Below are 72089 nucleotides of genomic sequence, written 5' to 3'. Positions count from 1 at the left end.
TTTATAGTTCCACATTATATCACTTGTTCTATCTGATTCCATTACTTCATGAAGGAAAATTTGGAAGAATAAAGGTTATTGAGTTAAAAATCAATACTGTAGGGCTGTCTGGGTGGTTCAGTCAGTTAAGCCTCCTACTCTTGATTTTGGTTCAAGTCAAGATCTCAGGGTCCTAAGATCAAGAACTACATGGGGGTTCTGTGCTCGGCGTGGAGTCTGCTTGAGATTCTTTCTCTCCCTCTGCCCCTCCTCCCTGTTCTCTCTCTCTCTCAAATAAATAAATAAATAATCTTTAAAAAAATAAATATACAAATACTGTAACACATCTGAAAAATAACACCAAATAAAATCTATTTTTGTTTCGGGCAATTCCTACCTTTATTTAGTCATTAATATTTGATTAGAACGTGGATGGACATAAAGTTGTACATACAAAAACCATATAAGAAGATTTTAAGATATAAATGTCTAATCCTTCCTGCCACAGTAAAATAATTTCTCTGAAATGGTTATCTATGCATTGGTGAACAAAACATTGCAAAACTTAGTGGTTTAAAATAATCTATTTATTTGCATGGTGCAAGGAGAAAGTAACAAACTTGTTAGAGTCATGACCACATAACTTCATGAAGTATCATTTAGAGCTATCAGAAAAGCTGGAAGTTGAAGGAGGATCTACTAGAAAAGAGAGAGCCATGTGGATATGATTACAAAAGTATATATACAAACTACCTGAAATCATTAGCTGGGGCTTGAACTCCAATTCTCAAAAAAAATTAATAAAAAAATAAAACAAAATGAGGGGAAAACAATAGCTGTAAGTCTGAAAGATATGATTAAAGATTTCAGAAGCTGCTTGTGACTAAGTATACAGATTCTGGAGTTTAATTCTTCCAGGTAAGATGGGCTTTGTAAATATTTTGTGCTTTCTATTCAAGCTCAAGAAGGGCCAGGACTCAGGAGTAAAGACCACATTCACACCCTAAAGGATTTGTCCAAGATATAAGATCACAATGGAAGTAAATGTGTTTTAATAAAACCTAAAGCCTAAGCCACACGAAATCAACATAATCATCTGTAGTTGGATTGCCTTCTAGGACAAAACTCAAGAACTCTTAAAAGATAACAAATGTCTATAAGTGTATCATCCACAATTTCCAGTATGCAATAAAAAAATAAATAAGATAAAATACATATGGGGGAAAAAGAGGAAAATGTGACCTAGAGTCAAAAGAAAAATCAATCAATAGAAACAGACCAATAGAAATTAAGATTTTGGAATGAGGGTTATAAACAAATTATGATTAATGTTAATGAAACTTCCAAAAATTATGGGAATATTAGATAGGGATTTGGACTATTGAAAGAAATATGGAAACTTAAAATAGGAATGGAAAATATGGGGAAAGAAATCTCAAGAATAAGATTACTATATCAGAGAAAATCTGTAAAGATATAGGTAGGTGTTTTTTAAAACATGATTAATAATTTGATCCTCAAGGACAACAATGGAAATATGCACTCCACAACTGTGGAATATACCTTGTTTCAAATACACAAGTAATATTATAAAGGTTAACCAAATTCTGGACATAAAGTAGACTTCAATAAATAAAAACAAACAAACCAAACTAAAACTATAAAATATATATTTACTTACTGCAGTGTAACCGTTCAAGACATCAAATACAGTTGTAAATAGTCCATGATTAAAGAACATGGATGCAAAAATTCTCAATAAAATCTAGCAAATCGAATTCAACAGTACATTAAAAGAATTGTTCACCACAACTAAGTGGCATTTATTCCTGGGCTGCAGGGGTGGTTCAATATTTGCAAATCAATCAGTGTGATACACCATATTAATAAAAGAAAGGATAAGAACCATATGATCCTACGAATAGATGCACTTGACAAAATACAGCATCCTTTCCTGATAAAAACCCACAACAAAGTAGGGATAGAGGGAACATACCTCAACATCATAAAGGCCATATATGAAAGACCCACAGCTAATAACATCCTCAATAGGGAAAAACTGAGAGCCTCTCCCCCACGGTCAGGAACAAGACAGGGATGTCCACTCTCACCATTACTATTCAACATAGTACTGGAAGTCCTAGCCTTAGCAATCAGGCAACAAAAAGAAATAAAAGGTATCCAAATTGGCAAGGAAGAGAACATTTTAAAAATTAGAGGGTTTTTTTTTCCTGATAAAACTGGTTGGTCATAATTAAAGCATTTTAAGTAAAATATTTAATCCAAACTGCAAATATTAGAAAAGGAAGATTTTTTTTAAAAAATGAATAGACTAATATCATCTCAATAATATAATTCACTAGTGCACTGGATATTCCCCTTGTTTTATTTATCTGTTGCTGCATAACAATGTTACTGTGAATAGTGGTTTAAAAGAATGCACATTTATTATGTCACAGTTTCTATAGGTCTAGATTCTGGACTCAGTTTAGCTGGGTCCTCTGTTCCAGAACCCACAGGCTGCAATCAAGGTATTGGTTCAGGCTGCAGTCTCATCTCAACTTGGGAAAGATCTGCCTCCAAATCCACATGGTTGTTGGTAAGATTCAATTTCACATAGCCTATTGAACTGAGGGTCTCATTTTCTTGCTAGCTTTTAGCTATAGGTCACCCTCAGTTCCTGGCTGATTGTTGGCCAGACTACTGCCCTCAGCTTTTTGCCACTGTAGGCTTTCCCCCATGGCCTCTTGTTTTATTTAAACCAATACAGGAGAGAGTCTCCTAACAAGACTGACTTTCTCTGTAGACCCGCTCTCCATTTTCCTTCATCCAATTAAGTGTTCTGGGAGGCTAACTTTTATAGAAGGATAACCATGGGTAGCACAAGAGTAGGCAATTATATGTGTGGAAAAACATGTTGTGGGAGTATATATACTCCCTTCCTTCCTTGGTATGCTTTGGCAGGGGCTGTTTTATGTTACTGAAACTCGGAGCTTAGGTCTGTTGGCTGTCACATACAGGATCAGCATCCTTCCAAATTCTGATAATTTTGTTGTCCCTTTCACTCTCCCTTCAGAACAAAGAGTGTTAATGGATCCTAACTGTTGTTAGTTTGTAGTGATTCAGTATCTCTTGTAGGGTTCCCTAAACTGTGCCCACTCTGTTGCAAATAATCCCTTCTTTAAACTCTTCAATTATCTGGTGAACATGCCATCTGTTTTCTGAGAGACTCCGACTCATACAACCACATGCACAGAAAACAGGGAAGAATCATATGACATTGGTGGTTGCAGAAAAATAACTTAATATTCAATATCCAAAATTAATGTTATACAAAGAAATATTTTTAAAAGTAGGACTATACCAGAGTACCAACACGAACCAACCAAGATATCCATAAAATATAAAGTAGATATTTGTGGTGTACCCAATGAAAAGGTTATCCTCAAAAATATTAGAGCGACTATTATGTCGAGTGGTGAACCACTGAAATATTTTCCTTAAAGATACAGAAAGGATTCAAGGATATTTCTTATCCTGTTATTCAATATTTAATAAAGACAAGTAAGACAAGAAACACAAACCCATATATATGCAGACAGATGGGGGAAATATCTCATTAGGAACAGATATAAAAGATTGTGTATTAAAAATACAAAATTATCTACCAAAAAACTATTAGCATTTATAAGAGAATTTAGCAAGGTTGATAAATTAAAAAGTAAATAGACAATAACAGTATGTAGTTCTATATCTCAATTAAAAAGTATGAGAATGTAAAGTTTATCATTATTAAAAGATCTGTGGATTCAAAGCAATTATAATAAAAATCTAAATTCTGTGTGTGTGTGTGCAACAGGCAGAGAGAGAGATAGAGAGAGAAAGAATAGATATGACATGGACAGCTAATTATAATGGAAACACGGAGGATCCGGCATAGTCAAGTTACTTTTGAAGAATGCCAAGCTATGAGTTGTTCTGCTCTATATGAACTTGTATTATAAATTTGTAGTAATTAAGCCAGTGTGGTAGTAGTAAATAGATGGACAAAAGAATAGATATCTCAGAAACAGACACACAGATACATGGCCCTTGACTTAGGACAAAAGAATGCAAAGAAATACAGAAAGATACTATTTTCAACAAAAGGTTCTGAGTCAACTGGATATCATATGAGAGAAAATGAATCTTGACTTCAATCACATGACATATGAACGATGTTCAATATAAAATACAATAACATTTTAATATAGAAGGCAAAATATTAAAGCTTCTGGAAGATAAAGTAGAATATGTTTATGCCTTTGGAGTAGGCAGATTTCAGCACAAAATATTGGCCATAAATAAAAGACTACATTAAATTTTTAAAATTAAAATTTCAAGTTTATGAAAAGTTCATCAAAAGACATCATTAATCAAGAAAGAATTTCAAGTCTAAAGAATGAGAACAGTTATAACTTGCAACACACATAAGTAACAAAAATTTCACATCTAAAATACAGTTTAATATTGTTCAAACCATTAAGTAAAAGAAAGACAACACAAAAGAAAAGTGGTTAAGAAAAACAGACACTAGAATGGCTGAAATAATAATGACAAATGACCCACAGTGCCAATGTAGATGTTGCACAAGAATCACATACTCTGAAGATCGGAGGGCAAACAGGTACGATCATTTTGGAAAAAAAAAAAATCATTGGCAGTATCTACCAAGCCAGACACATGTATCCCATGTCCCAGCACTCTTATGTATAAACTCCACAAAAATGAATATATCTGTTCAACAAAAGTGATTTACAAGAATGTTCAAGCATCACTAATTGTAACAGCCAAAACTGGAAATAACCCAGTTGTTCATACTCAGTAGAAGGGCTATATTGTGGAATGTTTATTCAATAAAATATTATTGCAATCACACTTTATGGTTGCAAAGTATAAAAATGTGCACAAGGAAACATGTACTAACAATTTCAGAGCATCATTTTAACCATAGCACCAACAAGAACCAACCAAGATATCCATAAAATATAAAGTGGATATTTGTGGTGTACCCATATGATGAAATATAATGTAGCCACAATATTAAATGGATTATAGCTACAGGAAACTTGGATGAATTGTAAAAACTTAATGCTGAGTAAAACAATTGAATACGATATGCTTCCACTTACATAATTCTGTTAAGATGAAACCTCATTATAAAGGAAAACAAGGAAGTAGAGGTTTCTATAGAAGTTGAACAGCTCCCGTGAAAAGTACTTTGAAATATAACCCAAAATTTTCACACCTGATTGTAGACAAGAACTACAAACTTTTACTAATGCATACATAACAGTGTCTGTATTGATGACAATAATACTACTAAAAACAGTGGTAAAGTTTCTAGAAGGTAGACTTCTAAATATAAGAGCATTTTGGCATAGAAGAAATAACAACTGATATGCTTTATATCCATATATTTATATATCTCCATATATTTAATTTTCTTTTTTTTGAAGCTCATATGGCATATTTGCTCAGTGATAAGCCCGGATGAAATTTATAATTATCACCAAACAGTAACTTCAGAAAAACAATGATTTTATATTTTTGTCAAATAGCTTAAAATAATAAATTACAGTGATTCACCAAAAAGACTTTTTTTTCTTTTCTGAGGATTTTTAAGGGAATATAATGCTAGAAGATGATTTCTGAAATATGAGATGATACCAGAAAGGAACGGAAATCAAATGTATTGTGATTTTTGAACATCGTTCAGGACATGGGACTCTTATGCAGTGCCTTCCAGTAAGACTGATTGGAACCACTGCTCCTCATTTAAAGGTCATTCTCAATCATACGCGGTTTCATGCAAATCTCTGCTCCACTCTTAGTTTTATCCCTCCAGGAGCAAATGACTGCATCCTCTTCTTTGCTAATTAGAGAGAGAGAACTATCTCGTGCTTTATTTTATAAAATATCATTTTATGCCAGTTGATTCTTGAGACTTATGCCACAAACATCTGAAATTTAATTAGAACATTCGTCCTTCATCCTTCCGATCGTATCCCTGTGACTGGCTCCCTGGTTCATTTCACTCGCTATGTATTCTGACCCATGGAAAGAAAAAATCCGTTTGGTAGCGCAAATACAGTTATGCAATGTTACTCTTTAGAGGTATGGAATAGGAGACACGGGGGGCAGAGCTGGCTGAACAGTGCTTCCGTTTAAAGGGTAGACAGCCAGCGTGCAGAAAGTGAAGTGTCTTCTCACCAGATACTGAATTTCCTTCCACTTAGCCGCGGGCTACAGCATATGCAGTCATGATTCATTACAACATGGCGATCTTAGGAAAACTGTTCTCCATGTTCCTCTCTCTCAGTGACTTGAATGTAATTGTTAGAGGAGAAAATGACAACATAAAAACACCTTGGAGTGATTTAAAAAGACCTTAATTTTTGATATCACAGGAACAGCCTGTTCTATGCACAAGACACCTTGATATCCAGTTAATGGATGTTTCTAGTCTCTGTAGTTTTGGGAAATTTGACGTCAATTGAAACCACAGAGCTATGGGAAAAAACTGTCATCATTAAACTCAACCTAATATCAATATTCATGTGATATAATTTGTGCCAAGATTACCTACCCCCACAATTGCAGTAATCCCCTACTCTTGCCTTCATGACTGGATGAAGGATGTAGCAGAGACAACTAGAAAAAAATGGGCAAAAGAGAGTGACTCCCAAGGTTATTGAGTCTGACTTTTACAAAGCAGCCATAAAGGCAAAACACTGGCATGATTTGTTATCAGGGCCAGAAGCTATTGAAAATGTTTAGAAGGATTATACTTGTGAAATGACAATAAGAAACTTTATTCTAAGTAGATACAAAAAGCTGCCCCATCTCATTGTCCTGGGGGGATTGTGTGTCAGATTAAATGGAATATCTTGGACTACTCTGGGGTTTTGATTTATGAGACTATTGTGTACTGGAATAATTGGGAGAATTTCAAAGAATATATGGAGGCTTTGGGTAAAACAAATAAAGGAATTCTTCCCTCCTAAGTTTAAGAACATTACAGGGAACATTCATCAATGTGGGTTTCTGCAGATCAATTGCTGAATCATAGACCTGCTGCTATCTGAGGCCTGTGGCCAGGTGGAATTGGGAATTCTTTTCCCATTAGAATGAAACTCCGAGAATCTCAGGAATTTTTTGTATTAATAGGGCTGAGAAATACAAATATATAAGGATATATCTGTTAACTCCATCTCTTACTTGAGAAAAAAACAGTATTAGTCCTAAAAACAAAGAAAGCACTAACTAAGTGTCAGCACAATTCTCTAGGTATATAACACTCGCAGCTCATTTCTGGAAAGATTTTAATAAAATTAAATATTAGCTTTTGGAATTACAGAATGAAACAAATTTTCATATCTTTGTTTTCAGTCTTCTGAGCTCTATATTGTACAATTGGAATATAAATGTAACAATGAAATATTCACTCTGACGGGTGTTACATTTTTGTAAAGGCATTATGCCTATACTTTGACTATAAATAGATATGTAAGATTGAATTTAATGAACTACCTGAACATTCCCATTTGTTGTAATTTCTTAAAATGATTTCATAAATAATGGGACCAGTACTTTTTCAGTGTTAATGACCTTATTCAAAGAATCTGTGGCAAGTCATTCCACCAAATCCCTCCTGTTATATTCAATCTAACATTTGCATTTAAATACAATATTTTGCATTTACTGTCTTCTCTTTGCTTTGAGAAATGAAAAAAAAGCCATATTGAGGTTTTGGAAAATATAAGCATAAAAACTAAAGTACCATTTTATTTGCATAGAATATTCAAAAGCTTTAAACAAAGCTAAATCCATTTTTTTCAAACAGAATGAAAATTTGTTTTGATTAGTTTTCTTTATTGCTATGGAATGGTGATTCGAAAGATATATTATCAATTCAGTGAAAAATGGACAATACTAAATACAGGCAAGTATTTTTCGATCCATGCCTTAGGCTTCATGAAAATTATACCACATTTATAAGGATTTTTCCATTTTGGTAAATACAGTAATTTGGCTAAGTTTATAGGGGAAGCTTCAAGTCCCTACATATAATCATGATACTGTTCTTAAAAGCAAAAAAACTTCCTTTTCCTTTTTAAAAATCAGCCAATTGACCTTCATCTAGCTCTAAACTGCAAAGTATAATTATTTTGATGATTGCTTCGTTAAGAAGCCTAGAAATAACTCTGGGGTGAGGATGGTTAATGAGTATAACACATTAACCCATATTTATGTTTCTTTTAAGAAATGAGATTGTGATTTCAATTTAGATTACAATCACCATGACTGCACATCACTGAATGATCATCAACATGATCTACACTGGTAGTCTCAACGGTATTACAATAACAGCATTTATAAAATGAGACCCAACAGTCTGAAGTAAAGTCTAAACTTATATCTCAAAACTGTAGTACAATTTTAAGAAATGAGGGTGGGGTCCTTAAGATCATTGTCAAGCTGTAACTCTGTAATTTAATTTGTTTACATTAGTGGTTCTCAAAATTTGTCCTGTTATTTTTCAGTGATTCTCAAAATTTCCTCTAGGTATGTTATTGGTGAGAGCCTAGTAGTTCTTATTACAAAAGAAAAGGAAGGAAGGGAGGGAGGGAAGGAGGGAAGGGGAGGGGTGGGGAGGGAACACAAAAGATAGGTATGTGCCCCGTTATGAGCTGAATGTTTGTGTCCCTCCAAAATTCACATGATGAGTCTTAACCCTTAATGTGATATGGGGCCTCTGGGAAGTAATTAGGTTTAGATTAGGTGTAGGAAGATGATGGGATTAGTGCCCTTATAGAGAGAGGATGAGAGACAGACCAAGGAAAGGCTCTGCAAGGACACTATGAGAAAGTGGTCATCTGTAAACCAGGATGAAGGCCTCCATCAAGAACTGAATCTTCCAACACATTGGCCTTGGGTTTTCCAGTCTTCAGAAGAGAACTGTGAACTGTTGTTTAAGTCACCAGTTTATGGCATTTTGTTATAACAGCCCAGGCTGATTAAGACACGCCCTGTTGGTATTCCTGCTGCTATTATTAGCCTAAAAAACTTAAATTCCTTCCTATGTTATTTGATGCTACATTAGTCAGGCTTCTCTGGAGAAACCAAACCAATAGGATATAGAGAGAGACGTATATAAGAGGAGATTTAAGAATGGGCTCATGCCATTGTGGAGGCCAAGAAGTCCCCATCTGCAAGTTAGAGAACCAAGAAACTCAATGGTATAATCCAATCTGATTCCAAATTCCTGAGACTCTGGGGGCCAAGAGTGTAAGTCCTGGTCTGAGTCTGAAAACTCAAGAAACAGAAGCACTTATGTCTGAGGGCAGGAGAAGATAAATGTCTCAGCTTAAGCAGAGAAAGTGATTTCACCCTTCCTTCATCTTATTCAAGCCCTCAAGGGAATGGATGATGCCCACCAGCATTGGTGAGAGTAATCTTCTTTACTTGGTCTACTGACTCAAAAGCTAATCTCTTCCTGTGACACCCTCGTGGACTCATCCAGAAATGTTTTACCCACTATCAGGGCATCTTTTAGCTCAGTCAAGTTGACACATAAAACCGGCTATCACAGGAGCTAATTGTGGATTTGAGTTAGCTCAGGTCAAGTTCTGAGAACCTAAATTAAGATGAATTAAAACACTGTGTTCAAAGGTAAATAGGGGATTGTGTGTGTGTGTGTGTGTGTGCGTGCACGCACATGTGTGTACTTCACTGTTGAGAGAGGTCTCTGAGGTTTTTGGATATTTTTTAATCTAAATAATCTAAATATAATCACCTGGGGTTGATCCATTTTATACACTTTTAAGTGTGAAATTCAGTGGCATTAATTATAATCACAATGTGTGCCACCATCATCCCTATTTTCAAAAATTTTAGCACCCCAAATAGAAACTTTGTACCCACCAGACAATAACTCCCCATTTCCCCTTCCCAGAAACCCTGGCAACCTCTAATTTCTAGCTCTATTAATTTGCCTATTCTGTATATTTCATATAAGTAGAGTAATATGTATATTTAAATTTTATATTTCCCTTCCATTTTCTTCAACCACTTAGATCCACATTGTTATAGTTGATAAGATCTCCTCATGTATAATGCCTATCCCATGCCATCACCCAGTACTCCAGATGGAGTAAGAATTTTACCAGCTTATTTGCTACAAGAAAGAATCTGTCTTCACCCAAGTTTTCATTCTCTTAGACTAGTGTCCACCGAATTAGAGAGCTAAATACATTGCTCCTTCCAAAGGTTTTTTAATTTGTCCAGAAAAATTTGTAAAGATTTTTCTAGATATGTTTATGGCTCAATTTAATAAATAAATACATATACATATAGTGGAAATTTCACCACCATAATTAACTGTGACGAGCATGATTATTGCCAGAGACTTTGTCATTCCGAAGAGCACATTGCTTTGAACTAAGTGTTCTTTCATGTATAAGTGTGTTTTGGTTTTTTTGGAAATGTTGATCAGCATGAGCAATATAGATCTAATCAACTATGCAATGGCTTCATTCCCATTGAATCTCTGCCCTTCTTGGGTATAAGAATTGCCTGTCCTGAAAGTGTGTGTGTCAGCATGAACAAAAGTGATCTTATTAGCTATATCGTAGCCCACTTCAGTGGATACTGTCCTGTTCTCTTTGAAGCTCCTTACTTAATAACCTACCAACTAGAACCTAAAGTTAATGGTCTGTATCTCGTCCTTTTTATGTAGTGACCAATGATGCGTAAATGGTTGTTCAGTATTAGAATTCAAGTTATAGAATGAGATTTTCTCTTTCAACATGGTAAATAGCTTAGCTCATTCATCTTTTTGACAGCTTTCCAGCAACACATTTCCTTGACAATCATTATTCATGGACTTTATTTGCACAGAGTCCCAAATTTCTCCCTGCCATTTTAATTAGTGGTTTCTGTTCACACTATGAGAATTCAGAATGCAGGTGTTGGATTCAGGTAGTTAATTAATAATAGCTATGACTTGGAGAAAACAAAATATTTTGAAACACAAACCTAGAAGATAAATATGTACGGGTAAACAGTGGGACTATTTCACAGCTGCTACAAAGCAGCAAATTCCCATGAAAATTATTTCAATATGCTTAAGTTTCAAGGTCCTAGATAGATACTCTTACTACATTACCTGAAGACTTAGAATAAGCCTCGCCTCATGATTCCTAAATCTTTAAGTATTACTGATGCATCTGTCATTTGATATTATTATTAAATTGCTTGATTCATCCAAAATGCAACATAAAGAAAAGGAAATGCCATCTTAACCATTTTGCACTTTTTTCCCCTGAATTTCATTTAGTTACCTGTAGATTATTGAATTATTTTCTGAGGGATAAAAGGTGCTTTCTCAGGATATACTACTTTTCAGATATAATAGAAAATACCCAGATACTGTAACTACAAACTTAATTATTTATAACATATGACATTAATATATTAATATAATATGATATATGCTTAAGTTAGTGAAGTTCCTCAGTTCCCTAAGGGAATTTTACTAATATTGGCTCTGTAAGACAAAATGTCAAATCTGAGTTCAAATTTTTCAACTAGGCTTAATTGTGTCATATATTTTGTTTGATTTGTTTATGTGTAAAAAACTACCATAGCCTAGTTGAGATATAATATCAAGTATGTAATACTATAACCACTACATAAACCAACTTTCTTCTCAGAACATTGTCATATTTCTGGAGTCAATCTTCATCACAATTTAGATTTCTACATCAAGCAAGAAGTAAGCAATCCGTATTAGCATTTTGTTACAAAGTTAAAAAAAGTCCCTGCAGACATACCCAAAGAAAGAAAATGAAAGAGAAGAGAGGTTTGTAAAAGAAAGGAAGTGGTAGAGTAATTTGTTAAAGAGTTGTGTCTTGTCTCAAGATAGTAAGATAAAAAAAATAAAGTAAAATTATTTAGGCCATTAATGAAATTATCTTTTTTAAACTTCACTACAAGAAAAGCATTAATTTTTTCAATATAATTGATTTTCATGACTGTCATCACTTTGTCATGCAATGTCTACATCTGTTTGCCTTTTCAATTAAAAAAATCCCAAGAATTTATGATTTTTAGAAGGTCAATTCAAATGATAGTTTATCCAACAAAGAAATAGCAATATTCATTTAAAAGTCTCAGAATAGAGGTAATGCAGGACTAGAGGTGTGTTCTCAAACTTTAGAATGTGTTGGAGTAACAATTAAAAAAAAATCTTTGTGCTACTTCCAAAGGATCACCCTAAGGAAGAGAATGTCTCCTTTTGAGGGCAGGGAGGTAGAGGGAAACAGAAAATGAAAGACATAGATAGACATTTTGTTTCCATTATAAGGAACTTCCAAGTTTCAGGAAAACAAAATGTCCAACACTTTCAACAATTCATCCTCTGTTTGAGATAACAGTGCACAATGAAAATGAACTAACCAAAGAAGAAAACATTCTAAAATAAAATATTGGGTTTCTTGTCCAAGAAGGATTTATTTTCATTAAAAACATGTAAATAGTAGATACTGAATTAAAATTACTTTAGAATTTGAGTAGCAACACTATAATGGATGAGCTTCATAAAAGTAAAAGCTATTTTATAGTACATCCTACATTTCTATGCATTTAAGATTTTACAAAAAAGATTCTAAAACTTGGAGGCAATAGTCATGCAAAGAATAAAAACTCTAATCTATTTATATTAGTGTTCCCTTGAATTATGAAACCGAGAGCAGTGTGTGTGTGTGTTTTTTTTTTTAATCACAGTGAAACGTACTTTGGAAAAGAATGTGTGAGAATCAAGCTCTGAAGGTTTAAATCCTGACTCTGACTCTTAATAGCTGTGTGGATTTTGGGGAAAAGCTTAAATCTTTGAGCCTCACATTATCCATCTTTTGCTAACAATAAGAAGAAAATTTTGTAGGGATTTTCTGAGAACTAAATAAATTAGTAGATACAAAGCACTTAGAATGGTTTCTAGTATTCAGTAAATAACAGGTATATTGTTATTGTGTGTATTATCATAATATAACAGAGCCTTAGACTAACATAACAATCATGGAAGGCCACCCAGAACTTTGGAACTGAACTTTACTTCCCCAACAAAATTTATATGCACATGTACTGTAACATACCCTGCTTAACTGATCCCATATATTAGACTTGCAGAAAGCGGGGATGTGCTTTACTCATCTTTGCATTAGTTATGTAAAATTCCATGCTCAAAAAATATTTGCTGGGTTGAAATTTCTGTATGATTTCAACTATCTGCACACTTTCCCCCCAAATAATACAGAAAGGCTATATTCTTGAAGGAAGGATAAAAGAACAAGAAGCCATTAAAATTTCTATGTGGCCTGTACAAGACCTTAGCCATCATGAAGGTGAGGCTCTTCATTAAAGACATGAGAAAACTTGACCTGGAGAAGTCAAATTGCACATCAAAATATATGGCTAGTGAATGTTTACCCAGAAATTAAGACCCAAGTTCCTGAATTCTCTCATCAATGCTGTTCATATTAATACTCAGGATCATGAGAACTTTTAGTTTCTAATCCTCGGGTGTACAAGGGTATTGCCTTATAGCACAATAATAGTGTTCTTGCCTCTGTTGAAAATGCCTAATAAAGGGATAAATCTCCAACCAATTGCCTTGTTCTGCTGTTAGAAAACCGTCTTTACTTTCTCAGACATTATGATCTTTTTGAAAAGGAGAATCAGTGTAAACCTTACTTGCAAGGAAAATGTCATCCAATTATGTTTCATCATTTTAAGTGTTATGGATACAGGAAACAAAGTAAAAGCCATGAAAATTCTATAAAAATGTTAACCTCGAGTATTCTTAAAGCAGGAGTCAAGTGAATAGAAATGTGGTATTATTTTTTTTTCAATAACAGCAGTTGCATCTTGGCAGGATCCAGTTAAGAGTATGCCCTGTTGATAAATATATTTGCTTGAAATCTCACATCTTTCTGATGACTAAAGGACATCTTGTTTAAGAGCTGACAGATATTCCAGAAATGATTTACTCCCTTTTAGCACAAGTCATCACAACATCTCAGAGACAAAAAAGAATTCTTTTCTATGACTCATTTTGATATAAATAAATGTTCTATTTACAAAACCTGGCAAAAATAAATTCTGTAGTCTATAAAATAAATTTATGGTACAAAGCCAATCAAATTAGCACAGACCAGCTAGCTTTGAAACATAATCTATGTACGTAATGGAATCTCTATTCCACTGGTATCCATTTTCCTACAACAAAAGCAACATATCATCCACCCAACTCTTAGTAGTCTCTCCTGAGATTGCCTGTCTCTCTGGCTCGACTCCTAGAGTTCCTCCTCCAGTTTCTCAGTGTATTGCCAACACTTAGAGCAATGCTGGAAAAACCATAAGCACATAAACATTTGATAAATAAATAAACGAATGAACAAATGAGTGAAGAGACCTATGGAGATTCTATTAATGATGAATAATTTGCAGGCATTGCACTTAAAACAAGGTCTTTAAATAAAAGTCTGATGTCAACTCAGCGGAAAGCACCCCATTTACTAGTTGGGAATGATCTTCAAGATATGTTTGAAAGAAAAAAAATCAAGATAAATAATAACATGCATGATATTTTATCATTGTAATTAAAGAAAGAGAAAACTGGAGCATATAGTTATATTTGACATTTATTCATAAAAATTCTAGAGTTAGTTCTAATAATTTTTACAAATTTCAATTAAAAATGTATAATAATTTCACAAAAGGAAATAAAAGTGTTACTTTTATGTGCTAAATGAAGGAGAGGTGGGATATCTATAGAAACACAATGACAGGAAGTATTATGCTACATGGCATTGAAATTATTCAGATTTGAACTACGTGAAAGAAATGTCTATTACAGGGGTGCCTGGGTGGCTCAGTCGGTTAAGGGCATGACTTCAGCTCAGGTCATTATCTCAGAGGCTTTGGATCCACCCCCACATTACTCCAAGCGGGGAGTCTGCTTGTCCCTCTGGCCCTCCCCCCTTTCATGCTCTCTCTTTCTCTCTCTCTCAAATGAATAAATAAATTCTTTTTAAAAAAAAAACATATAAAAAATTAAACGTCTATTCCAGAAAATTTTAAAAATTAGGATACATTGAGTTTGATTTAATTTGAGTATGTTTCTAAGAGGAACATGTTTATAGATAAACTTAAGCTACCTTCTATTTGTATGGTGACTCTCATGTACTAGGATCACCCCCAAGGCTTTCTTGCATGGTTCCCAGACACCATCCATCAATAGGTTTACCTTTTTGTTCTGATAAATACATTTTTCCTCTACTAAATTTCTCCGTTAATTTCTTTCTTGTGGCTATCTACCAAGAAGTAACTAGCATGCATTGTATCTCTCTGCCAACTGGTGACATGTCATAGCAATCACTGATTTTACTTTTGACACTAGTCCTCTGAAGTTTGAGCGGGAGAGTTTGGCATTACAGGCCACAAAGTGGAACAGAAAATCAGATGGGAGAGTTTACATTTTAGATAACAAAATTAACATTAAAAAAAAAAATTCACTGAAATCCGTTTGATAAATTGCTTCTTTATGAATCTAAATCATACTTCGAGAAAAAGAAATTACTCAGTTTGACATCATCTCAGAAGATACTACGATTTGATGCAGAGTTTCAATTATGTCTCGTCCTACAGGATCGCATTTCTGCAACTTCATTGACCTTGGAAAGCATTTAGCAATTCTTGGGCCTGGAAAAAAATCTTAGAAATACACTTTTTACATAGACCATTATTTCTTTTTTTCATTTTAGAGAAATTTTATAGGAAACAAAAAGATAATATTTATTGCTTACAATTTAATGCTCTTTGAGACAAATTCACTTCTGTTGATACTAACAGAAATGTATTTATTATTTTTTCTCTGGGACCTCACTCACCCCAAAAACAGAAATCACACTTAAAAACAGATTTTTGAGGAAACAAAACTTACATTTTTTGGCATATTTTTGCTAAAACTTTTATATGTTATATGTTAATTAAAACATTAATTTTAAAATAATCTACCAATGTAGATATGTCACTTATCTGTCTAGATCATTGTTCTAAAATGGGTTTTTTTTTGGGGCGCCTGGGTGGCTCAGTCGTTAAGCATCTGCCTTCAGCTCAGGTCATGATCCCAGGGTCCTGGGATCGAGCCCCGCATCGGGCTCCCTGCTCTGCGGGAAGCCTGCTTCTCCCTCTCCCACTCCCCCTGCTTGTGTTCCCTCTCTCGCTGTGTCTCTCTCTGTCAAAATAAATAAATAAAATCTTTAAAAAAAAAAATAAATAAATAAATAAAATAAAATGGGTTTTTTTTCATCTCAGGAATACCATAAAATTAGAACATATTGAAATTGAGAAACCAAAAGGGCTTTTGTTTATGTGGATTATATATATTGATATCTACCATATTAAAAATGAGAATGGAGACATTTTTAAAATGTTTATTAATTCATTTTAAATAACAATAATATATTTCATGTTAATCTAAATTATATACCTTTTTATATATTTTTTAAGATTTTATTTATTTATTTGAGAGGGAGTGAGAGCGAGCACGAGAGCAGGGTGAGAGTCAGAGGAAGAAGCAGACTCCCCATTGAGCAGGGAGCCCAATGTGGGGCTCGATCCCACAACCCTGGGATCATGACCTGAGCCAAAGGCAGACACGTAACTGACTGAGCCACCCAGGCGCCCCAATAATATACTTTTTTAGTAAAGATTGCTATATTCTACTATACTCCTCTTAAGAAAAGAGAGGAAGAAGGAAATCATGTTACAGTTTTGCATATTTCTCTCAAGTCTAGCTTAACAGACCACACGAGGTTTATCATATCTGCTTGTACATTCCACATGTTGCCTTCCACATATATGTAACTACAAAAGTCAGGAGTATTTAAAAAGAGTTTTTAGATAATTTTAAGTATTCTTTGCTTCTACAACAGCTTGACAAGTTGTGGTTCCTTAAAGGTTAACTGCAATGTAGAATGTGGATTTAATCCTTGTACTTTTTGTACTCTGGTACATTAAAATCCATTTTCCTGAACTCTGAATGGATCATTTACCCATGTATGATTTTGTAACATAATTTATGGGTCATTTGGCATACGTTGGTTCACTGAATTATGCAGATAATCAAAATGTTGACCAACTTCCTTATATAATATCAAGACAGCACATTTGTTAATATCACCAGTGATCCCATCAGAAAAGTCTTTAAGAATCAGGACTCTCTCAAGATCCTGGTGATGGAATCAAGTTTTCAAAAATTCTAATTTTCACCTGAAATGTTCAATATAATCATTGGTAATAAACACTGTCAGTTGTTCAATCTCACTCCATTGATAATTTCAAGAAAATATCTTTCGAATACCCAAATCCGAATAATTAGTGTGATGGCCAATCCTTGTTTAAAATAAAAACGGTAGGGTGCCTGGGTGGCTCAGTTGGTTAAGCGACTGCCTTCAGCTCAGGTCATGATCCCAGGGTCCTGGGATCGAGTCCCACATCGGGCTCCCTGCTCTGCAGGGAGCCTGCTTCTCCCTCTCCCACTCCCCCTGCTTGTGTTCCCTCTCTCGCTGTGTCTCTCTCTGTCAAATAAATAAATAAAAATCTTAAAAAAATAAAAATAAAAATAAAAAATAAAAAATAAAAAAAATAAAAACGGTAGGTATTTATTGTCAATAGTTGTTTAAAATAAAAATGGTGGTCCATGAAAAAAGCACCTAGTGTACCCTGCATCTCAAACACTTCCATGAGTACTTCTACTCAAGATAAATATTGTATTTCATCCTGCAACAAATGTGCTTAGTTCACACTTCCATTTTGTTATGTAGAATTTTTAAAAGACTTACACTCAAGGGTCACCCAAGTGTTACTCTCCAGAATAGTAAAAAGAATAAAGGGAATCTTTTCATTAGAGTCATAAATGATAAGATATTGTTTCATAAAGTGAAGTTTTATTTACATCCTACATAATTGCTTTGTATGATACCTTTTACTATCTTTTTTGTCAAAATCAAAAGTATTTCCAAAACCTACTTGGGTACAGGAAAATGTTAAGTTTAAATTTTTATCAGAATTGCTCACTCTTCTATCATGTTGATGGTATGAATACTCTCAATCGCTTAAGGTTATTATTTACTTGGAGATAGAATGCCAATTTGATTTTAATATTAACCACTTATCACGTCTGTTATCATTTAGTCCCCTGGGTCATATTATACATAGAGTTTATGTCATCTCTCAACATTTTTAAGAACTGTATGGATGGGGTTAAATGTTAAGAATGAGCAGAAGTTTCTAATTAACATTAATTTTCTACCTTGTTTCAACTATAGCCAAAATTCACTATAGAATTTCATTAGTGTTCAAAAAATTACAAGGATAGCTTCATAATTCGTTCATATCTTATTTCTATAACTTTATAATAAAGCCATTTGATTTGATTTGATATTTAATTTGAATTCTTTCTTATAAAGTGTATTGAAGTGCTCAGATTTACACTGAAATAAACTGAATAAAATAAATGAATGCAAATAAATACAAGGTCCTAGACCACCAGGTTAATTATGTTGAACACAGGGCAGTAGAAGTATTTATAGTAACTTTGTTAATTGGTTCAAAATATTTGTTTATGTCCTACAATAGTTACTGTTTCTGTTCTGGGGGAATTTGTGAGAAATTTTAAAAATTATGTTTTTGAGAAAAAGGAAAGACTTGAGGTCAGATAATGAGTTGAAGAAAAAAATAGTGATAAGTTTTACTGGATAAGAGGTATATAAGGGTCTCTTAATTATAGAGAACAAACTGATGGTTACCAAGGGGAGGTGGGTGGGGAGGTGGATGGGTGAAATAGGTAATGGGGATTACGGAGTGCACTTGTGATGAGCACTGGGTGTTGTATGGAATTGTTGAATCATATGTTGTACACCTAAAACTAATATAATACTGTATGTTAACAAACTGGAGTTAAAATAAAAACTTAAAATAAAAAGAGGTATGGGGAAGGGAGCTAAGATATGTACAATTCTGACTGTGAATTGAAAGAAAAAAAAAAGAGAGAAATGTTTACTACCATACTAGAGTTAATAGAAACAAAGTAGGTGGAAATGTAAGAAAATCAGAATCAAAAAACAATAGGGTATTTTCCCTTAAACTACCTAAATCACACCATGTTAGAGAATAAATTTGTTCGAAAGCATGCAGCAAGGGCAAACAGCTGCAGAGGTTATTTTAAGCTAATAGCTTTAAATCATTTATTATTTTACTGAATAGTTGGCTGGGGAGTTAATTTAGAACAGTATTTGTCTGAATGTGTAGTGTTGGCGAGAATCCCTGTGGATGAATTTAATAGAAGAGCATCTCACTGGGAGGCAAATGATTTTATTCACTATCCAGCCAATCAGAACCCTTCCAACAGCCTGGCACCCAGCTTAACAGGAAGCACGGTAACAGTGGCACAGAATGCTGAGCCTTCCTTTTGAGGCCATAATTAGTCATGAAATTCACACTGGAGTCAAAGTAATTAATGATCAGGAAGTGTTACAGACTGCATCATTTTGAAAAGAGTAAATAAGCAGGACAAGATGCTGGATTTAGGATCTGTTTGCCAGATGGCAGTCCCCTCCTGCTCAGTGTCTGCCTTGGAAGACTTGGGATCTTGTGCACCTTTAGCATCCTCTGGTCCTTATGAATCCCCACAATCTCATGATAGTTGCATTTTTTTCTCCTTTGTCCTCAGAATAGGCCCCTGAGAACTCTGGTTTCCAGAAAGATACCTGGAAGGCAATCTTCTCACAAAGTCTGTTTTACAAAATCGTTTATGATTTTTCTTAGGCTGTTTATAGCCTAAGAACCTGGAAAGTAAAATGATTTCTAATTCTTATAAAGAATCCATAATTAAATTTAGCAATGCATTCGTTTTATTTAAAGGAAAGGACATAAATTCAGGAAAAAATGCAAATGACCATAATAATAATATGTTACATGTATATTATATGAAATATACATGTCATGTTTCTTCCTTAAGCAACATGCACACCTGAGTAAGTCACTTATTTTTGTTTCAGTATACAACTTCTATCCCACAATATTTAACTTTGTAATGCTTAGGATCATAGGTGACCAGTAAGAACATCAAGACACATAAGTATCATGGAGTCTTTTATATACATGTAATAATTACAAGTGTGTATATGTGTGTATAAAAATATATATTATTGGACTATTTTTTTTAAACTTCACAACTTATGTTCCCTTACGGGTAAGCTATGTCTTTGACAACAGACCTGTCTTTTACCAATGATAGATGTTAGCCCCAGAATCTAGAAGAGTCCAGAAATTATATCAATTCTCCAAGTACCAGCAAAAATCTAAAAAAATTCACTCAGGATTTAAAGACACATCTCCCTCCAGCTGCTACAAGGTCCCTTGGGGCACCTCCTCTCCCAAAAGCCCAAGTCCCATTTTGAAGAAAAAGCAAAGAAAAGAATCTTAAAAGAGTTGGGTGTTAAATCTATAAAACTAATGATTCACTTAACTAGGCTGATTCAAATACTCTCTTAAGTTTCTAAGTTTCTTGGAATGGACTATGTTTATTTTCCCTTTACCACCTGTCAGGAGGGTGACTGAGAAGAAACAAAGTTTCTTTTGCACATCCAAGTTGCAGTGCTATCAATTATGTGATCAGAATGCATTTGGGGCATCTGGGTGGCCCTGTTGGTTAAATGCCTGACTCTTGATTTCAGCTCAGGTCATGATCTCAGGGTCCTGGGATAGAACCCCACATCGACTCCACACTCAGCAGAGAGTCTGCTTCAGGACTCTCCCTCTCCCTCTGCCCCTCCCCCCACTCACTTGCTCACACACACTCTCTCTCTCTCAAATAAATAAATAGATCTTTAAAAAAATGCATTTTTAAGGTAAATAAAACAAGGAAGAGATGAAAAAAAGGAAAGTGATAAAGAAGAAGAAATGTATCTAATTGCATGGGTTTTGAGGTTGTTCACAATCCCCTTAGTTGACTCTTCCCATGTCCTACAAATTTCTCTGTGCCTCTATCTCACAGATCATGTCTTAGCAGTTATGTTTATCATCATCTATTTTAATGGCTTTTCTCTATTCACTTCAGATTTTCAGTTATTTTGTGTTCTATCACCTTTGTGTCTCAACATGTTCTAGAAGTTCCTCTCCCATTATGGATTTCTGTCTGGCTACCCCTCAGAAGTTTGGGTCTTCCTAAGTCCTGTCTCTAATATTGATGCCTATTGATCAAGACACCTGCACAGTGGCTTCCAGTTGATCATGTTCCCAGGAAAATCAGTGACAAGCTTTCTCAAATGTAATTATGGCAACTTATGAGTCTGATATTAAAATATGATGTAATATTTATTAATTTTGAGTTATTTTTTGATAATGCTCTTTCTCCAGTGCATTTGACTAGCGAATAGACACTATGGGTAAAAAACCAAAATGACTTAATTGTCTATGCCCAATGTGCAGTATAAGTCATTCTAAGACCCAAAAGTTGGGCCACCGTGACTATCTTTATTTCTCTCTGTAAGTTCTTTTCAACAATTGGCTAGAAATTTATATAGTTAAACCTTGCACTCCTCAGTGGCCACTGATGCTACCCTTCACACAGATAGGAAAGAGCAAAGTAGTCAGCAGAGAGGAGTAGGAAATGAACTGAGAGGCAAAAAACACCAGACTATTGGTGACATTTTAGTTGGGAGACTTTATTCTCCAGACAAAAAGGAAAGAATGAAAGTCCTTTAGGGAAGAGAAAGATATGATCATTTCATTTAAGAGAGAACACTTGAGAGGAGTATTGAGGATTAGGATAAATTGGAGGGATTAAATTTTAGAGGTAGGAAGATTATTTAGGTAATCAATTTAACAGCTCAGGTAAGAGAGGATGAACCAAGGCAGAAACAGTGAGGAGAAGGCTATAGCCATGAGAGGTGTCAATGTCTTCAACTTGAATTTAAGGGTTGGTCTCAATTTGCTTAGGACTACCTACATTTCTGCCTATGTTTCTCCCTAGTTACATTTATCATGGTAGAAGATGCAGGAAGAGAAACATACTTAAAATAATCATGGTGGGGGTTGTTCTATAAAATACTGAGTTGGAACTATTAGGTATGTAATTAGTTATATTAATATAAAACTTGGCAGAATGGTTGGGACAGAAATCTTTGTGAGTCACCAGCATGGATTTCACAGTTGAAGTGACTGAAGTTGACAATATATGGGCAAGGGGTTTAGCCCACATCAGGCTCCCTGCTCAGCAGGGAGTCTGCTTCTCACTCTCCCTCTGCCTCTCCCCCCTCCTGCTCATGTTCTCTCTCTCTCTCTCTCTCTCTCTCAGATAAATAAATAAAATCTTTAAAAAAAAATTAAAAATCTGAACACTACTGTTAATTGGTTATTGGTATAATTGGTTATTGCCAATTACAATGCCCTTGCTATGTGCTAAACATAATTTGTAAACATAATTAGCTAACACTTAAGGAGAAATATCTATGCTCCAGACATGTTTCTAAGTCCTTTACATATATTAATTCACTTAATCATCACAGCATCATACTTACATCATAAGTACTATCATGTTCCAGGTTTTACTTTTGAGGAAATTGAGGCAGAGAGAGGTTTAGTAAATTATCTATAATGTGACAGTACTAGAAAGTGGTAGAGCAAGCTTTAGACCCAGGAAGACTGGGGTGAAAATCCATACTTTCAGCTGATACAATTCTTGGTCAAGGGTAAGTCTTGCAGTGATTACAAAACAAGCAGAAAATCTAGAGGGAAGTAGAGACATTTTGAGGAGGGTGTAACCAACTGTGTCAAGTACTACAGAGAATTTAAGTAATTCCCTAAAAAGAGTCTGTTAAATTTGGCGTAAGAAGATCCTTGGTGATCCAGGACCAGAAGGTAGCCATGGGGAGAACTTCTGCTGACAAAAATCACTGGGCAGGACTGTGCTTACACTACTCCTCCATATAGGACCAAGCCTCCGGAAAGTAGTACATTCACATTGTAACACGTGTCAAGGGCAAGGAGAGACGTACTAGGCTTGGGTATAAAGTGTAGCTTTCCCTAGGATTTTCAGTAATATTCTGTGCTGGTTGTTATGGGATATTGTGGGATTTGAGCTTTATCTGGTTTCCTAATCCATAAAAGATGCTGACTTTAATAACAGTAAGACTTCAGTTTTGAAATATATATCAGTAGGACTATAGAATGTATATCCATGTGGGTATACTTGTTGGGTGTGCATGCACATATGCATGTATGGTATGTGTGTATGTGTCTGTGTGTGTGTGGTGTGTGTTTGTGTGTGCATATGTGTGTGTGGATGTCTTTGGGAAAGGGATGGTAGACCATTGAGCTAGAAACCTACCTTTGAAACCTTCAATGAAGAAATTTCACTAAGTGTCTAGGTAAGCAATCAAACTAATAAAAATGTGACCTGACTCAAAGATCATTAAGCCTTCTGTGCTGAGAATGTTTCTTACTAAAATTAGATGCATAATTTGTGCTTTTTACAGTACAATAACGGCTTTCTTTAGGCTGCATAGAGAAGACAAAGGAGTGATGTTATTCTGCCTTATTCTGCCTTAAAGTGTAATTCTGCACTCTAGTCTGGCTGGATTGGTTCTCCACAGAAACCATCCAACAGTACAACCAAATGGAAATTCTCTCAAAACTCAAGGCTGGACTTTAAATACGTCAGTAAGTTTGTGATATTTTTGCACAATTTCTCTGTATATTAACTATATTTGACAGTTAATTCTGTGATCCACATTCCATTGGCTCTGAATGTTACACTCCCACAGAAATATCTTTTCTTATTACAAGCATGTGTATAATCTTTTCCAGAAAACATGTTAGGCCCTCAAAGAGAAGAAGAAAGAACGTTATGGCTCTCCCTGCTTAGAGATGCCTCTTGTGCAATTCCTTTGGGAAAGAGACCAATAATGCTTCCAGGTAAAAGAAAAAGTAGTTGATAAAGAATTCTTCAACCCAAATCATCTGTTCTAAACGTTATGCATTACAATGAAACAGGAAATTTCCAGCACTGAAGTTTGGTTTGGTGGTAATATAAATGCCCTCAAATGACAATTATAAAATACAATCTGAAAGAGAATACAACGCATGACTTGCAGACAGTGGTGAGTATACTTTTCTTCTGATCCCTACATAAGAACAAATAGAACTAAAACATTTTCCTCGAGTAGTTTTTGTCATACGTGAAGCCTGTTCTTACGGAGATGTTATCTCTGTTCTGAATGGTCACATTAATTATCAGAAAACCTGCTTCCCCCTTGATGACTGTGCTTAATTTTCTGCATTGCAAATTTGTCATTTTTCTAAAAAAAAGGTTTATAAAGACTAAGAAAGTTCTTGTGAATTTTTTTTTTGATGAATCACCACGTGAGCTGTTTGCAATTGAGAATTCCGGATTCCTAGTGTCCCTATTTTCTTTCTTTATTTGTGACTTTGATCTCAGCACATTTACTCCCAAGGTCTCCAAACACTGCCAGCCACCCTAGGTCTTACCTATGATTGCCCAATGCCCACATGCTACAGTGAACAATTCCAATGGGAAAAGTAATGTTTATTTCTCCTTTATAAGTGATAACTCAGCACTAAGCAGTGATGGTATTCTCCATCATCTGCCATTTCTAAACCACCTGCATCCATCAGTAAATCTCTTTGTGATGAATCTTTACAGAACGAGAATGTCACAAATGCCTGCAATTCTGTCTGCTATATTTGTTATCCGTGTCTCACCTTGTTCTTTACAGTTCATGTTTATTCATGATTACTGTATTTCTATCAGTATTAATAGAAAAGAAACATACTATTTCTTAATGGTTCACTAGAGAAGACAATAAATTATAGGACCTAAAATGATTGTCATATTTAAATTGTGCCCAAATACAAATCTCTGATGTCCTGTGACAGATTTCCTTGATGAACCCAACCTATAGAGATGTTTTTCCTTTTCCCCAAGTGCCTTTTGCATTTATGGCTCCCGGCATAAACTTAATCACATATATTTAAATTCTGTAGTTGTTCTCTGTGTAAATTATTTCCCCAGCAGTGCTTAATCTCCTTGTCAGTAAGACCTATATTATTCTTCCTCTGTATCCCATGAAGTGTCTAGAATACTACTCAGTAGGTACTCGAAAATGTTGATAGATTTGATTTAATAATGTCATAAAAGGGAAATTATATAGAATATTTAATCTCTTCAACTGTTAAGCTTTCTAGAGTTGAGTTTTTACTGGTGTATAAATTATTAAACTGTAAACCCCAAACTCCTAGAAATAAGAATATGCATCCTAGAACATGTATACCCCTCAGCATTATCCTACTGCCCTCTAAGTTAGAATACAAACTCACTGAAGCCAGAGACATTGTTTTTTTTGTTCACCTCTACAACCTGATATACAGTATCAGTCCTTGATATCTGCTTGTTGAATGAAGGAAGCAAGTTCTATCAGATAATTTATGGGATGTCTTCCTAGCCCATATTCCTTTTTTCTGAGAAGGTGGACCCCGCAGGCAGTGATGCCCCTTCCATTTTTGCCATAACTGATTGGACCAATACTATACACCAAATCTAAACTAGCCAGTCAGATTGCCCCCTTATTCATGCTGAAATATTGGTCGGGGGCACTGGAGTGCATTATGCAACTAAAGTTGGTGGGTAAAGTGAATTGCAGAGTGAGACAGCCACACATTGCCATGGCTGCACATGGCAGAACCTCAAGCATGATGGCTCTGAGGACAGCTGGTATGTGGAGAGAGGCAAATGGGACAAATGCCAAGAGGAGGAGAGTCAAGAGGCAAGGGTGGAGAAACTTTGCCCCATGACCCTTTTCTAGGCCTGCCTCTAATCCCTTAAAAATCTGATTCATCTTATAGACTTAGTTTCCGTGAGTCTCTCTTGGGCAGTAACAAGCTAGCCTTCAGGGTTTCCTATAATTATGTCACCAAAAATACTTTACTAATTCAAAATACTCAATAAAAACTATGTAATAGAGATTGAACTGAAGAAACAGGGCGGGTATTATAACTAATAGGTGACTTGAACTCCATTATAGCTCTGTCATAGGTTGAGACAGAGTAAGTAACGGTTTAGTTTCTTCATTAGTGAGTTGAGGATGCTGAACAAGATGATATCCATCAATGCTTTTATCCCCCAATTTTTGGGATCCTGCCATGACACCAGTCGCTTCCATTAAAACTATAGCATTCAATTAGCCAATTATTTCCAAATACCGAGGTATTTTATTACACATGAAGGACATACCTAGATATTTTTAGAATTCTTTAGTGTTCACCTAAATGGTTTAAAGTAAATTGGCATGGTATCCTTTCAAACTCATTTTTTAGTTTTTCACATTCATGAAGCACCAGACTTAATTTCTTTTATTCTGGGATCTTTCCAAATAACATTCATGAAATCAAAATTAGGTTTGAATAAGCTTTTTTAATCCATGTGCATGGAACACCTGTCTTTTATATATCTACAGAAGGTTCTCTCTCATTAAAAATTTAGTATCACAACTTTATGTTCTTTTGTTTTGAATATATTAGAGTAGCTTTCCCAACAAGATTTACAAGATTTCCTGGGCATATGTAAATGCAGGAAACTTGGTAGAAGACCTCGTTAGTAATCAATACAGACCCAAAGGACTGAAACTAAAAAGATAGCACATTGCAAAGAACATAATAAACATTTATTATTGCATCCAACTCTAAATATTTTAATAACCCTTTTCATACTTCCTTCTATATAGATGGACAACAGTTTTTTATTAAATTTCATTTGTTAAAGTTTGTTTAAAAAAACACACATCTTGAACTCTTAACTCATTCTGTTCTTTTCTTTCTCCTGCTAAGCAGTTGTAGAATATGTCCTCTGACCCAAATCAAATAATATGAATAAAATATTTATATGACACAACATTATCTACCTAAAATCCTTTAAATAATCTCTCATAACTTAGTTCAAAATACTAATTCTGTTCATACAATTATCAGATAGATAATCTTATGTCCCTCCAGGAAAATGCATGCTAAAAAGATGACAAATTATATTTCTGACCCTGAGCTCATACCCAGAGCCATGAGATGAGCACAGTGACCTAATCCATAGCATGCTACCTTTTATTCTTTGTATAGGTGACCATCCATCTCTGTGCTCAGACGCACACAAATAGTTAAGAAGCCTATGCACAAATGAAAACCAGTTTCTACCTAGTGGGAACTAATCAGTTTGAGCCCCTAGACTCCTTTTGGTAGAGCAGAATAGTTGCATGGGTGGCTGTTGGGAAGGGTGTGGGAAGAGGTGGCTTACAACCGTGGATCAGAGCAAAACCAAGAGGTAGGTTAAAATGAGGACTCAAGGTAATCAACAAACATGTGCAAAGAACAACAAGTAGCTCAGTTTGGCTGGATGAGTATTTCATGAAGTGGTGAATAGGAAATAAATCTGGAAATTTAGATTGGGACCAGATTATAGATGGCATTAATTACCAGGCTAAGGAAACCAAAACTCAAACTATGCATAAGACACCATGGATGATTTTTAAGTAGAGAACTGACTTATTGCAATGGAACAACACCGACAATACTATTAACCAGAGTTAATATGTCATAATCATCTACATAGGGCATGGTACTGCACAGTGAATAGGATTAATAAGGTGTAGTGCCTGGCTTCGAGTGGAAAAAATACACATGCATACAAGATAAAACAATGAAAAAAAATACCTGTAGTATAAGGCAGAAAAGGTTAACTTCTAAAAGAAAGGACCAAAATGCTCTAGCAATCATATCAGCCCCATACATTCCTTGCCTCTATATCCTTTTTCTTCCAATCAGTAACTCTAAATGGTCAATCCAGAAATAAATATGATTTTAGATGAAAATGATCAAATCCACTTTAACTCAGTACTCTGAGACTTAACAAAAATCACTTTTACTGCTCATGCCTAACAATAGCTAACAACCATTGAACATACTCTAGATGCCATGCATATTCCTTATCACTTTACAAGCCTTATCTCATTCAGTCTTTCCGGAAACACTACATGTTAAGTTTTAATTATGACCATTTTCTGATGCTGACAGATATTAAGGAATTTACCCAAGGCTACAAATTTATAGTTTTAGCTCTTAGCCAGCACACATACTGCCATTACATAATTTAAAAATATAACCTGGAACCCAATGCCTTAACATTACCCATAGTTTCCGTATTTTCCCTGAAATCTCATCATCTACTTGTGCTCAAATTCTCTTGCATAGGCTCTGAATTGTCTCTCCTGCTTTAGTCCCTGTGGCAGGCTGAATTACTGCTCACCCATCTCTAGTACCCCATCCCATGGCACCACTCCCCAAAGGACCATCACTGTGTTGAACTCAAGCACCATGGTCATGTGACAAGTTCTGAACAATAATATTTGAGTACAAGTAACACTCATTCTCGGGAGGATCTAGAAGATCCAGGAGCAGTTTCCCATTAACACTTTTCTCCACAAGGTGGTCAATGTCTCAAAAAGAGTTTCATCAGTATAGCTCCCAGGATAAGAATGTGTAGGGCAAAAACAAAGTTGAGTTTCAATAGAACTCCACCAAAAACCAGACTTGGATCTCTGTCTCTACCTGCTCTTTTTCAGCCCCTGAGGTTTACGCTCCTGACACATTAGTGTTGCTACAAGTCACATTTCACCAGTAAAAGATCCCAAGACACTAAGATTTGTGTGGAAGACATTTATTGGGAAGTCATCTATGCAAGAGCACTTGTGACAAGTGAATAAAGCAGGATTGAGCAAATGGAGAAGCTGAGCCGTGATGCATTTGTGGTGAAGTCTTCAGGTAATCTATGTGGAGATCTGGATCTGAAAGACCCTTCAGAGTTTCCCTAGTTGAAGCAAGAGGGCTGGGCTTTTGTAAGCCCTCTCCATTGATCTGCCATTGGACATAGGCTTCCCTCTTAAGTAAGGCATCTTCTTTGGCCAAGATCAATTCCTAAATAGGAACTCAACCATGAACAATCAGAGCTAACACTTCCTGCAGTTGGGACAATGCTTGCACCATTCTAAAGGGGCCTTTGGATAGCATACCACAGAATCCACTCTAGCCAACCATAGGGAGTTCTACCCATCTGAAAAGAGCTTCCCTAGGATCCTGGTTGGTCTCTTTTTCGAGGACAACTTACATGAGGAAGGTTAGTGGGTTAACTATAACCACTGCCACTGTAGCTGGTCTTAAAGCCACAGGAGGTACTCATCATCTCTCCTCTACTACCAATGTTATATTTCCCACATCCTTCTCTTGGGCCTTAATTGGCTCTGGGGACTTATTTAGTGTGATGAACCAGACCCTCATCTCCAGTGACTCTATGTTCCTGTCTACCTTGTCCTTCACAGAATGTAGCTGATGTCTTGTCCATTTACAATAAAGATTGAACAGAAAAGTACTAAAAGACACCCCAGAGAGTTATGTGGGGGCTAAACATTTTATTCCTTGCCCCCATTGTATAATAGAAGCTTTTCCTCAATTACCCAGGAAGGGGCCTCCTTTCTTTGTCTGCTAGTCCCTTGGGACAATGAGTCAAAGGTAGCCAGGTTGCAACCATAGCTTTAAGATGAGCAAAACTGCCATTGCATCCCCAGGTAGACATTCCCTCTCTTAAAATCAGATCTGCAGAAGAGTTTTGTGAATAAGAAGCACAAATTTCTAAGTGTGTCATTGGGAATATTAGTCCTTGAGGTATGTATTAGTTCAATGGGCTACCATAACAAATACCATAGACTACGCGGCTTAAAAAAAAAGAAATTTATATACTCACAATTCTGGAGGCTGGAAAGAACAATATCAAACTTCTGGCAGGGTTAGGTTGCAGTTCTTTTCCTGGCTTGCAGATGGCCACCTTGCTGTGTCCTCACGTGGCAAAAAGCTCTCTTAGTTTCTTCTCAGAAGGACACTCCTTCACATTCAGGGTCCTGACCTAGGCATATCAGATTGGCGAATATTGAAGATTCAATCATCTCTGGAGCTCTCTCACTCTCATAAATAAGAACTGAGCTGGATCCTCATCTTTTCCTGCCCTGTGACTGTAGCATTTAAGAGTCTATGTGCTGCAGTAATGACTCTTCTTCAGGCTTTCCCTCATATCAGAGTTATGCACCTTCAGCCTTTGATTGTCTTTCTTTAATTCATTGATAATCCCCAGCAACAGCCATCCTATTTAATAGAATTACTAATTCCTCCAAACTCATCAAACACCTGATATGGGGTGCACACCAGCACATTCCCTTCCACAGGATTCCATCATGTCATGTGATGACTTTTCATAGAGGTCTCCAGTGGATATTTGGGGGAGCTCTGAGGCTAGGAAGGCCCTTGGTTTATTGCAATGGAGGCAAAGAAGCCATGACTCTTTACTCCTATATCAAGTCACTGGACACAGGTTGCTCCCAGAAAACAGGCATAAACTTAAGCAAAGCAGTTTCCTTCAGTGAAAGGCAGTTCTGGAGAGGATCTAAGCTGTGCACAGTTAGTGGAGGAGACCATCAGCAGCTGTGAGATTTAATACCTGGTTCCTGAAAGAAACCACATACCAGGATGAAGTCCGCAGCTAACTTTCAGGAATATTCCTCTAAATTTGGCATCAGTTAGTGATTTTGCTAATGGTTAAGCTCATTCAGCCCTCTTAAAGGCTGTTATCTATAACCCATATCACCCATTTGCCCCAAAGCTATCCTGACTCAATGAATTACAAGCTTGTTTTTGATTCCCTCCTGTCCTCTCTTGACAAAACTGGACAAACAGGAAGTAAAAGAAATGCCAAATGTAGTCCCTATTTAGTTCCACTAGCATACAGACTTATTACAGACTTAAGGAGCTTCTGTTCCTTGCAGTTTTGTGTTTTAAGGACAGTCTCATGAGCAACAAGATTATGCATAAGATTTATGCAGACAAGGAAAAAAATATTTTGGAGAATAGATCTTATTTTCCAAATCATAAAGACATTAGTGACTGCTCATTTAGAAGGCCAGATCACAGTAATATTTCCCAATTTGAGTCAATAAATATTTACTTATTGACCACAATGCACAGGATACTATGGGGAGAGAGACACCACATGACAAGACTATATGTTTCTTTCTTTAACAGACCTCATTACACAAAAACAAATCTCATTAAATAGAAGGAGAACATTAATATATTCAATCAAACTGTATTAACTAATGCCCAAATGCCAGTCACTGTCTAGACAGTTTAGGTGATATAGAAATAAATAATACATGACCCTTGAGTCTAAGTTTGCAATTAACTGGGACAGCCAGAAAAATAATATAAAACAAACTATATTAAATGAGACAAGAAAATGGGTAGTATATAGAAAATGTACAAGTAAAATATTGGGCAAGGTCAGGGGATGGGGTGGCCAAATTTGAACCTGGAAGTCTTTTGTGGCATACTTCATAGCTATTATCAGCACTCACCAGAGATACTTCTAGATAATAGTTACAGATACAGATGCTCACAGCATTATGAATGCAACAGCTAATGAAGCTGATCACACAGGCATATGGGTAAGCCCCTCATGAAGGCTGCAATCAATGCCAGAAATTGAAGTAAATATTGCTAGAAAAGAACCCAACAGGGGATAATGGGACGATAATGCTTCTTCCTGGGCAAAAGGAAACTATTATCTTTAATATTTCTGCATGTATGTGTTTGATTTGTCTCTATTGATAAATGTGTGAGTTTGAAAAGGTTATAGATACTAGCCATCTGAAATATAGATCACTGACAATAGGAGAACCAGAAACCAATATCCTACATCCAAGGAAGGACTGATTTGTTTAACATGAAGGGAAAAATACAACACTGCCTAAAGTTGAAGAGAAAATGAACTTTTGACTATACCCTAAAGATGGCAATATATGAGCTCTGAAACCACAAAGAAAAACTATGACCAGAGAAATCTTAGGCAAGTCCAAGTCTGAGAAATTCTTATCTAGGGACTAATGAATGAAATACATTGGATTTCATTTGCTTATTGGCTAATTCTTACATTCTATCTCCACAAATATTTATTAGTGTAGCAGAGTGCAGATTATACATGCTACATAATAATACATTGTGAATTACTAAGGATAAAATATATCTGTGAAAAAATACGCATATTCACAACACTCCTAAAATGTTGTTTTCAGGACTAGAGCCCTTAAAATGGCAAATATAGGCATGTGTTCTTATTATCAGTTGACCTTAATAATATTAATGTTACCTCAAAAGTCAGTCAGCACTTTTTTTTTTTCGGGTCCTTTATTGAGTTTCCTATTATTTAATAGATTCAATCTTCTTTTGCCTGAATAATCAAAACCTTCTTCAAACCTCAGATGCATTTTAGTTCTTGGGATAAATGGAGGGTTCATGAGTATACATCATATGCTGATAATTTAAAACCAATATGTAGATTACATATATTTCCTTTTCTAAATCAAAAATACTGGGAAGTATAATAAAAAGGAATAGTTTTAAAAGCAACAAACAAACATACAATGAATCTGCTTCTGTTACTTTTGGTCTTCTAATCAAATTTACTCATATCCAAAAGTTCCTAGTCATATTCTTCTTTTCTAACTTACTGAAACACCCAGAGATTCCATTATAATCCTGAATTTGAGAGGAAATGTCTGAGAGGCCAGTCCAGCTGAGAAATACAGCCGAGGTTATATTGTACTTCTCCCTGAAAGTACTTCAATCCCTGAGAAAACTTTTAAACATATATATGAGTGTTTATTCAAGGTTAAATGTCAAGTAAGAAAAGTAGTCAGCACTGAAATCACTTGGCTCATGTCTGACATTTCAGTGGTAAAAGATGATTATCCTTGACTTTAGATTATGTATCTTGATTATAACTTTCATAATGTGACTGTTTTAAAAATTCTCCAAATTAGCAAGCCTTCTTAAACTAATCCAAAACTTGACAAGTAATCCATTACCTTCATTTGAATGTTCTGATAATACTCAGCAAATCTCCAATCGGGACCTCAGTTCTAGTTTGAACTAACATAAGTTTTCTAATAATTATGACTTAAAATGTTAACTATAATGCAAGAGCTAAGTTAAAGAGACAAGCAAAACATAAGTCTAATTAATTTTTAATTTAATTTTTGTTGTTGTTGATCCCTCTCTATATCCACTCAGTCTTGAAGAGTTCTGAGGAATGCATTTACTCCAATATAATCAAATGGGGGATCTAATTTCAGGTTCACAGTTTTGCTTTAAATATAGCTTACAGAAATCTACTTGTTAAGGAAGATGATTTTCACTGTTCTTTTTCATCAAAAAGAAGTAACTTCACATTCTAAATTTGATCAAGATTCTCTAGAAGAGTCTGCTCTATCAAGTCATCCCTTTCTCCTCATTGCTTAGGGAGGGCCTAGCAGGCACTCAAAAGATATTTGCTGAATGAACAAATGCATAAACTTGGTTATTATTATTATTAAAGAGAGATCAAAAAATTTTGGTGCCTAGAATGGAAGAACAAAATGCAGAAATGTTTCACATTTGTAGAAAAATTATAAAGATTAATGCTCTTAAAGCCTAGCTATTTTGATGAGAATATTGTCAATATTCTATGATGATCCCTACTTGAAGAATGGAAATATGGAGAATATTCATTCTCCTGAGAAGCTCTTTTCTAGAAGTTTTCAACAACTGAGATGATAGTTGCCTGGGAATGCAGATTTGCCTTTTAAATCATGAATCTTTCCCTCACAAAGCATACAGTGATGGTAGATGCAATGATGGGCCATGGGTAGGAAAGGCTGGGCTAGAAAGTGGTCAAGTTCCATGGCTCCCTTATAACTTCTGCTCCTTCCTTTGAATTCTCAGCTCTAGCCAGTTTCTACCACTTCTGGTAACTTTGCAGCTCTTTCTTGGAATCATTGTCCATATAAAACTGCTGCTCATTGTTAACCAAGAATTTATTAAGTACCCACTGGCCAACACCTCTGTGAAATCTTTAACCTACTAACCTTAAATCCTGATTACTCATTGTCTTAATGTCTAATGGACATGTGTAAGTAGCTTCACTGAGTAATCTTTTCATTATTCCAAACCCATGCTACCTAAAAATCTAGCTTTATGTGCAGAAGATAAAGACAAAAATTGTAAGTTATGAATTTCCAGTATAGTAGAAGTAAAAATAAAAGAAAGAAACGGAATCAAGGTGGAATGTGATCTATGACTATCCACACTTATGGTTATACAAAAAAAGGTGGATATATATTTCAACCAGGTCTTGGTGTTGCCACAAGCTAGTCTAGGACCCAGTGTCAGTATTCTCCTCTTAAACATCGACAATTTCAAGAGCATCAGTATCAGACAAGGTCACTTTGTGATTATGATGGATCAAGAGAAAAACATGACCCATCCATAATAATGTTTGAACACAAAAGAAACGTGAACATTGTACACACCACAGAAGTGACCAACCATCTCCACATGCGGGCTGGTATTTCTTTATTAATCATAGTTTTTCCCAGTCTAGTCTTCCTTTCTCCTAGATAAAGTTTATAAAGATATCCAATCATAATAGTATCCGCACTTCATGACAGCAATCAATCCATAGCAAAGGCCATGTCCTTAAACCCTCCCCAAATCACCTAACAAAAGCCCAAATTTTTCCAGTCCCTTCCTACTGAGACACCCCACAGTTCCCCATGCAGTATGTTCTACCTTACTTCAATTTGTAAGGAACCAAACTATTCAACTACAGATGTGTGCCCGGGGGACTGTTAGCTGGAGGGCATTGACACATCATCTATCCAACTTACCACTGTGTTTTCTTTGCATGCTAGGTGACATGCTGCTACTTCTAATCTGCTAAAAATAGTAAATGTATAGTTCTTTCACACTGAAACCTGGACACAAACTTTCCCTTGAACCCACAAATTGGTGCTGTATAAGCAAGAGATAAAATGAAAATATAAAACTAAATAATATTAGGGAGAGAAATGTCCACCTTTATTTCAGTTATTTCAAATACAGATCTAATGGGAGATGCATCCATAGCCATCCATCATGATTGCCTCCATTTTTACTCTCAATGTGTCTAGTGGATTTTTTAAAATCAATTACAGTTTTAGTCTCTGAAAAATGATCTCTTACTGGGGAAAATTTATTGTCATGCTTGTGATATTTATTTTCGCTATTTTTCCTTGAGAGCAGAAAAAATTATCGTATGTTCTTTAATATAGAATGATTTATTTCTTCATTTCACTAACGATAATATTTTTGGATTGAAAGAATTATTCTGCATATTGCTACACCAGGATCTAATAATTTATGTGATTTTTATACTGAACCAATTGATCAATTTACATATTTATTCTTTCATCATTTTGTTTGTTTCTGAATTTATCAATGTAATGTCCAACTTGATTCATTACACACATTTTATAAATTGTTACTCCTTTGTGTGAATCTCGAACAAGATTCAGAGGGGAAAAATACTATTTTTCAAGCCTAACAAAGTTTGCTTCCTTTTCTGAATTTCCATATTCCTAACTAAGCTTTGTTGACCTATAAACAAACCCTTAGTAAGTTTCTAACATATGTTGAAATATTATCTTAAACTAATAATAGTGTTTAGGTTTACCGACTTAGATACACCAGTCATCTTGCTTACATAAAACATCACATTAACAAGTTAAGTCACTCACAACATAGTGAAGCTAAAACTTGGAAATTGATGTATTTGAGACAAAACCACAGAATTTGACATTATCCAGAATATAATAAGATATAGCAGTATATTAGTAATTTAAATTTAAACTGTGGCCATGTATACGGCAGCCAAAAAAGTAGTTATAATCTCAGATTGTATTAGTTTCTAAGCATCATTTTTTAATGTTATTGGATGGCTTCCAATTTCAGTGATTTTGCATGGTTAATGGGAACAGAGGAACTAGTAGTCTTTCCAAAAAACCTTATATGTAATGTCTTGGAAAACAGCAGATTTCTAACTATATTGGGGATCCTGTACAATAACTTTAAAAATTAATGGGGACCACAAAGAACTCTTGATGATATATGTATCAATATTTCTTGCATTAACTATTAAAACCAAGAACATTTAAGTATTTTATTCATTTCAAAATAAGAAGAAAACTATATATTCCAAAACAAAGAATATAGTGGGAAGAGTAGTATATTTTTTTAGTTTCACAAATCTCTTTGAATGCCTGGCAACCTATCTGTTGCAATATGTGGCTTTGGTTAAAATAAATGAAGAAATAGATATCTAATTGGCAAAGGGAGAACCTTCCTCCTAAAACACTGAATTTTCCAAGTTTTAGATGTTTGAATTGGCATGTAGCAAATCCTTTGTCTGTAAGTTTTAGCAAACCCTCTGAATTTTATCATTTTGCAACAACATGGGTACATCTAAGGTACATTATGCTAAGGGACGTCACTCTGGGGGCAGAGCGGGGGGTGGAACCCTCCGGGACAGTGTGGTCTCGGGATCCTCGGGGTCACAGAAAGACCGGGGGTGCCTGAGTGTGGCAGAGCTCCCAGGTAACGGAGCAGGGAAGCCGGCTGCAGAGGCGGAGCCCAGGCGCGGGCTCTCAGCTCGGGGTGGCCATAAACCGGGATCCGCGGCCCAGTCGGGCCCCTGCTCCTCCAGCAGGGACCCCACAAGCGGCAGATCCGGGGAGACTCACCTTCCTCCCCCGGGAGGAGCCGCGCGGGAGGGCACCGCAGGAATCTGCTGGGTTTCGAGACTCCACCCGGGGTCGGTGCCAGAGATAGAAACGCGCGGTCACAGGCCGGGCGAGCACGGAGTGCAGCTGCAGACCGGGGAGCCGGGAGTGACTGACGGCTTTTCTCTGGGGGCTCACTGAGGAGCGGGGCCCCGAGTTCTCGGCTCCTCCGGGGCGGAGATTAGGAGGCCGCCATTTTCACTCTCCGCCTCCAAAGCTGTACGGAAAGCTCGCAGGGAACAAAAGCTACAAAAGCTCCGGAGAGCAAACCCAAGCAGATTACTTAGCCGGGAGGGGGCAAGGGCGGGGCAGTTCCGCCTCCGGCAGAGACATTTGGAAACCATGGCAACAGGCCCCTCCCCAGATGATCAGCGAGAACAGCCGGCCAAGACCAAGTTTACCGATCAATGAGAACGGCAGAACTCCAGCCTAGGAGACTACTGCACATAGAATTCACGGCTTTTTTACCATGATTCTTTAGTCTTTTAAAGTTAATTTTTTTTAACTGTCTTTTTGTCTTTTTATTTTGAATTTTTCTTTTTCCCTTTTTCAACCAACATCTTATCAATCCCTTTTCTTAAAAAGAAACGTTTTTATTTTTCATTTTTTTTTTAAGATTTTATTAATTTATTTGAGAGAGAGAATGAGAGAGAACACATGAGAGGGGATAGGGTCAGAGGGCAAAGCAGACTCCCTGCCGAGCAGGGAGCCCGATGCGGGACTCGATCCAGGGACTCAAGGATCATGACCTGAGCGGAAGGCAGTCGCTTAACCAACTGAGCCACCCAGGCGCCCTTTATTTTTCATTTTTAGAGTCATATTCTATCCCTTCATAGTAGTTACCCGTATTTTTGGCATATATATATAAGTTGTTCTCTCTTTAAAATTTTGAGATAGTTTCTTCTAACAGATTAAAATATACCCTAAATCTCTAGTATATGGTGTTTTCTATTCCCCTGCCTGATCACATTCTCTCCCTATTTTTTTCTTTTTTCTTTTTTTAAATCCTCTTCTTTCTTTTTTCAAACAACTTCTTATCAATTCCTTTTATAAAATTTTTATAATTTCCATCTTTACAGTCATATTCCATCCCTTCATCATATCAACCCTTATTTTTGTACATATATAACTTTTTCTTTCTTTAAAATTTTGGGCGGCACTTTCTTCTAAAAGACCAAAATACACGCCGAATCTAGTGTGTGGCACTGATCTATATACCAGCCTGATCATATTTGATCACATTCTGGTTTTTTGTTGTTGTGTTGTTTTTTTTGTTTGTTTTTGTTTTTATCTTTATCTTTATCTTTTTCTTTTTTTTCTTTTTCTTTTTTCTCTCTTTCTATTTCTTTTTCCACTGCTTCAGGTCTTTTCTGATTTGTTTAGAGTATATTTTCCGGGGACATTATTACTCTGCAAGCATTTTGTTCTCTCATTTATCTATTCTCCTCTGCACAAAATGACAAGACGGAAAAAATCACCTCAACAAAAAGAACAAGAGGTAGTACCGACTGCCAGGGACCTACTCAATACGGACATTAGTACTATGTCAGATCTAGAGTTCAGAATCATCACTTTAAAGATACTAGCTGGGCTTGAAAAAAATATGGAAGTTATTAGAGAAACCCTTTCTGGAGAAGTAAAAGAACTAAAATCCAACCAAGTAGAAATCAAAAAGGCTATTAATGAGGTGCAATCAAATATGGGGGCGCTAACTGCTAGAATAAATGAGGCAGAAGAGAGAATCAGTAATATAGAAGACGAAATGATGGAAAATAAAGAAGCTGAGAAAAAGAGAGATAAACAACTACTGGATCACGAGGGCAGAATTCGAGAGATAAGAGATACCATAAGACGAAACAACATTAGAATAATTGGGATCCCAGAAGAAGAAGAAAGAGAGAGGGGCAGAAGGTATATTGGAGCAAATTATAGCAGAGAATTTCCCTAATTTGGGGAAGGAAACAGGCATCAAAATCCAGGAAGCACAGAGAACCCGTCTCAAAATCAATAAAAATAGGTCAACACCCCGACATCTAATAATAAAACTTAAGAGTCTCATAGACAAAGAGAAAATCCTGAAAGCAGCTCGGGAGAAGAGATATGTAACCTACAAGGGTAGAAACATTAGATTGGCAATAGACCTATCCACAGAGACCTGGCAGGCCAGAAAGGACTGGCAGGATATATTCAGAGCACTAAATGAGAAAAATATGCAGCCAAGAATACTATATCCAGCCAGGCTGTCATTGAAAATTGAAGGAGAGATAAAAAGCTTCCAGGACAAACAAAAACTAAAGGAATTTGCAAACACAAAACCAGCCCTACAGGAAATCTTGAAAGGGGTCCTCTAAGCAAAGAGAGAGCCTAAAAGCAACACTGACCAGAAAGGAACACACACAATATACGGTAACAGTCACCTTACAGGCAATACAATGGCACTAAATTCCTATCTTTCAATAGTTACCCTGAATGTACATGGGCTAAATGCCCCAATCAAAAGACACAGGCTATCAGACTGGATTAAAAAACAAGACCCATCAATATGCTGTCTGCAAGAGACTCATTTTAGAACCAAAGACACCCCCAGATTGAAAGTGAGGGGGTGGAAAACCATTTACCATGCTAATGGACACCAAAAGAAAGCTGGGGTGGCAATCCTTATATCAGACAAATTAGATTTTAAACCAAAGACTGTAATAAGAGATGAGGAAGGACATTATATCCTACTTAAAGGATCTATCCAACAAGAAGATCTAACAATTGTAAATATCTATGCCCCTAACATGGGAGCAGCCAATTATATAAGGCAATTAATAACAAAAGCAAAGAAACACATCGACAACAATACAATAATAGTGGGGGACTTTAACACCCCCCTCACTGAAATGGACAGATTGTCTAAGCAAAAGATCAACAAGGAAATAAAGACTTTAAATGACACACTGGACCAAATGGACTTCACAGACATATTCAGAACATTCCACCCCAAAGCAACAGAATACACATTCGTCTCTAGTGCCCATGGAACATTCTCCAGAATAGATCACATCCTAGGTCATAAATCAGGTCTCAACCGGTACCAAAAGATTGGGATCATTCCCTGCCTATTTTCAGACCACAATGCTTTGAAACTAGAACTCAGTCACAAGAGGAAAGTCGGAAAGAACTCAAATACATGGAGGCTAAAGAGCATCCTACTGAAGAATGAATGGGTCAACCAGGAAATTAAAGAAGAATTAAAAAAATACATGGAAACCAATGAAAAGGAAAACACAACTATTCAAAATCTTTGGGATGCAGCAAAGGCAGTCCTAAGAGGAAAGTATATAGCAATACAAGCCTTTCTCAAGAAACAAGAAAGGTCTCAAGTACACAACCTAACCCTACACCTAAAGGAGCTGGAGAAAGAACAGCAAATAAAGCCTAAACCCAGCAGGAGAAGAGAAATAATAAAGATCAGAGCAGAAATCAATGAAATAGAAACTAAAAGAACAGTAGAACAGATCAACGAAACTAGGAGCTGGTTCTTTGAAAGAATTAACAAGATTGATAAACCCCTGGCCAGACTTATCAAAAACAGAAGAGAAATGACCCAAATCAACAAAATCATGAATGAAAGAGGAGAGATCACAACCAACACCAAAGAAATACAAACAATTATAAGAACATATTATGAGCAACTCTATGCCAGCAAATTTGATAACCTGGAAGAGATGGATGCATTCCTAGAGATGTATCAACTACCAAAACTGAACCAGGAAGAAACAGAAAACCTGAACAGACCTATAACCACTAAGGAAATTGAAGCAGTCATCAAAAATCTCCCAACAAACAAAAGCCCAGGGCCAGATGGCTTCCCAGGGGAATTCTACCAAACATTTCAAGAAGAATTAATACCTATTCTTCTGAAACTGTTCCAAAAAATAGAAATGGAAGGAAAACTTCCAAACTCATTTTATGAGGCCAGCACTACCTTGATCCCAAAACCAGACAAAGACCCCATCAAAAAGGAGAATTACAGACCAATATCCCTGATGAACATGGATGCAAAAATTCTCACCAAAATACTAGCCAATAGGATCCAAAAGTACATTAAAAGGATTATTCACCAGGACCAAGTGGGATTTCTCCCTGGGCTGCAAGTTTGGTTCAACATCCGCAAATCAATCAATGTGATACAATACATTAACAAAAGAAAGAACAAGAATCATACCCTCTCAATAGATGCAGAAAAAGCTTTTGACAAAGTACAGCATCCTTTTTTGATCAAAACTCTTCAGAGTATAGGCATAGAGGGTACATACCTCAATATCATAAAAGCCATCTATGAAAAACCTACAGCGAATATCATTCTCAATGGGGAAAAACTGAGAGCTTTCCCCCTAAGGTCAGGAACACGGCAGGGATGTCCACTATCACCACTGCTATTCAACATAGTATTGGAAGTCCTAGCCACAGCAGACAACAAAAAGAAATCAAAGGCATCCAAATTGGCAAAGAAGAAGTCAAACTCTCAGTATTTGCAGATGATATGATACTTTATGTGGAAAACCCAAAAGACTCCACCCCAAAACTGCTAGAACTCATACAGGAATTCAGTAAAGTGGCAGGATATAAAATCAATGCACAGAAGTCAGTGGCATTCCTATACACCAACAACAAGACAGAAGAAAGAGAAATTAAGGAGTCGATCCCATTTACAATTGCACCCAAAACCATAAGATACCTAGGAATAAATCTAACCAAAGAGGCAAAGGATCTGTACTCAGAAAACTATAAAATACTCATGAAAGAAATTGAGGAAGACACAAAGAAATGGAAAAACGTTCCATGCTCATGGATTGGAAGAACAAATATTGTGAAGATGTCAGTGCTACCTAGAGCAATCTACACATACAATGCAATCCCCATCAAAATACCATCCACTTTTTTCAAAGAAATGGAGCAAATAATCCTAAAATTTGTATGGAACCAGAAAAGACCCCGCATAGCCAGAGGAATGTTGAAAAAGAAAAACAAAGCCGGCGGCATCACAATTCCGGACTTCCAGCTCTATTACAAAGCTGTCATCATCAAGACAACATGGTACTGGCACAAAAACAGACACATAGATCAATGGAACAGAATAGAGAGCCCAGAAATGGACCCTCAACTCTATGGTCAACTCATCTTCGACAAAGCAGGAAAGAATGTCCAATGGAACAAAGACAGTGTCTCCAACAAATGGTGTTGGGAAAATTGGATAGCCACATGCAGAAGAATGAAACTGGACCATTTCCTTACACCACACACAAAAATAGATTCCAAATGGTTGAAAGACCTCAATGTGAGACAGGAGTCCATCAAAATCCTAAAGGAGTACACAGGCAGCAACCTCTTTGACCTCAGCCAAAGCAACTTCGTCCTAGAAACATCGCCATAGGCAAGGGAAGCAAGGGCAAAAATGAACTATTGGGACTTCAAGATAAAAAGCTTTTGCAAAGCAAAGGAAACCGTCAACAAAACCAAAAGACAACCGACAGAATGGGAGAAGATATTTGCAAATGACATATCAGATAAAGGGCTAGTATCCAAAATCTATAAAGAACTCATCAAACTCAACAGCCAAAGAACAAAGAATCCAATCAAGAAATGGGCAGAAGACATGAACAGACATTTTTCCAAAGAAGACATCCAAATGGCCAACAGACACATGAAAAAGTGCTCAATATCACTTGGCATCAGGGAAATCCAAATCAAAACCTCAAGGAGATACCACCTCACACCAGTCAGAATGGCTAAAATTAACAAGTCAGGAAATGACAGATGTTGGCGGGGATGCGGAGAAAGGGGAACCCTCCTACACTGTTGGTGGGAATGCAAGCTGGTGCAGCCATTCTGGAAAACTGTATGGAGGTTCCTCAAAAAGTTGAAAATAGAGCTACCATACAATCCAGCAATTGCACTACTGGGTATTTACCCCAAAGATACAAAAGTAGGGATCCGAAAGGGTACGTGCACCCCGATGTTTATAGCAGCAATGTCCACAATAGCCAAACTGTGGAAAGAGCCAAGATGTCCATCGACAGATGAATGGATAAAGAAGAGGTGGTATACATATACAATGGAATATTATGCAGCCATCAAAAGGAATGAGATCTTGCCATTTGCAACGACGTGGATGGAACTGGAGGGTATTATGTTGAGTGAAATAAGTCAAACAGAGAAAGACATGTATCATATGATCTCACTGATATGAGGAATTCTTAATCTCAGGAAACAAACTGAGGGTTGCTGGAGTGGGGGGTGGGGTGGGAGGGATGGGGTGACTGGGTGATAGACACTGGGGAGGGTATGTGCTCTGGTAAGCGCTGTGAATTGTGCAAGACTGTTGAATCTCAGATCTGTACCTCTGAAACAAATAATGCAATATATGTTAAGAAAAAAAAAAGAAGAAGAAGGTAGCGGGAGGGGAAGAATGAAGCGGGGGAAATCGGAGGGGTAGATGAACCATGAGAGACGATGGACTCTGAAAAACAAACTGAGGGTTCTAGAGGGGAGGGGGGTGGGAGGATGGGTTAGCCTGGTGGTGGGTATTGAGGAGGGCACATTCTGCATGGAGCACTGGGTGTTATGCACAAACAATGAATCATGGAACACTTCATCTAAAACTAATGATGTAATGTATGGGGATTAACATAAGAATAAAAAAAAATTTTTTTAATTTAAAAAATTAAAAAAAAATCTTTGTAACTGAACACTATGTTTTATGTTTCATTTCAATGAAATATACCTTATATTTCCCACTGAGCCTTTAAGATTCTTGCTTATATCATATTCTACATGAAAATTTATGAAAAGAGATCTCTGAAAATTTTAAGTAAAAGCTAGTCTTTTGAAGACATAAATAACTTTAATAAAACCTGAACCCCCATCTGGCCAATCTCTGCCTAGAGACACATTCAAAGGAAACAGATTTATTCCAGAAACCTCAGGGCATATTGTTCATCTACAATGTGGGTTATCTCAAAAAGGCCAGGCCAAGGGTTTTACATATTTTATCAGACAAAAATTATTTCCAGAAACCTTCTCTATACCTTACTGTTTGCAGAGAGAAGAAATTACACACTTGTAAAGAAAGAAACGGGCACAAAAGACCACGCAAAACACGATTTTGAGAGAAAGAAATCCTGGTCCCTGGTGATTTTCCAGTTCTCAGAACCAGCCCACCCTGTAGCCTGGCTTTATTCACTACCCTTGGGTTCCATGAGATGCTCATGTAGCCTGTTTTATGGGGAAGCAGAGATTGGGTGATTTGATAATTCATTTAAGAAAAATGACTCTGAGTGTAGCCAAGCAATGGTACAGTAGCTGAAAGAATAAATGAAGGTCAGGGGACTTTTGTAAAAGTTAGGAAGATGGTTGTATGTGATATGAAAGATCCATGAGAAGAGGGAGGCTGATGATGCAGGAAAATGGTAATAGTGAAAGGATTAAAGTCTTTGAGAAAACCAGAAGACAGGGAATCTCGGTCCTTCAGGGAAGGACTTCCTTCTGGAAGGAAGAAAAGAGCAGATGGGTGTGCAGGTACGACAAACAGGTATATTTTGATCTGACCAGGTGAAAAGGAGAGAGCTATTTCCTGGTAACATCTAAATCCTCAGTGAAATATGATGTAAGTAATCAACTGTAAGATGGGGGCAGTAGGAGAGATAGATGGAATTTTAGAAGAGAGAAAAATGGATATGATAGTCATGATGCAAAGTGAATTAGTAAGTTTAATATAAAAATATCAATACATTTGTAGATCAATAGATTAAAGATCTCAATGATATAGAGTGCTATTTGTATGATAGTGTTGGAGCAAGTCGGGAGGAATTATATGGCTGATGCGGTTAGAAAGTGGAGCTGAATATGAATTCAGGTTCCATCTAGTCCTGAGTGTGATCTCACTTTGCACTTGCTCTCAGCCCTTTGGACTCTGGCCCAAGAATTTGATTCCCAACTTCTACTTCATTTTTTGTCCGTTTTAGAATGCTCAGCCTGTCCTATGTATGCATACACAGACTTCACTCCAGTTATAAAAGGAATAGAGATGATAGTAGTAGTAATAGTAGTAGTAGGAGTAACAAGATTCTGAGAACTCACAGAACTCATGGGTGACTGAGAGGAATGTTCTAGGCTGACTTCCAGGAACAACTCAGAATCACACCACAGTGCCCTGGGAAAGACAAAGACACTGCCACACTACAAAACCCCAAGTGATGCCACTGTCGGGCCACTGCCACCAACCCCAACGTCTGCTTCCCCAACTTGGATGTGCCTCACACTCCTACCCGTTTCCTCAGAGAGCTCATCTTTCATTCAAAGCACACTATTTGTATATTTCGTTGGTGGAAAATAAGCTTCATGTTTGCCCTCCACAGGCCTAGAAAGCTGGAAAGTGTGGTACTTGGTGGTTCCATGATGGGACTGATAAGGCCAAAACCACCAAAATGTAAGGAGGATGCATCAGTCCTTAAGAGGACTTAACAGGGTTCAAAGGGAAGAGCCTCAGTTACTTATTCTAATAGCAAAATATCATATTTTCCATGTTGTTTACAGACTTTGATCTATAAATAATTGTTCAAGTATTTATACAGTACTAAATAAGGAAGGGTGTTCACTAATGAGAAATTTTGGAAATGAAGTTCCAAAAAGGAGAAATGAATAGGTGTTTATTCTGATCCTCTAACCACTCAGACTAGGTATAGAGAATATTTTTAAGTCATTACTTTGTCAAAAAACTTACTACTGCCAAATGCCTAGTTACTTAATAATCTCCATGATTTAAAATATTTCAGTTTGAAATTTGTAGAAGGGCCAAGGCATGTTCACTGTGACAGGATCTCTAGGTTCTAGAACACATGGTATCAACTCATGATACTAACCTGGAAAAAAATAATGAGTCAGCTTCAAATTCTAAAGCCAGGTACCAGGTGAAAAAGAGGTTACATTTTAGGAATATTTCTTTTTGCCTCACTTACCAAATACCTGAGACAAATGCATATTTTTAGCCTAAATTTACACCATAATTATCTCCATTCTGGATCACATTGCCTCTGTATAGCTGTTAATATACTACCAAAGAGAAGTTGGAGAAACACTTTGGGTAAAACATTTCTTTTACACAAGATAGAGAAACCCTATAATTTTCAGGGAGATGATTATATAAAGTCTTACCTATAATTTTATTTAATTGTACCTTTTTACTTCATTTTCTCAAGCTAGATCCCTTTCTTTTTCCACTCTTGTCTCAAAAGGAAGACATTGTAACTATCTTGAAAGCAAAATGTTCAAGGATATTTACAGTTAACTCTTCTTAATTTGTGTCTAAGATTACAGTATTTCAAACAACAAGCAGAGAAGTTGAAACTCACTCTAGTAACTCTTTTCCATAGATACAGTGGTCTTGGTACAAGACCATAAAATATTAACCATGAAAGCATTAGTCATGGGCTACAAATAAAAATTAATAAGAAGACTCTGTAATAATCAGAAGTAATATGCTATATGGCAGCAAATGCAAATATAACCTTACATATTACCATTAACACGTATAACTGGCCATAATAATGGACTTAAGCATTAAAATTCATTAGGAAACTTTTCATTGTTGTTGCCAAATAGAAGCAGTGTGTTGGTTAAGACTGTAAATTCTAAACCAAGATTTCCTGAGTTCAAACCCAGCTCTGCCAACGCCAGCTATGTGAACATCATCAAGTTCTTCAATACCACCTGCCTCTGTCTCTTCATCTGTAAAGTGAGCATAATATTAATACCTACCTGGTATTAGGTAATAGGACTATTGTGATGTTTATATAAGAAAGTCTAGATAAAGCATGCAAAGCAGTGTCTGGCATGCGGTTAAATCCCTATACAGGTTGGCTTTTTAAGTTAAAGTCCATATTGTAGAAATACCACTGGTAGTCTAGATGAAATTAATCCATGACTCACTATATGTTCAATGTATATTCAGTTAAAAAATTGAATGTGTTACTCATTACTATTCAAAAAATCCAAAGCTTTTACTAAAGTTTGGTCAATCATCTAGATCAGGAGGAGACACACTTTTTCTCAGAGGGCCAGCTAGTAAATATCTTAGCCTTGGCAGGCCACACAGTTTCAACACAGGTACTCGACTTTATCACTGTAGTGTGAAAGCAGCTGTAGACAACCCTTACAAAGCAGGCAGTGCCATGATCCCATGAAACTTTATTAACAAAAACAAGCAGCAAGCCGGATTTGTCCCATGGGTGTAGTCTGCCAAACCCTGCTCTAGATATGTGATAAAATGAAAACAGAGTCCTCAGGTATTTTAACCCTATTTAAACTTTCCTGAGGGAAATGAGTTCAGTTAAGCTAGTGGAGAATCATGGTTCCACTGTCTGTGAATATATATATATATATAAACCCTGAATTCTATTTTAAATAAAATGAATAGAAACAGAAGTCAGAAAATTCAGTGTTTCTTGTTAACATGCACAATGGGGAGAGATGACAGTTTACAAGACTGAAGAACTATGCCTGACTCCCCAGTTAAATAGATGAAAGTCATCAGAGGAGCTCTGTTCCCATATTTATTTTCCTGTTTACCACACGAAGATCTAACAAGATATATACCTGACAAAAGTACTACGAATGAATTATTAATTTGAGAATGCTCTAACTTCTGGGATCATGCTATGATAAAAATTCCTAATAATCAAGTATATTGTTTTCAAAAATGAAAAGCAGGTGAGGGCACCTGGGTGGCTCAGTCTGTTAAGCATCTGCCTTCAGCTCAGGTTATGGTCCTGGGGTCCTGGGATCCAGCCCCACATTGGGCTTCCTGCTCAGTGGGGAGTCTGCTTCTCCCTCTCCCTCTGCCCCTCCACCCTGCTTGTGTGCTCGTGCTCTCTCTCTCTCACTCATTCTCAAATAAATAAATAAATTCTTAAAAAAAAAAAAAAGCAGGTGAATCTAACCACTCAGAGTCTGAGTTGGACTGACGGTCAGGGGAGTAGTGAGCTTCCCCACGAGGTCACTGTATTAACTGTGTCTTTCATGCAGTATGATTACAACTTTGTGTTGCCTTTAAAAATAGAAGCTAAAAGAGAAATTGATGACATGCTAGAGAAATCTGAATATTGTCAACACAAGCTAAAATGGGTGTTTTTTCAAATGTTTTTGTTTGTTTGTTTGTTTTGTTTTAGGTTAGATTGTCTAGGTAATTGCCCACATTTTCTCACTTAATTTCACAGAGCGGGTCACAGTCTATGCATGTGAGGAAAATCAACAACTGGAAGGCTGCTGCTGTGTTTGTTTTGGTTTTCGCTTTCTGAGGTGCAGCACCTTCCCTGATTATCCACATGGAGAAGACCCCAACTTCGTGGGGGGCATGGGAGGGAAGATAGAACCGCTGGTCGTTCCTAAAGCAGCATAACACTTCCTTCCGCCAAAGGCGAATTCTGCACCATAGAGCCCAAAGCCCTGAAAACATCAATGAGGGATCTTCAAAGGACTCCGCCGTCTCATGTGATTTTCAGCCAACACCCAGGCCTGTCAGTATTTGAGGAAGAGAGCAGCTTCCTATAAGCCTCTCCTGTCCACACTGGAAAGGCTGATTATTATGCAAAGTGAAGACAGATAGTGATGCATCTGGTGGAAGAGGTCCATTGGCTTGACCCAGGAAGGACTGACATTGGTATCCACTAGAGATCCTCTTCTCTGGGTGAACCCATTCTCTTTCATCTTTCTTGGGGCTCAACCTGAATTCCAACCACCAACACATGTCTATGCATTCAGGATTGGTGCCTACCTACCCGTGGTCTCCATATTCAGATGACCATTCCATGGACCATTAACTTCTGGACTGTCGAAGGCTGACTGTTGGGCCCCTGCCCAAGTCTTCCACTTTGATGGCTTGCGTATTTTCCAGTTCACTGTGGCCTCTTTCGGCCTCTAGCACTAACTCCTTTCTTTCATTTCTACTGCTCATCATTAGCAGCCATTTATGGATTCCCCACATGGCTTTCTATGCACATATAATAATGTTTATGATAAAGACACATGTAGAAGAATGCATTTGTATTTAAAAAGTAGGATCTTATGGTTTACATTTACCTGATTCTTGAATTTCTCACCTATAAATGCAGCAGGAAACTACTTTGTGGTCATTTACAATGTTTCCATTCCATATGCCATGCCAGTGTGCATATGTGAAATAATTCAAGCCAAAAAAAAGAAAAAAGAAAATAAGAAAATCCTTCAACTTCAGAAATCAAAATATAACCCAAGTTCCTGTCACCACTGCACATACATAAAATTATTATATTTTTTAAAAGTGTTTTCCCTAATATTACATATTTATAGTTGAGCAAGATACACATACAAAGCCAGTGAAATTATGACTCACTTTATGGATAACAAATAAAAACTAGTCATGTGTGATCAAATCGAGTGGGGCTCAAATGTGGTCCATGGAGCACAGCTAGTCCACCAAGTGTTACCTGTTTGCAATAAATTAAGTATAAGAATTGAGAATAAGTGTTTGAAAATATTTATGGTACTTTGACGATTAATTTTATGTCTGCTGAAACTAGAGGGAAAAATACAGACTGGTATTTTATGTTTTTTTAAATTTCATTTCTCATCTGCAATGGATTAAGGTAAAAAAAAAAAACAAACCAAACTTGTCTTGCACCAGAGGAAGTTTGAGAAGGACCACTACACAACAGTCTTCACAAGTCCTTTTATCTTCACATTATATACTACTTTTCACTCTTTTAAAACCTCTGTTGTACAATTATAAAACAACCCAGTAAGCGGAGCTTGTTAAGCATCTACTATATGTTGGTCACCATGGAAAAGCATAATACATCCTAAGGCATGTCTAAAATTTGGCTTGGGGGAGTAGAACAAAGATCAAGGAAACAGGAAAATCAGTTTATAATGAAGACCTCACAGTGAGCTGTGGATGAACCGTCATCACCAGATGATATACCACAGTTCAAAGTACCCTCAACATCTTACTGTACTATCTCTAGCCAACAAAGAGCACCAGAGATTAATTGCTTTGATGTTCATTTGCCACTCTCTTGCTTTAATCTAAGAAACTCTTCAAGCAGACACCAAGACTGTGGACATTTCAGCAAAATCCTTAATACTTGTGAAGCCTGTCCTTTTTCTTTTTCCTCCCTTCTACCAACTGGTCTATTACTGCAGCAGTTTTAGAAAAGCAAAGCTGCAAAGTCCCAAACCATTTATAACTTTCAGATAAATAACAGGTGCCTTTGGAACCTTACTACACCTCATAATAGGCTTCACTTCACCTCATTAAATCATGAAAAGAGAAAACGACACCCTCTTCTTGACAATAATTTGGACTCAGTGAGAATGTATTAAATCAACTGCCCTAGGATAAAAAGATATTTGTCATCCCACAATAGATGGGAAGTGGCAGATCTAAAAGGGGTAAGTGGAATGGTCTTATTGCTTATGCATTCTACCTCACAGCTCTATCCTGAGGCCAAAGCCACCTGGCATCTTTTGCTGTTCACATACAAGATTGGCATTTGTTTTAATCTATGATGAAACAGACACCACAGTGGCAATGAAGTCTCAACAGTCCTTTAGCTACTTTGAGGCTTTTCTGCCATTACAGAACAGTGGCAGAGACAGAGAGACATTCAAAATCAATTTCACATTTTAAAACAGTCCCATCTAACAGCATTTTTCCTGTGACACAGAATCACATGTAAGCAACATGTAAGTATACATTTCAGCAACAGAGAAAGGGCTACATTGTACTCATATGTACCACTTACCATGCATTTAGGTCTATACAACTTAAGAAAGGATTTAGGGGCACCTGGGTGGCTCAGTCAGTTAGGCGTCCAACTCTTGGTTTTGGCTCAGGTCATGATCTCAGGGTCATGAGATCCAGCCCCACATCAGGCTCCGAGCTGAGTGCAGAGTCTGCTTAAGATTCTCTCTCTCTTCCTCTCCCTCCCTTTTTGTTCCTCGCTCTGCTCACGCTTGCTCTCTCTCTCTCTAAAATAAGTAAATAAAATCTTTTTAAAAAATTAAAAGAAAAAAAGAGAGGATTTAATTTTCTACTCTCTCCCTTACTCTTCACTGTTATTTGCTTTCAATAATAGAGTTGCAGATTTAAAATTGAGATGACCTAAGTATTAAGTCATAATCTCTGTATAGACTTTGACATTCACCCAAATGCTATAACCCTGAATGTAGTAAAAAATAAATGCAAGAAATAATCACATGATGAGTGATTTTGACATGGATCATGGGGGAGGCAATGTTATAGGAGGCATGGAATGCAGTACAATTTTCAAGAAATGTCAAGGTACTTATGCCTGAATAATTGTAAAGCTAAGTTAACCCTATCACAATCATTCCAGAATTTCATTATTATACTTGAAATCATTTAATCAGAGAACAGAATACTCTAATATAAGATCCATAACTGACTTAACTTGACCATCACATATATACAAAATTTTATGCCAGGATCTCTCTTTGATATTTAGTTATCTTTTCAAAGCATGAAGAATCAAATACAAAAAATAAATTGGCTAAGAAAGTTATCTGACCATTACATAAATAATAACCTAATCAAAGAAAAATTTCTAAAGCCTTCCTTGACAGCCCCCCTCCGCCCCAGCATCCAATTGTGATTTGGTTGTCATCATCAGAAGGCTATGAAATGTAGACTATTTATCTGTGTGTACCTAGCACTGTGCACAAAGCTTCATTGGTACACAGTAAACATTACATAAGTGTTTGTCTGAATGAATAAATCAATTTGAGCTTTCTGTTTGGACTTGAATAGAAAAGATCAAAACCTTCTAATTGGAAGAAGGAAGAAGAGGAAGATGAGGGGGAATTAGATAGGGCAGAGGAGGAGGGGAGGAAGAAGAAAGAAAGAAAAGAAAACACCACTACCTTCTGGAAGTTTAGCTGAGGACAGCTTATGATAAAGTTGTCCACTAAAGACTTGGGGCTACAACAAAGTATGCAAATACTAGAAGAGAATAAATAGAAACAAAACTAAGGAAATTTTATCAGAGAAACTAGTCTAGAAATATGATTGCTCCCAAACTTCTGAGTAACAAATCAATGTGACATATTTTCTGGTAAAACTGCTAATCTTACAGTGACAAAGGGGGACCGTCACTCTACAATGACCTATCTTAAGGAAGAATTGGTAAACTGCCCACTTCAAGGATATTGCTGGATATTGCTAGAATTTTGTCCCTAACAAACTCAACCTGCCACTTCATGGCGACTACCCTGAGTTGCAGACACTTGGTCACTGGGGTGCTCTGGGCTATTTGTAAGAAACTGTGTCCCAAATCCCACCAGAACAACGCAAGGGAGGTGAGAGGGGTTCTTGTGGTCCATAGGAACATACCACCTCTACTGCAAAACCACACAAAAAGAAAAGATTTATAAACAAACAAGCAAAACCCATTTTCATTACCGGCACCCCCCTTCCCCCAAATCTGGTCTAAAATTAAATTTTGGAACAAATAAAGATTGTATTCAGCATTCTGCCCATCCTCTTCCTGAGCCCCTCTTCTACAGCTACCAGTAAAATCGTTGCCTTCATTCAGCCCAGTAGTCCTTCTGACCACACTTATGTGAGCACATCCACTATGGACAGTCACTCTAGCTTGAAATATTTCCTTCTATGCCAGCATAACTCCCACTATTTAGAAAGCTCAGATGTCCAGAATTCCATGAAGGTAATACCAGGTACATCCTTTGTTAAAATGCTATCACACAGAATAAGGCCTGGCACAATATAAATGTACATAAGTAACTGAAACTACTGGAAACTAGTTTGTTTCTTTGTGTATGATGCTAAGAATGTATGCATTTTAATAAAGGAGTTTCACTTTGACAAATATGTTTTAACATGCTAACTGATGATATGATGATGAGTGATTTTTGTGAATATTAAATATAAATAGGAATATGTTCATTACTTTTTGCTATTACGGTTTATGCTTCAGAAGTTTTTAAAAAAACAAGAACATTTATAAGCCACCAGAGTATGAGACCTATTCTCCACAGTCAAAGGTCCATAACCCAGGAATTTAGACAATTATCCAGGAGTAGGTGTGATAGAGATGGCTCAAGAGGAGAAAAATGAGACATTTTTATTAAGGAAAAGGGCTATTTTAGAAAATAAGTCTAATTTACCAAGAAGTTAATCAGGTATCTATTATACTAGGTTCCTATAAATAGTGTCTAAACATCTTGGCTGAACTGGGCAAGATCAACTTAATCACCATAGTATTTCTCAGTGGGAAGCCAAGGTGAGCATTTTAAGATCAAAATCTGGGGCTTTACTCAGTTACCAAAACTGAGAATGCCTTGAGAAATCTAGAGGTGTGCTTCGAAGTGGAGTTGAGATTTTGAAAAAGTCTTTTAAGTGTCTTTTGTCCTCACTTTCTATAGCATATTTGATCAAACGTGTAGTCATTGTATTTGACATGAAGGTCAATAAGATGTATCATGCCTGAATGAAATGGATAAGAGAACTGAATATAGAAAAAAATAAATATATTAGAGAATGAAAAAAAATGCAAAAATGGAGAGAGATACACAATTTTACAGGTTAATAATTTGTTTAAGAATTCCAGCTTTATAAAATTAATGTGCACAGAATTTTTAAAAATTCCTTTGACAGTAGAAACAAACAAAAACACTGATAATAATTCAACTTCAGCTTCCTATTTTTAGCTTATAATACTAAACTGTCACATCAGAAGAAATCAGAGTTACACATAAAAACCAGAAGAACAAAGTAGAAGTAGCCTTTGCCAAATCAAAACATGACTTTCTCTGAAAAAAAGTGGGATTATTGAGTTAATATGCTATGATCATCATCAGGGCTGATCTCATACATATTCTTATTACCTCTCCTTCAGGTATATGGAAAGATTACAGTTCCCAAATAATATGAAATCAGGTGTGCCCACGAGACTAATGTGAGCCAATAAAATGTAACAAATGACACACCTATGACATACGTACTTTCCGGATAGAAATTTAAGAGACAGTGTGTGAGCTTTACTGTGTTTTTATTTTATTTTTTCCATTCTGTATTAGTGACAAGTGATAACAGATAAATGTCAGAGAGAGCAGTTAAAGCTGGGTCCTGGAGTGAAGAAACCGTGGGGAAGACACCCTTCAACAAACCCAGATTGATGTGTAGCACAAATAAGAAATAAATGCTATTTTATACTATTTTAAGCCACTAAGATTCTGGGATTGTTTGTTACAAAGCCTGTTCTACCTACCCTGCCTGATACATATAGAGTGTCGACATGCAAAGCTCACAAAGGCATAGATGGCAGTGGTCATAGTAAAGCATTGGTTCTAGGTGATGGAAGATTTATTAGATGATGCTATGTTGTAAATGATTCAGACTTTATTCTTCCACTCCCTGCCTGTAAGATTTTAGTCATTTTCCTCTCCCTAGCATAGGTTTTCTGATTATTAAATAATCTATTACAGTAAGTATTAGGCACAAAATTGACAGTCAAGACATTTTAGTTCTTCCCTTTTTTATAATCACATAAGTCACCAAAGACTTTGAATTAAAAGTTAAATATTGGTCGTTACAATAATAATATTAAGATATTATGGTACATGCAGCCACAAATCAAGGTATAACCTATCTTTGGGAAAGGAACGAGACTGAGATTCTAAACTATATTCAGGTATAGATTTCCTAATATAGGTGTTATACACACCAACCAGAGCAATAAAACAGACCATTATTCACAGTGAAATTGAGGGCATGATACATTAAATAATAGCCAAGTTGCCAGAAATAATTTCTTGAGGGCGCCTGGGTGGCTCAGTTGGTTGAGCGACTGCCTTCGGCTCAGGTCATGATCCTGGAGTCTCGGGATCAAGTCCCACGTCGGGCTCCCTGCTCAGCAGGGGGTCTGCTTCTCCCTCTGACCCTCTTCCCTCTCATGTTCTCTCTCTCATTCTCTCTCTCAATAAATAAATAAAAATCCTTAAAAAAACTATAAAAAAAATAATTTCTTGAAAATAGAAACTCTTTAAGATTATGGATAATGTAGGGTTTTATTTTTTATTTTGTTTTTTGTTATAATTAACTAGAGATGGTATATATGTGCTCATTAGACTAGTGTGAGTGACTTGGATGAGTACATTTTCCTCTACACTCCATAGATGCTCTATGTGTATAGTGGTCCCGATAGACTAGATTAGGTCTTGGTCAAAAAACAACCCCTAAATCTTGGTGCCTTTGTTTTAAGATTCTTTGTGACAAGTGCCATAGCTACAATATGCTTCACAGGCAAAATTCAGTGAGTTTCCATATTAGTGATAATGTCAATATTAAATATCGTATAGGTGCTAAAATTGTATAGCTTTTATTATATTTGTATACTTAATATCAAAACAGCATAGCACAAGGGACAATAGAAATTTGAGTCTCTTCAATCACAGTTATGTTGATTATCTTCAATTTGTACCAGTTTTGTTTATGTGTATAAACTAATGTGTGTAAACACATTCCAAACTAGAGTTCTAGCTGGAATGATATCTAGATATCTAGATCTCACGATATCTAAATTAGGTTCTTCATATAACATCTGCAGCAGAAGCATTCTATGCTAGAACACACGGAGTCTTGGAATAAAATCAAAGATTGGGTGTACCAAAATCATCAGATGAGTTCTCCTGACAAAATTTATCAGTCATTTGGTCAAATAGTTGGCTTGGCAGATAATTAGGTTGATAAACCTTTTCACTGACTAGTGACTAAGTGGACCAAATTTACCAGCTACTTTGACACCATAAATACCTCCCTTAATTGATGGTGTGGAAGATATTCCAAACTCATAATTCGTTTGAACTACTTCCAAAACAAATTTAAAGTGTAGCACCTTGTTATGGCTTTCCTTAACTTACAATGCCTTTTGAGGCAGGCATGTTTATTTTCTAGCAAGTTTTTGAGAAATCCACTATTAAATTTGGCCCTGCCTATTAAAAATAAGCACCTTTCTTAGATCAAAGTGAACAAGATTGATTTAAAGTATGATTTAAGTGCGGTGCATAGTTTATTCTCTCGGTTGTTTCTGGGTACCTGAACAGATATTCATGCAGAATGCTAAGGGAATGCATTTTCATATAAAGGATACCAAAGTATTGAAAGGAACCCAAGCAGATCTTAACCACTATGCCATCTTCCTTACCCCATCCTTACCCAACTGGAGCGGCGTGAACCATGGGACCAATAATCCGGTGACCATTAAAGTTGCCCTATTTGAGACATACTGATGCTAAAAAGGCATTTGTTATTTATCTAAAATTTAAGTTTAAATGAGTGTTTTGTATTTTGCCTGGAAACCCTGGTGACAATGCAGTTTTTTGAAACATAATAGTGGCCAGGTTAAATAACTGTTAATATTTCTTCTGTTTTCTCTGCCTTGGAATGAATTATTCATTGGTACTGAGCAGTGTACAAACAATAATAAAGCCAAATCCACATTTTTGTGACACTCCTGACAAACTGCTGCTGTATTAAAGAAATAAGTTACAAGTCCTCTATTGCTCAGCTGCATGGCCCTCATCCCTATTTTTGAGGCATTTCAATCAACCTTGCAATCTTCACCAAGCTGTAAGATTTTAAACATAAACATATATTTTATCTGCCCTGAAGTAGCATTGATTTTGAAACTGTGCGATCTTCTAATTTTTTTTTCCCAGATAATGGTCAAACTGGCCATTTGGGTTATAAATTAGCTTTTTCATGGCTAATGTACTTCACATCGGCACTTATTATACAAGCAACAATTATGTCATCACAAGGCTCTGGTACAACATGAAGGGAGAGTAAATGTCAGGATTGATGATGATGGCTCAGAGCCAGCTCATTAAAGGCAATGGTGTGAATAATACAACTGTGTTGCTTTTGAAAGAACCGAATATGTATTATCCACCTATCAGTGCACCAAAGCAGCATCATAAACATAGATCTCTAACTGCAACCCATTTAAATGATGAAAAGGTGTATATTAATCCATGAAATAGATTTTACCCAGGGGAAAAATTGTTCTCTCTATTTATGAAAGTTAAAACATTCAGTGCACAGGGAAGCACTTATCAGATGAGCATCCATGGTATGCAGATGCATTTTACTAATGCTTCCTGCTAAGATAAATAGGCTATGGTCATAAAAGATGCGACTATAATTTGCTAGAAATGAAGGAACTAAAAAAAGCAACACATATACAGCTTTTTGTAAAGCACACAGAATAAATTTTCTGAATTGCTGGGCCTCTGTGTTTGATATATTTAATTCAAAAGTCATTGATAAAACATGACAATAATTTTACATGAACGCATGCACGGGCATCCACCCACACATAACCCAGTGTTTTTTTATATTTAGCATTCCCTGAAGATAAATTTGGGCACTAATTATATGCTTCGAATCCCCCTTAATTTTCAGGATCTTAGGACTCCAATAGAATGCTCCATTTTGGGAAAAATTATTTAAATATTTGACTGGTTCCATATTCTTTGCATTTTCAACAAGATCAGGAAATTTCAGTTTACTTGCATAACTTCACAACTTACCAAGACAACTCAGCAGACTCCCTTTCATGATACACAGCATTCGGGTAACTTTGAAGCAAACCATCCCAACTATTAAGCGGCATCACTTAAGCCAGAAGTGAGAGGATTTTTTTCCCTAATATGTTCTTACAGATGTTTCTGGACCCATGTCTTACCTGCTGATACCCAATTTACAGATTGCAGAAGAAAATGAAATTTCAAATAGTATGAAAAGTAAAGTAAGGAATATCCACTTATATTTCTGGGGGTGGGGGGTGGGGAAGGGAGAAGTTAGCCTTAAATAATCCCGCATACATTGATTATCTGAATCCCCACAAATTTACAATGTACTTATCTGATGAGATGCTAATCTGATTGTACTTATATGTATTAATCTGAATGAGACACTGGAAATACAAAAGATTAAGATTCCCTAAACTGACAATGGAAGGGAAACTATGTGACCCTGGAATTTCAGGCAGACACCTTTCTAAGAACCCCTGCTGCTCCCAGAGCAGGATGTGGAGTCAGATACTGACTTCGGAATAAGCCTGATTTTTCCTCACATCATCTTCTCCCTAAAAGAGCATCTTCAACATCTCCTTGCTTCCCAGTTTTGTGGGATGAAATCAGCCACATATGTACGTGGTATGAAGTCCAGATGTCAACTTTAATTCCAAGCCCTCTCTACCAGGTAATGAGTACACTGTCAAGTTCCTAAATAATTCTCAGAGGCAGTTCTTTGTCTCTGTTTTCATTGTTTTTGCCCTCCTTCAGGTTCTCACTGTATTTCACTTGGACCATTACTTTAACACCCTAAGTCACCTTCTCAATAACAATTTTTTCCTTTGTTACTTCCAATCCATTCTCCATGGGTAACTTTCTAAAATGCAAATCGAGTCATGTCATTTTCCTGCTTTAGTTATTTCATTGTCACCCAAACTTGGCCCACGAATGAAATTCAGGCATCTTTGTATAGCATAAAGAAATCTTTTAATGACGAGTCATCTACTTGCCTTTTAATTTTATTTCCCACCACTGGCCCAGATGAACCCTACTTGGAAGTATCACCAATCTTATGATCACTTTATCTCTCCTTCTAATTTTTTTTAACACTTGCCCTCTATAATGCTATCCCCTTTCCCTAGAATAACCTCAATCTTTAGCTCTCCGAATGAAATTTTGCTTATTGCTATTATCTGAAAGAGAGTCACCACCCCCCCAACCCTCACTGAAACCTAATACCAATGTAATGGTATACATTGAGGTGGGGTCTTGGAAAGATGCTTAGGTCATGAGGGAGGAGCCCTCATGAATGAGATTAGTGTTCTTATAAAAGAGACCCCAGAGAACTTCCTTGTGCCTTCCACCATGTGAGAACACCGTGAGAAGTTGACAACCTATGAATCAGGAAGTGGGCTTTCACCAGAACTCAACCCTACTGGTTACCTGATCTTGGACTTCCAGCATCCAAAACTGTAAGAAATAAATTTCTGTTGTTCATAAGCTAGCAAGTCTGTGGTATTTTGTTATAGCAGACCAAACAAACTAAGACACTCATATTTTAAAATAGCTTCAAATAGCACTGTTTGGCTTCAGTCAGGGCCATTCCCTGCCCCCACCCCTCTCTCTCTTTTTCTTTGTGTATGTACCTGTGTGTCCCACGAGGATTTTGAGTAGTGACACTATGGAAGACTTTCAAAAATACAAAATTATTTGCCTTTGTTCTTTGAACTTCATTAGTTCTCTATTTGCTTGAGGATAAACATATTAACGTTTCAGAATGGCATACAGGCATGACTCTTGTTTTTCTCTTCAGGATAATTTCTCACTAAATATTTCCTTTCACTTATATTTTGCCACAATCTATCTTTTTTTTTTTCCCCAAACATCATCCTTATCAGTACTTTCTTGGATTTTCTCATGCTGCTTGACATGATAAGAACCATATCCTATCTTTGGGTGGAAAAATTTCCAACTCTGGCTTACTCTGAAACTTTCCAATAAATAATTTTCAAAATTTGATGGGTAAAGTTGAATAGCACAGTTTTGGTCAGTCTTACACTGATAACAATCCCCCCCAAAATCTCAAAGGCCCACAACAACTTCACTTCTCAAGTCTTTTCTGTAAGCAGCTCAGGATTGGCTGCTAAATGTCTTCCCGTGTATTTTCTTATTCATTCTGGGACTCAGTTGAAGGGCAAGGCCCTATTTGAACTCACCTTTTTCCTGGCCAGATAAAAAGAACTAAGAAGCTGGTGGAAACACACAATAGCTTTTAAAATTGCCTCTTGGTTCAGCATTCATCATGTCCAACTGCAAGCACATGTAACAAAGCAAAGTCACGGTAGACAAAGCAAGCCACATGGACCAACCCAGCATGAGTAGGAAGCACTGCATGTGCAATGGCAATAGTAGGTTGAATGTATTTGGGAACAACAATGCAACTGACTCTTTTTACCTTCTTAACTAAATTAATTTGGAAATTTTATCTCTAGGAGTTTTCCTCTTTGAATGAAGGAGTCTTTGCATCTCTAGCACCTACTGCAGGGCCTGAAACACAATAGTGTTTATGAATTGTTTGCTACGTAAATTATTGGTTGGATGAACAGATAAAAGAATGAAAAATGAAGGAATAAATGGGTATATAACAATATTGTATTGTAATTAATATTACCCTGAACATAACCAGGAATTCCTTGAGGGCAGGTGTTTTATTCAAATTTCTCTCATCTCCCTTCCTGAAACTTCCTGTAAGGAGCATGACATGGTGTGAGTATATATTCAAAAACTCTTGCTGAGTGATAAGTAACTGAATGAATATAGCGAAGAGACAACTGGAGACCCCTTTATGTAAAATTGTCCTCAGATCAGCCCTCGTAAATTATGCCTATCACATAAAGGAGATAGGACACCCCACTAGCTGTACTTTAAGAAAACTCCATAAAACAACTCAAAATTTTGCTCTATTCAGCCTTGCTGTGGGTACAAGTTTGGTTTTGTAGAGATCTATATAATTACAATTCAAGGAGGAAGAAATGTCTACCTATGAAGACAAAGACTGTCTCCTTAAGAAAAAAACCAACAATATTTCTGTCCCATAAAAAATAATCCAAAAGGATTACTTCATCTCATTTTCTTGGAAGAGTATAAAGTGGAAACAAAAGCTTTAACTGCAGTTCAATTATTACAAGAATAAGCAGGAGCACTATTTCCATGCAAGTGTGTTAAATCTGTGGTGGTTAATTTTGCTGTCAGTGAGAAATCTAGACGGACCCGGCCATCTTCTGTTTTCTCATGTAGACATTTTGTTGTCTGGAAAGTGATGATGGTACTCTAATTGGTATAGACATTGGCAGCTCGCGTTGAAATTGCCTGACTCTGTCATTAATTCCACCCTTGGCTTGCATGCCCAACTTACTTTCCTTTCAGACTGTCAACTTTAACATCTTACTAAAGCTGGCGTCACAACTACAACTTTTCCTACTGCTGATACTCTTTTGAATATGATTCTGTACAACCAGCTAAATCGAGTATTTGTTTACAACCGACTCAGCATAATAAAAATGAATTTGTCACCATGGGACAAGGTTCTGAAGGAGATTTCAGAATACCCGAGATTTACCCTCTCATAATATCGTCATAAAAAATAATATTTTTGAAGAAAACAGCTCCAAAATATATTCAGCAGTTCCATATTTTCTTTAAAAAGGATACAGTATGCATTTGTCCTGATGAATCAGCATTATTATGATTCGTTTCCTTTTAGATACCAAATGCCAGCTCTCCTATTTTTTTAAGGCTGTCTATTGTAATATTTTGTTTAGTTTGTTAGCCCCTTATGAAATACACACCATAAATGTGTTCAGTTTGCTATTTGTTATCAGCTGTAAATGGTAAAAAATAAAATTTTGATGGTAAAATTTCTGCACACATTCAGTCAACAAGCAGGAAATAAAAGCCATGATACAAAGTGAAAAGCAAGCACTATAGCATTTTGCTTCTGTTTTCCTGCTTTTTCTTCCATTTTTTTTTTCCTTCTGTCCATTGAGCTTGCCATAACTTTTAGGACAAGTTCTGTACTTAAGCAGATGGATAGGTAAACAAAATAAAATGTACTTTTCAGAAAATCTAGAATACCATTTATTGTCTGGAAAATACTTTTAGTTAAGCTTCTCTTATCACTTAGAATTGTTTCATTATATGTTCAACAAACCATCACTAAAAAGCTTATTGACACATGCATCTTGACCTTGCACAGTGAAAAAAAATAAAGTTTGAATGGAACAAGTTGATCATGATACTCCTCAAACGTCTGGGGCAACTTCATTTTAGTGGGAGTCTATTCCCATCAGTCTGGCCTTCACCATGGCATGGAACTTCCTTCAATCTGATTATAGAATTCTAACATTTTTCCCCCGGCAATTTTCATCAGTTGCTTTATCAGTTTTCACTCACTAACCAACTGAAACTCACCTATAAAACCTGAAAAGACACAGGACCATGCTTATTTTTCTGGCTTAATTGGGAGAAAACAACACTTCTGTGTGACTAGATTTGCCCTGCGGTTTTGCTCTAAGACCTTACAAATTTTCTTTTTGAACTGTAACTCCTGTAACACCCATTTCCTTCATAGGATCATAAAACACAACACACACACACACACACACAAACACACACACACCTTTAAAAAGAAGCTTTTTGTCCCCCCGGGATCTGAGTTAAAAGTTGTATCAATGTAGTTTATAACTCAGGATAGAGGCTATTTTTTTATTTTATTCTTTTTTTTAAATATTTTATTTATTTATTTATTTGAGAGAGAGAGAGTGAGAGAGAGAGAGAGAGTATGAAGGGGGAAGGGTCAGAGGGAGAAGCAGACTCCCTGCAACTCCCTGCGGGACTTGATCTTAGGACTCCTGGATCATGACCTGAGCCGAAGGCAGTCATTTAACCAACTGAGCCACCCAGGTGCCCCTTTATTTTATTCTTAATGCTGTTGAGTATATGCCGATATGTATGCCTGGGCCTCTGTGATCTGCCAGAGCCATTTTGTCTTGGTTGATTTCCTACATTTGCTATTTTGCTCTTATGAACAAAAATACTTGCCATATCCTTCTAGTTCAAAGGAATATCTGGTCACTGCCTTTTCTAGAAAACTCTCTCTATACCAACATGGTAAACAGGACATCAGTCTCCTGGGTTCTTAGGAATCCCTGCCAACTTGCTTTCATCTTCTTTGCAATATGACATAAGTGGCCTCCACAACAGTCATTGTGTCTTTAGCATGGCACCTATCCATTTCAATTATAAAAATGCTTAAAGCAATTATCTTGGCAAGAACCAGTCTAAAGGACCCATCTCTAATGTTGATCCACCTTGAACTCATTTCATCCCTCTCATCACTCTGTTAATATTACCTGATGAGTCCCTGAAACACAATTTCATCTCTCTGATATTTTTCTTAGGTTGAAGAGGTACACTTAATCTCAGAATACGATGCCTTGCAAACCCTGTGGCCAGAAACTCACCTGCGTCATAAATAGGAATAAATTCGGCATCCAAACAAAACAAGCCCCCAGAATGCAAATTCTCTAGTCCACAAGCATTCCCAAAATCCACCCTGGTTGATGTGGTGAGTAAGACTCCAGCTGCGCATCTGACAGCCCTTGGAATTGAGAGCACTGGTGGCTGTAAGCCAAGCCAAGGCAGATGGGACAGTCTTTTTTAGCTACAGTGGGCGTAATGTTGGCAAAGATCTTCAGTAGCAATCTTCTCTGTCAACAGGTCTGCCCTCTCTCAGAGAAGAAGCAAGGCATGAGCATAAACTAAAGATGGAGGATAATTTGATAGTGTCTGTGGGGAAAAGAACCTCTCACTTTAATAGGCAGTATTATAAATATTATAATAGAGTTATTAGTGGGACCAGACTAGAAAAAGCAGCTGGATTGTAGCAGTCAAAAATGTTATAGCCTCAGGCTTGAATATGAGAATACACAGCTGAAGAAACTTTGCATTGAACGTCTGTTCTCTAGAACCGTCAGAGATGGAGAAAGGAACAGTGTCTTCTGCTAATGACTCGAAGGAGAAGGGTGTCTCATTACTCAGAGGACTTATCCACTATTTGCTTCTGAGGAACAATAGTGATGATATCTGAGTGACTCTCTTTGACAGGTGTGTCTCTAGTTGAAATATTGGGAACTGTGGGGCCTGTCTCTCCAGGGGAGAAGGGAAGTTAAGAAATCTTAACAGTACTTTCTAAGATAAAGAAAAAATCCCCCAGGTACCTCAGAACATACGGCAGTGTGAGGACGAGTGAGAGGATGTTGCATGATTATCTTGCATTTACATTATGCTCACCAGCTTATACACATGTGTAGAGTCACTGATGAGTCGCCATGCTAATATGGGGAGGTCAGCTGGGTCTCATATATCCTATGAAAATTCTGTAGGAAGAAAGTAGAAACAAAGTGCTGCTCAAAACCATACTTACACTTAGAGGTTACTAAGCAACTTCAAATTTTCTGCCTTAATCTCTCTTCAGTCTTTTAGGAGTAATGAGTGCCCACATTAGCTCCAGGCCTTGAAAATCAATAGGACACATAGTCATTTGGGGGCTTCAGTGTGGAGAGGAGGCCATTAAAATGTAGACAGAGCCATGAAAAAAGGTGATTGCTAATAGCATCCCTAGTCTGTGGCCTACATAGCCTATTTCATTGTCACTCAGGTTGCTCTAATATATACATAGTAAGGAAGGACTTAAGGGCCAAGGGATTATGATATAAATTTTTCTTCTGCAATACTAGGGTTTGAATTAAAGTGAAAATATTGACCTACTAAATAGAGTCATTTTGGCCACAGTTCTGAGATTGAGGAAAAAAAGTGATAATTTTGAAAGCAAAATTTTTGGAAAGGCCATAGAAAAGGAAGCCCGTTGGGAAGCAGTTTTCTTAGAAACAGTGCATCCTGATCATTCCTTTCTATTCAAAATGATGTCTTCATACACGATGACCTTTCTAGGAAGCTACAAGGATGATACTGGAGTGACAGCAGATTTCAGAAATGAATAATGGATGTGAGGGAACTGATCAGTGAGGCTCCTGGCCAGGGGAATAAGGTGGCTAGAAAGCCCAGAAATAGTTGAGCAGTGGTCACGTGATTAAGATGGCACACCTTGGCTCAGTATTCCAGTAACAGATGCTTTCCTCAGCCTTGCCCACCCAGTGTGCAGACTGGACAACAAGAAAGTGGAACCATGAAATACAGATGTACAGAAGCAGCTCAAGATGCCACAGTTAGTTTTGCAAGCTGGTTACTATTATATGGGAAACTGAGAACAGATTATGTATATATATATATATATATATATGTATGTATGTATGTATGTATGTATGTATGTATGTTTTCAATCCTAGGAGGGTAAACCACTGACTCTTAAGTTCCTTTCTCACAAATCTGGATCTGGAGACATGTGCTGGAAAATTGAAGACAATGCTGCCCACGACAGGCCCATACTTCTGCAGAGCCCACAGTAATCATTCTCGTGGCGGGCTCTCTCTGGTGGCAGGAGATGGCTCAGCCTCCCTGCAGGATGCATCAGAAGTAGGGAGGACTCAAGAGCTCTGGAGCAGCCTACAAACAATGACAAACAGGAGGTGGTGGGCAAGAAAAATAGTTTCTCACTCTTCTGGAGGGACAATTCTGAGACTTACTCTACACAGAGCTTCGATTTCCAACAGCAGTAACAGACTCATTAATGCAACACACCCTGGGTTATGTGGGAATGAACAGAAATTGTACTAGGTAAAAACATACGATGAAACAAAGGAGCTAGAAAATAGGAATGATGAGAGAAGAGAGGAGGGATATCATAGGTCCAGGATGGGTAGAGGTGTCTCCTAGGGTCAGGGAGAGACTGAGTGCCCATCTTCCCCTTTCTGCACCACCACTACCCTCAGAAACCCTGCGTGACTGTGTTATAACTCTGTGATATGCATCTGGGATTCACATCCAAATCCCACTTGCCTCAGGCCACATCTTCAGATGATAAAGAAGTTTCTCTCCTTTTGAAATTACATTTTTATTTCTGTCTGGTTGTGTGGTATGTGATTCCTGGTTGTAATTTTCCACCTTCTAAAGAGGAATTCATCTTCATCAATACTTGGGGAATTAGTGACAACAATCAGGTGAGGAAATGCTTGGCCCAGACCACAGAACAACTGGATGGACTCTGGTCCCTCCTTTCCTCTTCCCACTTCTCCAAAGCAGCTAAACTGGCAAAGAGAGAGATAGGAGCTCTCAGGCTGGATTAGAACCAGGAGAAAAGACAAATTTGGGGGCATGTGGTAGATGGCTGCATGGTATAATTTCAAACACAGTGATTCAGTGACCCTGGATTTGATTATTCAGAGGGTTCCAGATACCTGCTAGAGAACAGAGCGCCCCAACCCCTGATCATCAGTCCCCTTCCCATACCAGGTGGGGCAGCCATCCTTTGTGTTCAGGCTGACGTAGAGAGCAGTGTGGAGCTCCTGAGAGGCACAGATCAGAGGTGAGAGCCCCAGCTCTGCCCTGTAGGATTGTAATGCTATGTCCTTTTTAAGCAGAGGAATACTGAGTGAAACATCAATTTAGGATTGTTTAGAGGAAGAAATTCTTTGAGTTTTCCAAAGAAGAAATATTATAAGAAAATATTGGTATGCCCTTATAAATGAAAAACAGGTAAGGAACACAGAGTTCTAGTATTCCAATGTAGAAAGTCATGACTATTGATGTCTGCACCTTCCCCAGAGAGAGGAGACAGAGTTGGGTCTGAGTCCCTTATTCTTTTCTTGTCTTTCAGAATCAAGGCAGAGACAGGTAGAGGAAAAAAGGGATCACTGACAAGTTGGCTTTGAATTGTTTAACCCTGAGCTTTCCAAGGGTAACCTTTGATCTCTCCTTCCATGAGTTCCTATGTCCACAGTCTCAAAGGACATGAGTTGCTAATACAAGTCTTTCAAATGAAGCCCACAGCAGGGAGCTCCATAGGAAGGGAACACGGGATATGTGGCAGATTTCTTGCTCTGCCCACTGTTAGAAGAAGCCAGCAAGAAGACATGCAAGCTGGACCCAGGCAATTGGAGGTTCCCCATCCCCTCTCCTGTCCTTGGAATGTGTTCCTTTTTTCTTCCTCACTCCCAGAAGCTGGGTATAGACGTGAGACAGAAAGGTGGTGTCGAGGCTCTCCCCTCTACACATCATATCAGGGTCAGCACCGACTTCATGCTTGGGCTGCTGCTCAGCAAAGTGCAGATCCAGGAAGGTCCCTTAGACTCCTTTCCTACAGCCTCTAAGGGTGTGTGTTTTCTAGACAGAAAAAAATCAGACACAGAGACAGTCATCCCAGAAAACTTCTGAAATCCCAGGATCAATAACTGTGTCCAGGGCACGCTCCCTCCATATCCATCCTCCTCCAGGAAGCCTGTGTCCACAGCCAGCACTCCACAATTCTGCACTATTGGTCCCAGGAATCTCAGGCCACTGTCACTATCTTCATGGATATATGTTTCATTGCCAAACAGAAAATGCTCCTCCAACACTTTCTGAGAAGAAAATTTTACTCAAAGTATTATCTCGGTCCAGTCAGGAACTTCATTAATTCTCCTAGGAGCACATCTTCTGAAGAGTTCTGCTTTTTTATGATCAGTGATATTTATCCTTCACAAATACATTTCTTCCTTCAAATAGGAAAGTGGTGTCCTCCATCTCTGCCATGGCTTGGGTTGAGGTTTGAGGCATCCAGGAGCTTGAGTAGGAAGGTATCAGCTTTGGCTTTAACAGACTGCATTTTTTTTATGCTTCTAAAGAGTGAGCAGGTGCATGGAGGGAGGTTGAGAGAGGAAGGGTTGCACATCCACTAGTATCCGGAGTCCTTTCAATCTGCTAAGATAACAATTTTGAAATATATAATTATCCTATATAATTTGGGGAACAGAGGAAAACTAGTATAAAAGTATTTGTTCATTCATTCAAGGGCTTATGAAAGTGAAAAAAAACAAGTAAAGACCCAGGCCTAGGACCTGGCTTAGCCAGTTCTTCACCAACGACCTACCTTCCTTCCCATCTCAACACCAGTGAGCCTGCAAGCATCTCTGAGTGAGCAATACGGGAGCGTTAGCATGTGTGTAGTCACCTTGGCTATTTCCTGGTGAGCCCTGTACACTTCGAGGAGGTTAATGGGTACAGCGGCCTCCTTTCTCTTGCTTTCCCAATAGGAGGAAACCAGAGGGTAAGTAGGGCAGAGAAAAGGGCTTGGCTGAGCTGGGGGGAGAAAGAAGTTGTTTTATTTTCAGACTTGGGCAAGAAATCTTTACATAGTTCCAAGTAGCACTCAGGTCAGTCTGCTGCCTCTGGATGCATACAGAATTTAAAGCCAGGGACAGGTTAAATTGCCTCTTGGCCTGAGCTAGCTTGCCGAAACTCCAACCATGACAACTGGAAAACAACTGATTTAAAGGGGCTCAGGGACAGGGACCTTTTCCTGAAAACAGTTCCATTTTTGTACTCCAGCAAATATAGCCAATGCACAGTGAACATAGAGCGGGGTGCGCTTTAGGTGAAGGTGTGTGTTGGAGGTTCAGGGTAGTGCTCTGGTGATCCCTGGAGGTGGAGAAGTCAGGAAAAGGCATAGGAAATGTTTGGCTAAAAAATACTTTGAGGGACGCCTGAGTGGCTCAGTTGGTTAAGCATCCGACTCTTGATCTCAGCTCAGATCATGATCTCAGGGTCCTGAGATCAAGCCCCATGTTGGGCTCCATGCTCAGCACAGAGTCTACTTGAGATTCTCTCCCTCTCCTCTCCCTATGCCTCTCCCCTGCCCTCAAATAAATAAATAAAATCTTTAAAAAAAAATACTTTGAATGGTAGTGCTCACAGAACTCACCATTTAGGATCATGATTCACCCTGTACAGGGCTGTGCTTCAGGGGGTGCCACTGATACTGAAGGCAGAGGGAATGGGGCTTCCTGGAGTTATACAACACTAAGTCCTACACCACACACCTAATATCAAGGTAACCAAAATGCATGAATGTTTAAACACCTGTTATACATTCCTATCCAAGCTCTCACATGGGAGGAAATTTAGCCAGGTATTCCTTAGAGAGAGCAGGTGGGGGCTAAGAGAGATGCTAAGTTAAAAAAGGAAGAGTGGCCAAGGTTAGAAGAGGGTAAGTGAGGAAAAGAGTGTGGTGATGTGTCAATCAGTGGACGTGTCTATGGATGCAGCTACACTTTCACTGGGGTGAACCAATGTGTTTAATGGAGGGACTAAAAAATAATCACCATAGTTTAGGACCTGCACAAAACATGCTGGTGCCCATACTTAGCACAGAGGCTGTAGGGCCCTCACATTGTAGTGGATCATAAAGGCTTGCACTAAGAGCTTCCATTAGCAACAATGACGGATCAAAGACAAGGTTTTTATTAAGCGTTTTATGGAACTGGACATCATGATAAAGAGGAAATGTTGCCCCCAATATTGGCTAGTATTGGGTATCTTTTACCCTAGTAAAGAGTGATTTCAAATCTGATAGAATTTAATTATTGAAAAATGAAGTTATGAGATGCTTCTTTCACCCATTGTGACACATATTCTTGATTTTCTATTATATCTTTAATATTCATAATGCTTCCAAGTAGCAGATATCATTTATCCTTTTCTTTTTCTTTTTTCTTTTTATGGAAGAAGAAATAGAGGCACAGAGAAGTAAATGTATACTCAGTGGACTAGCATAAAAGAAGGATCCGGGGATAGAGAACCCTCTGTTACTGCAAGGAATCAGTTAAAATAAAGTGACAAAAAAACATAAGGTGACTGTTTTAACCAACACAAGGGAAAGTACGGACTCATGGGATTGACAAGTCTGATATTAGGGCTGCAGTCAGACAACAGGATTATTGCATGTCCTCAGGATTCAGTTTCTCTTGATTTCTTGGCTCTATTCTTTTGTACTTGTTCATTCTCAGGTGGTAGAAACATGCCTGGAAGCAAGTTCAAAGAGAAGTTCTTTCAGGTTCAAGTACACCTGACAACATAGTTTCTACTTCACAAGAATCCCTACAAGAGTTTCACTGTTCCTTATTGGCTCTGGTTGGGTCGCATGCTCTTCCCTAAACCAGTCACTGGGGATAGGACGCTTTTTTTCTTGGCTGGGTCTATGTCACATGTTCACCCTTGGACTAAGGGTATGGGTAGAAGACAACTCCACGTACACTTGAAAAAGAAACTGAAAAATAGAGGTAATTCCCCAAATGAATTTTGATACTTGTTTTCAAGCATCAAACAGGTATAAAAGGAGGAGACATACTTGTTTTTCACTATATCTCAATGAGCTCTATTCCTTCTCAATAGCCACAAAATTCTTAACTGAACTGAACTCTAATTCTTACGACAAATGACTAACAATCCAGATTCTCTGTCATCTCTCTCCCAACTGAGACCAGACCTCTGTAATCCATGAATCCATGTACAAAGATCACCAAGTGTTTAGATTATAAAACTAAATTTCCAATCCTTGCTGCCACCAGGTGGGAATAACTTTTCATCTATAAACAAACCAATAATAGAAACAAGATCTAAAATTAGTAGAGAGGAGGAAAATCTAGAGAAATAGAGTTTGAACAAAATTAAAGTTCTATTGTCATTCATGTTCACATCTGCAGGTGAAGAAAAGACATGCCTGGGCTTATGCTGCCCATGAGGTGCATTTTTCTGGCAACACAGATAACCTGGCTCTCAGGCGAGTCTACTGAACATCTTAGCAAATGACCTCCAAACATGATACACAATTATTTGTGTATTTGTATATGTCTTACACATATACAAAACGAGCATTGCCACAGGTTTATTTAACCCATTAATTAATGAGAAAACCAGTAAATGTTTCACCTGGTTCAAAGGAGAATCCAAAGTACAACATATATATATATGGAAACAAGAAATGCTAAAATGAATTTTAGATAGATGCAAATGGTCTATCCTAGTGTAATAACCTACTGCATTCTACTGGGCACAACCAATTTCCATATCTACGGACAAGAATCATTTATATTATTATCAGTTTTATACAACTTACAGAGGTGTAAATAGCTCAAAGCTATGAAAGGTAGAGATAACCTAGAAGGGATTTACTATTCCAGAGAGTACTTTTTTTTTTGCCAGTTTTACAATATCCCAGGACACTGCATATGGCCCCAATGGGTAATCCAAGAGGGCCTGTGACCCCTACTCGTGCTATACTCTATTACATTGGGAACCAAAGAAGGGAATTCTCTCAATCTCCAAGTCTCACACTTTTTTTTAGTAAAATAGCTTTCCTAGTTTTTGTTTGAATTCCCCTTTCCTAGAATTGTACTGTAAATCCATGGAGATTAGACCAAATCGTGTACGTCAAAACCATCTCCCCTCACTACAGTATAAGTATCTAAATTACATACCTCCTCAATTATACACTCTATTATATTCCTTAGTAAGGCTCTCTTTAACAGTTTCTTGCTTTGCAGAATTTGTTTATAAGAGTCCTTTCAGTTACAGTCTCTATTCCATGTACATCATACAGTGGCCACATCCAACTTACTCCATTCTTTTGCTCATTGAACATTCATGAATGAAAAAACACACTCTACATTAATATTATGAGCTAGTATACTGACTGGACATGTAGTGGCATAAAACCAACTAGTCTAAGAACTTTTCTAGTTTGATTTGTTGAAATACGTAAATGCCATCTTCATGACATAGCTTGTTTTTTCATTTTTTAAAAGTCCTTTGAATCTCTTGACCAACAACTTTTTAAAATGTTGTCCATTGGGGAAAAGAGGCATTAATATCAATTTGTAATCCTTCTCAGTGCTACCCAGGATGACACCACTGGTCCCCATGTTAGAAGAGTAATTAGTTACACCAACATAGAAGAATTAGATTCTTCAAGGGATGAAATCCATTTCAAGGGACAGTCATGACAATTGTCATAATTATCCACTTCAATTCAGTATTGCTTATTCATAAGTAATGTCCCCTTTAAGAACAGCTTTGACATTTAAAGGGAAAAAAATTTGTCATTTCTCTCTAACACATTCAACAAGTTCCCTGCAGCAATGGAGTACTTCAATAACACTGTTTACACTTCTTTCAATTTGCAGAATTCTGTTGCTAATGGGATACTGAGCACTGTGAACAAAAAATAAATAGAACTCACTTAATAAATTATTTAAAAAGCCAATAAGATTTTTGGGATCTTTCATTCTGAATTAAAGTATGATTTCAGTGTTTCAAATAAACCAAGAATTCTCTCAACTCTATTTGTTAAAGAGAAGAACAATTTTTGAAGAGAGAATTTAAAAATACTGAACTCCATCTGTTTTACAGATGTTTTATCAAATATTAGAGAAATAGCTAATCTTATGCAAGTTGTCTCATAAAACTTGCTACCCAGATCATTCCGTAGGCTAATAGAGCATTAGTTTTAAGACCAAATAAAGGTAATACCAAAAAACTGATGCATAAATATAGATGCACGTATGCAAAGAAAATACT

This window comes from Mirounga angustirostris, unplaced genomic scaffold (genome assembly GCF_029215605.1).
Source record: "Mirounga angustirostris isolate CCGP_5_RB_7025 unplaced genomic scaffold, mMirAng1.0.hap1 SCAF_7, whole genome shotgun sequence".
NCBI lineage: Eukaryota > Metazoa > Chordata > Mammalia > Carnivora > Phocidae > Mirounga > Mirounga angustirostris.
The sequence above is the reverse complement of the archived record's forward strand: the minus strand, read 5'-3'. Positions refer to the sequence as shown.